The sequence below is a fragment of the Ornithodoros turicata genome, unplaced genomic scaffold (genome assembly GCF_037126465.1).
Source record: "Ornithodoros turicata isolate Travis unplaced genomic scaffold, ASM3712646v1 ctg00000783.1, whole genome shotgun sequence".
Lineage (NCBI taxonomy): Eukaryota > Metazoa > Arthropoda > Arachnida > Ixodida > Argasidae > Ornithodoros > Ornithodoros turicata.
In genome coordinates this window covers 1131847-1203935 of record NW_026999401.1, presented here as the reverse complement: position 1 = coordinate 1203935, position 72089 = coordinate 1131847, and the positions used below count along the sequence as shown (strand labels likewise).

Genomic DNA, 72089 nt, shown 5'->3' with positions numbered 1-72089 from the left:
GTGATTCAATAAATAATAGGTCCCCTGTCTAGAGCGCACGCGTCCTTGAGCCACGCAGGTGCATGATGACGTCATACCGTGGCTTCACTGCAGATTGACCAAAGGAGCATTAGTGGAAAAAAAACAGTGTAGCCCTGAGACAATAGGATGATGTCTGGACCAATGAGAACTGCCAGCAGGGGGCGCAGGAATGCTCTTCTCACTTAGCCTCACGACCAATGAGAACGGCCAGCAGGGGGCGCAGGAATGCTCTTCTCACTTAGCCTCTCGCAGGTGGCGGTAGGAGCGCGCAGAGGGCGCTACGAGCGCGCGCATGCGTAGCACCCGTAGAGTGGCGCTTACGTCAGTCCACCTCTGGCTCTCGTTGGGAGAAGACGTGCGGTCGTTCGCTCCGTCGTCACTTGATCCCTGGCTGTCGACGAGAGCAGTCGCATCGGTCTGCGCTCCTGCTGTGGTGAGGTGATTTGTTGTGTAACTAATGCTTTCGTCAACTTTGTTCCCGCTTTGTTTGCGATTTACGTGCCCGTGCACGTCGGTGCTGGTTGCTGTTGTCCGGGCATTCCCGCCATTTTCTATCATCTTCTGCCTTGGGACCGGGAGTAGCGCTGGCGTGATTCTTAATAATTTTGTTGTGAGATTAGTTGAGAAAGTAACCGCTAGGGGGTGCAGCTGCGGGGCTTTATACAGGACAAAAAAGCATTACGAGTCAGTTTCTGCCTGCCTCTCGGATGGAGCAGTCGCATGGTTCTGCGCTCCTGTTCTGGTGGGCTCATTTGTTGTGTAACTAATTGTTTTTTCTTGTTAGCTATTGATGGTTTGCATACTCTTGCTTTCCAGCCTCTGTATTACGAGTGTTTTTCTCCTTGCATGTCCAGAGCTGTCCTAACTTGCCCAGACATGCCGTGATGACGTCACAGCTGACGTCACAGGATGTCCGGAACTGGTGCTGCGATGCTTTGCAACCTGCCTCTGTGCTCCGTCGCCTAGCGACGGTCAGCGGCCTTTCCGGACCGCTTTCTTCAAGATGGCGCCGTTGATCTTCAATTAAAATCCTTCTCTCCACTCTATCTCTATCTTTTATTTTATTTTCTACCTATTTTTTTATTTTTTATCAGCTCAACTAGCCGGCAACTCACATCTTCGTCTGGACGTGTCTTAGATGATCCCCAATTAGTGTAATGACTCCCTGGTGGGTCCTGATTAATGTGGGGGGTCCCAATTAGCTCTAATTGCTAATTAATGGCGTCCAGACGAAGATGTGACTTGCCGGCTTCTTGAGCTGATACATTACTACTGCAAAAATGGGAGAAGTCTAGCACTCGCAAGTAAATAAAATAAGTATTTAAAGAGATTGAAACGTTTATTTTACTGAAAAACAAGCTGTCTAGCAGAGTCCGTCCGTCATAAGGTGGGATACATTGAACACTTGGTGGAGATATTTATACTAATGTACATCAGAGAGGGTCGGGGTGTATGCCCCTTCACCCTTCCAAGACTTAACAAATCATTTCACCCAACAACCCTTTCCCACGCTTCAGCATTGGCTGTGGCGGTGCTTCGACTTTTCGTTACTGGCGACAGTGCACACCTCTGGGTGCAACACAGTTAAACCAGAGCCATTTATAGGGAGAGTTTGGCCGTTCTTTGATCTTTTGCCGCCTCATGGGAGGAGCTTACTTTGACGTCAGAGATGCAGATGTCGTTGCACCGCCCAAAAAGCCTGAATCCGAGCAGACTCCACTTATCAGCCATCTAGTCCGCGCCACGTTGATGCTCTCCGCCAGCTGGTCGACACCTTCGTGACCATGTTGAATGTAATCTACAGGAATAACCGGCTTATGACCCGCTGGTGCAAGTGATAAGGGGGGCTTCGTTGCCGAACAGAAAGAGTTCAAGGACGAAAGGCTCTCCAAGCAAGAAGCACGCACGTGTCTTCTCTCCTTGGGTCGTAAACAACGATGAGCATCAATATGGCGTCTGCGACCGGTTGACGACTGGATAACAGTAGAGCACGACGAGGGAGGTCGTTCAGCCGTGACGTCGCATGACGCGCTTTAAGTTAGGCTCCTCCCAATGGCCAAACTCTCTCTATAAACGGCTCTGGGTTAAACTAGGCTCAGAAAAGGCACAGTGGTGGTCGTCACTCGAAGCCTTGCCAATGTTGCTTACTTCTCTTCTCTCCTCTTGCTTTACTTCAGGAGCGACAGCTGACGTGCGTCACATCAAAGAAGAGCCTCGTGAGGAATCTTCAAACAAACATCCAATCATGGAAGTCAAGACGGGTAAGTACAAAATGGTCAAGGTAATAATCAAGGTCAGTGGTAATAACTAATAGTAAAATAAAAACAAAAATATGGTATTTCTGTAACCATGTCAATTGTTTTACACACGTAACATGAAAAACGGTTAGGAGCAACTAATATTTATTCGAACAAGAACTTTCGTGCAAGAGACTGCACTTCTTCAGGTTACACAACTAAGTGCGACACGAGTATATATACCAAGTGAACAGATACAATAAAACAGGTTTCCAGAACTAAGTAAACACAAAACAACCAGACAGTAATACAATGCATCACGTGAGCAACCGTCACATAAGAATCAGTAAAGAGAAGGTGTACGGGTAAATGAGACATTCGGAGAATTGGGGTTCAAAAGATTTGGTGGTGAAAAAACGGGGGCACAGGTGGATGTCTAGCCGTGCACGAGGGGAACACAGCTTTTGTTGAACTGCGTGGGAAGGTACGGGTGACCTTATGGGCTGAAGGGAAAATGGAGCTAAGAATGCTAAGAGCAGAAGGTGAATGGAGTAGCTTAGCTGGATGATGGGTTGAACAACTGCAGAGGACCGCCATGAACGTTTAGTCCCCGTGGTTTTAAAGAAGAAAATTTAGAAATGAAGAAGGACTCGCGATTTTTGCGTTTGCAATCGGTGGTGTAGCCAGATTCCAGAATTGCAATGGACAGGTGTGTATCCATGTCGTGCCCGGGAAGATTAAAATGTATAGCAACGGGAGTGGGGCGATTATTGACAATGTCGGATTTATGACTTGCATCTCCCCCCAAGCTTGCATCCCCCCCCCATTCCCGTGCTCGGTACGCCCATGATCCCAACCCTGAGGAACTGCAGAACCCCTACGAGCATCTGTTTTGCGAAGCTAACAAAAGCATTGGACCACGAGTTTACTGCCTTGTCGGACTTTTGATCAAAGGCAAAAAACAGTCAAAGTGCATCAAACAAAGCGCCAGGATGGCAGGAGAACCTGTGCACAAAAGGACACAAAAGACTACACTGCTGGAGCCTTCTGATTTGCGTGAGCCTTCTAATTTGCTAAGAGAGCGTGAAACTTTGCGCGTCATTTTCTCAAAACAACTTTTCGCTCTACCTGATGCGCTTGCGAAACTGATATCTCTGTAACGACTCTGTCTATGTTGATGCAGGTAGTCCCGTACTACCCCATTGTAGTGCATAGTGTAGTCCTAGTCATAAAAAGCCAAACTATAGCCGTAACGAAGGAAATAGGCAAAACAGGCCATAAATCATGCAGGTGGTCCCAGTAGCGTATCGAGCAGTGATTGTCATAAACAGTCAAATTATGGCTGGAAAGGCAAAGCAGGCTTAGCACGTCGAAGTGACTTAGTTACTTTACAGTTACCTCCTAAGAAAAAAGTTGAATAATTGTAACCCTGAAAAACATTTTTTTTTTTTTTGCATTTATACTTTTAATTTAATCAGTCCCTAAACACTGGTTGTCTGCCTGCAGATTGGAAAGTGGGTAAGGTCGTACCAGTTTTCAAATCCGGAGATCGGAACGTGTTGTCAAATTATCGTCCAATCTCTATCACCAGTATTTGCTGTAAGATTTTAGAACATATCCTGTATTCGAAATTGTGTGCACACCTTGAGAAACATAATTTTTTCTTTAAATTTCAACACTGTTTTCATAAAGGTTATTCGTGTGGAAGTCAGTTACTTGGTTTCACTTATGATTTGCATCGCGCTCTTGACGAAAATAAACTAGTAGACGCTGTATTTATTGATTTTTCAAAAGCTTTTGATCGCATCCCCCCACAGACTGTTACTTTATAAACTCTCTTTGTGTAATATTGATCCCAAGGTTTTAAGGTCGGCACCTAGTAACGTCAAACGAGTGGCTTACGAGGCACTTGTAAGACCAAAATTAGAGTTCGCAGCAGCAGTCCTGAGCCCCTATCAGTCGACTCTTATCACCGAGCTGGAGGCTATCCATTCCAAAGTAGAGCCGTCAGGTTCATAACATCAAATTACTCACGATTTACAAGTGTCACCGCTCTCAAAAAACATAATGGTACCCAAACATTAGAAATCCGGAGGAAAATAGCCCGGCTGTGTCTCTTACGTAATCTTTATTATTCTCCATATTTCGAAATTGACTTGAACTTGTTCTTCCGCCTCATCGATTTGCGCGTATTCATCATGCATGTTATATTACCTGCCCAAGGGCTCGAACCACTACATTTATCAAACCATCCATTCCATTGTCCATCTCAGAATGGAACACATTACCATCTTCCATAGTCACAATTAAAGATGCAGCACTTTTGAAGGCTGCTTTGTCTGATTTCTTTATTTAACACTTATATTTTATCTTTGTGTTATCTGTGTAAAATTGTTCTATTGTTGCTGTTCATTTTATGATGCATCAGTTGTATACCCCCCTTATGTAATGCCCAGTCGGGGCCTTAAGGTAAATAAATAAATACTGGCCTACATGCCTACCTATGACGTGCTAATAAGTATGTGCTTGGTGTGCCCCCCCCCCCCCCGCTTCCCGTTGTATTACTTCTGTCATGCTATCCTCTCTCGTTCTGAAACCTTTGTCCTACATCTTGCATGTTAACCCGTTCACCATATGTGCATCTGTTTGCCGTCTCACCGCTTGTAGGCGTCCTGGGGGTAGCCAGTCCGACGCTGTCACGGCTCACATCCCCATCTTTTTCTCTGACGTCATCATCACCAGGTTATAGCAAAAAGGGTATAACATAGTTGACATTGCATACGGTTGAGGATATAATGTCATGACTGTTGAAAATATACTCCCAATATGCCATAGTCGTGACGTTGCCCGCCCAAGCGTGGCGGAATCTTGCGATCTCTTGCCTTCTTTCTTGAAAGCGCTATGTAGTTGCGTGATTTCCAACAGTAACACGTCATCAAAAACTTATCCTTGCGGGTGTAAATTGGGAAACCTTACCGTGGTTTACACAGATTCGCGGGCAGCGCTGAAGTGCATAGACAACATGGGCATCCGTGGCTCCTTGGCTCCGGTGGTAGTGAACATCCTGACGACACTCAAGGTTTTAGAAGACAGGGGCCACCGGCTCACCCTCCAATGGGTCCCTAGCCACATTGGAATAAGAGGCAATGAGGTAGCGGATCGGGCAGCTGCTGCAGCTCACCATCGCCGGTCAGCAGTCTCAATCATACTTTCGAATGGAGATAGGCGCACCCTCTTGTCCGCGTTGACGTCGCCCTGGGCCCATCAGGAATGGTGTCATGACATCACCCGGTGGTCGCTTCTGTATGCTGTTGACCCAACGCTTTCATTTGACATGCCAAGCGGTTTCCCTCGCCTCTTTACTTCTCTAGTGCGTCGTTTACGACTTAGCGTCGCATTCACCCCTGCACTCCGGTATAGGCTGGGCCACAGCACCACGGCGCTGTGTACAACTTGTGGTGTCCCGGCAGCAATCCGACACATTATAGAAGACTGCAGCCAGTACGTACGCGAGCGACGGGCCTTTAAATGTCAACTTGAAATACTCGATCAGAAGCCATTCAACATCTGCAAAGTTCTCGGCCCATGGAGTAACCCTTGACATCAGTGCCGTGCACCTGGCGCTTTTCTTTCCTTTCTGAGGGCCACCGGCCTCCTTCACGAACTGTAGGGATTTCCTTCCCTCGTCATCCTTTCATGTGAACCTTTTTGGAATGGGGTAGGGTCCTGCACTCAACGCAGGGAAACATCCCACATCATCATCATCCATTCATCTATGTTGTTGTTGTTGTTGGGAAACCTTAAGCACAGTTGGAGGCTTCATGAACGGGAATGCACTACTGGATGTTGCCTTTTGCTATGATCTATCACAAGTCGTCAGGAGCTACACCACTATTCAAGAACCTTCTGCTTCAATACTTATCTGGGGACCACGGTCAGTGGTTACTGTGAAGGGCACGCCAACCCAAATCTGGCAATCCACACTCGGTCTATTCCTGACGTGTAACACCTTTTGACTAAAAATGGGACTGCCGAGTACTTGGTGGACTCTCAAATTACGAGGTGGTTCTTTTACCTTTGTAACATTATTTGCGAAGCACGTTTATTCGGTGACGACTGCATAATATATCGCGCGATACGCTCCAAAAAACTTAGGGATATCTAAACGGGCGTCCTCGATATGCCCTGATAGATTTTCTTTCTTTTCTTCTTTCTTTTTTTCTTTCTTTTTTTTTGTTCCATGTACTTTGCTGATGGCTCGCCTCATACTGCGCGCATTTGCAGAGCAGGTTAGAACACGTCAACGAGTGGTGCTACAAACAGCAAATGATGTCGAACGTCTACAAAACTGTATGCATGTTGTCAAACCAACCAAGAGTGACCGGTGACTTTTTGCGTTCAAGGGTAAATAGTATCTTAATTGTATTTCAAATACTTTTTGAAGTATTTTGTACTCTATCTTAACTACTTAAACTTTCATGTATTTATACATACATTCTAACGTTAGTATTTATTATCTTATCTTAAATACATTTTTGAGTATCTTGTACATGTCTGGCCGGTAGTAGTCGTATCAGCGCCCGGTGTGTAGCCGGCAACGATGACGAGCTCGTCCAGTAAGTTCCGTACCAGTCCTAGATAGAACAGGGCGAGAGGAGGGGGACCAGGCGAAGGTTAAGTCCCGGGGCGTGGACCTGCCTCTTGACGGGCCCGCATGAAGCAAGAAGACACGACAGTTGCTTGCACAAGTAGCTAAGCCGATACGTGGGCTTGCTCTTTCTTGATGGAATGTCTGGAGCAGGGGGGCCAGGACCGGGCAGTGCTCATCACCTGGGCCCGAAGTTTCTCCCGTCGGCTCTGTAGTCTTGAATTTTAAAATTCCAGATTCCCAAAACCGGGTGTTGTTATTTTATGTACTGTTATACATTTCATACGATATTACCTCGGTGGCATGGGGCACCTTCTTCAGTCTCGCTTGCGCGCTATGTGACGATGACCCACATCCCTGAACCTTACAGGTGTTCAAGAAAACGTGAACTGCACCTACTGTGGTCAACAAATTCCTGACTCCCGTGCGGACGAGGGTCACCTACGCCGTCGTCCAACTGCTCATATATGCGAAGGTTGTCTGTCTCATGGCACATGGTCAGCGCTTGCAGGATACTATAACTGCTACACAGAACGATCATCTTCGAATGGTAATCACGACGCATCCATTAGAATAGAGAAACTGCAAATAACGAGGGAACGGCAACGTCGTCCTTCGGGTAACGGGTAGCGCTTCGCTTTAATGCACCAGAGAAGCTTCTAAAATAGACACGTACACTCAGTAGCTGGTCGAGGACGTAAGGTGTTGAACAACTTTTTGGCAGTCAGCTCCAAGGTGGTGCACACTTCCATACAATTGAAGCATCATCTTAGAATACCCACCGAGCAGGGAGGGACTTTATGGGAAATATTAGGAAACACAACTAGCGTTTCAGGTTTTTTTTTTCGGATTGATTCTAAAAAATTCAAAAGTCGTATACCCATATTTCTTGAAAAAACGGCTAGGAAGCAAGCGAGCTGGTGAAGATGATGCATAATGTAAAACCCCGAGACTAGGGAACACGAAAGGACAGACACAAATACGAAGTCTCAAACACATGTGAAGTAAAATTTTCAGCTGTGTTTGAGACTTCGTGTTTGTGTCTGTCCTTTCGTGTTCCCTAGTCTCGGGGTTTTACATTATGCACCACATTTCTTTTTCACTTGTAAAAATAAACTCCAAGAAAACGTCATTACAACGTCGTCGGCATCTTATAATACACCTGTCACGAGGACAACGTTGGTTCTTTCTTCCTTTATTCTTCTTTCTTCTTCCAATACGCATTCGTACACGCTAAAAGTGTCATCATAAGCCTTGTTTACATGAACCCTACGGGAGCGGGTCCAGTTGGCTATAGCGTCCAGTCGAACACGACCAGACACTGTTTACATGAATTAGCTCGTGGTGATCGCAGCGGTGCCTTGGGAGTCGAGAGTCGAGCCTGGAGTCGAACGTCTCCGAGCCGGATCCGGTTGACTTGACTCTACGCAGCGCAGGATCAACACGACCCGACAGCTTTTACATGAGCGAGATGAACCCGACAGCGTATAAACGGGGCTATAGACTGGGTGGACACGATGTCGGCACATACAGGGTGTCCCAGAAAACGTGTCATTGAATTATAATGAAACAACTAAGCTGCCTGGAATTACAGGGTCAACGCCATTTCTCTTACTAGGTTTTTGCAACCTCCTGATGTGAACGTCATCGAACATCGTCGTTTCATTATGTCAGCTTTTACGAACTGAACTCGAAAAACGTTTCTCGCTAAAACGTACAAACATATCGCGGTTACTTTTGAACCGCGTATACATCTTCATTTTGATGAGAGTTTATAGCGTGACAAGAGTGTTATGTGACAAATATGGTCACGTTTCTGTTACGAGAACGGGGAAAGATCAAAGGATTATGGTATATTTGATAAATTCCCGCTAAGGTAATGTGAGTACGGCAAACCGCACGTAGCACATCACCCTCATCGAACAGGTCCATGGCCGTCTCAGGTACTAGCAGAAGCAGTCTGACGCGAGCGGGCTGTTTTATATTGGCCACCTTGACTTTATGTTGAGGCGCAAGCATCGGTACAAGGTATTCACTATGGGCAACCATCGTGAATGTGAAAAAAAAAAAAAAAGGAAAAGTGCATATCATCAATGAGCACTCTTAGGATATCTGCTTTGAATGTCAGCCTAACATCGACGCTGTTCTAAAGCCGTAAAAAGAAGGGAAAAAAAGTAACAAAGGTGTTTAAAACTTTATCACAAATGCCGAGCGTCCTCTGTTCAGCATCGTTCCAGGCACCCCTCAATTAGTAACTCACCTTTCTTCAGCTCGAACAGGAAGGGAAGGCACGCTCTACTGAAGAGGATCGAGCCCTCGTTGAAACGTTGCTGGCTACTAGAGAGCCGTCAGATTACCAACATCCTGGTCTACGGACGCTTCCACGAGACATTCTGTACAGAGCAGCTATGGATTTGCCTCGGAATGCCACCAAGGAAGACTTGAGAAGACGCGTAAAGGAACTGACTAGACTGCCGATGACACGTTCCGAGATCATGTAAGTAAAATCGCTTGACCAGTTATACAATGAGTGGGCATTGCGGCTCCGATATGTGGGTTACCCTGAACTATTTTTTTACTCTTCACACAGTTTCTTCTCACCGGCTCCCGTGGTTAGAGTGATCACTTTCCACGCCGAGACTGGGAGGTGACACGGGTTCGAATCCTGTCACCGGCTGTGCTGTCTGAGGTTTTCCCTGGGTTTTCCGAAGACTTTCCGGACGAATGTCGGCACAGTTCCCCTTGAAGTCGGCCCAGGACGCATACTAACCCCCCCCTGTCCCCCACTCCTTCCTGCTGTCCTCTCTTCATCTGTCCACGTCTATACGACGCTCATAGCCACAGTTGCTTCGCGGCGCTGACACGGGATTTAAAGAAAAAAACACAGTTTCTTCTGTGGTCGGCACCTGGCGTACTCAACGAGCCACAGCGATGGACAACGCCCGCACTGACTGCATCAACCGTGCCGAAGGCAGCAGGAAATATACCACACGTGTTGATAATAATACACGTGTTGACTGACGGATTTTCAGACCCCGACATCGGCAACCATGAACTTGTTTTCTACGTGGGCTCCCGTTAAAAGTGCTACTGTGTTTTATATCAGTTCCTTACCTACTTAGTTCGCAAGCTTTATGATTATGTTCCATGTCTTCTCATACTGTCCGGCAACGTTGAGCTTAACCCGGGCCCGAAGGGCGGTCAGTCTGGCGGCATTCTTGAATTGCTGAAAGAACTGAGCGCACGGTCTAGCATACTGGAATCCGGTCAGACACGACTGTTGGGAGCTGTAACATCTATCCAGAAAACTCAGGCTGACATCTCATCACAAATTTCTGAATTGAGTTCAGGGCTGGTTGCTGTCGAAAATACTGCCTCCTCCTTGCATACTATCAAAGACGAACTTGGTACGCTTCAGAAACAAAATACTCGCTTGTGGTCTGGTCTTGACGACCTTGAAGATCGTTCCAGGCGTGAAAATTTGATTTTCCATGGGATTGCTGACAGCCCGATGGAAACAATCTGAAGAGAAGGTGCTCGCCGTGCTATCCGAAAAGCTTGGTGTTTCCGTCACAACTGACTCCTTTCAACGAGTGCATAGAATCGGTGCGTTCAAATCAGCTAAACCACGCCCCATCATAGCAAAGTTTACCTCTTGCAAAACACGCGAGCTGGTCCTACATGCTAAGGCTAAGTTGAGGTCGACTGACATTACAATATCCGAGGCAGGGATGGGCAGTATTTAAATACATTGTAATTAAAATACTATTTAAAATATAAATACATGTATTTATATTTCATATTTAAATACAGACTCGAAAAATGTATTTATAATTATATTTAAATACAAATTTTCCGGTATTTATTCTTGTAAATACTCTTAAATACAGAATACACTGACTCATATCTTAAAGTTGCCCTGCATTTGACCTTTCGGGAAGAAGGGCGAGTTTGGGGCGCAATTATGCCGGGTTTGCGCTAGCATGCGCATGCGACAAACCATTTTAGATGGCGAGTTTTTCACTGTTGTTGCGGACACCGGTCGTGACTACCCGATTAAATTGTTCTACGAAGCATCTTCGTCAAATTTAATACAAGCATTTGTTCATCGGCACCTGTGGAGATGCTGTTCTCCCTTGCGAATCTGATTGTACGGCCGAACAGAAGATAAGGCCGAAAAGAAGCAGTCTTCGAGAAATTTCTAATATTAAAATAAAGAAGCAGTCTTCGAGAAATTTCTAATATTAAAATCGCCATGATAATCTAACAAATAAATGCTATTCTTGCTTGCTGATTTGTCCTTATGATCCATAATTATTTCTATAATTCCAGATGACATCTTCCTCACAGTATTTATGATAGTAGTTACGGTATTTAAATACAGTATTTATATTTTGTATTTAAATACTCATGTTGAAAACTATTTATGAAGAGTATTTAAATACCCCTGTCAACAAAGTATTTTGTATTTATATTTAAGTACTCAAAAAATGTATTTATGCCCAGCCATCCCTGATCCGAGGACTCTTGTGCGGCCACTAGATTAGTACGAAAAAAGTTAGTAGAACATGGCAAGTTAATGGGCTCACCTTTTAAGCTAAGATACAATACTCTGTTTGTGAACAATCGTTCTTTTCGTTACGATAGTCAAAACGACTGCGTTCAGGAGTTTCATGCTTTTGCAACCACTTCGGGGCACTCCGTTTCCAATAATCATGCTCCCCCCCGCACCTGAAGGTGATAATGCAGGCCAGTGCTCATCACTCCCTAATGGCAATTAGCTCTAAGCTAAGCACTGCATAGCAATCCTCTCATGGTAATATCTCTGTTGTTTACGCTAACATTAGGTCTTTGTTGAAAAATCGCGATGAGCTTTCATCCTTAATCGACTGATGTGATGCTGATATCGTGTTGTTAACAGAAACCTGGTTGTCAACCAAGGTGCCTAAGCACGAATTGTTTCTGTGTCACAAACGTTACAATGTATATTTAGGGCCTGACTTTTTCGGGTTTTATTTTTGGCCAAAATCAGGGTGTAAATATCGGGTGATATTTTTCATTCGAAAATTCGGGTGTATTCGGGTTAAATCCCGTTACGGCATATTCTGTCGTCAGGAATTCGGGTGTATTCGGGTGATTTTTTTTTGTTTAATAAAAATTTGTCTTAACATGGAACTAATGTTTAGCGATGTTATCAAACTTTATTTTAATACACGCTTATGAGTGTGCCACGCGACCCGGATGTTTTCGGGTAGATTCGGGTTGAACCCGAATTTTACTGATTTCGTTCGGGGGGTAAATATCGGGCGGATACGGGTTTAACCCTAAAAAGTCAGGATATTGCGCTGATAGAGGTATTAGGACAGGTGGGGGCGTGCTTACAGCTATTGCGGAAGAGATTACGTCCTCAATAATCAACTTTCCCACTGACCTTGAAATGATATGGGTCTCTGTCACCTTTAACTTCAAACGTATTTTACCTGGAGTGTACTGTTATCGTCCGCCATCTTCGACCTCGACATCTGTCAATGACTTGCATGACGCATTAAATGTTCTCGTGAATAGATTTTTCGGATGTCCCATACTGTTAGTGGGAGACTTTAACTACCCGAATATTAACTGGCCTAATATCGTGTCTCAGGCAGCCCAGTCGCCAGTGCAGTTTAACGCTTTTGCGAATATGTGTCACGATTTCAATCTATATCAACTTGTACGCTATCTGACAAGAATAACATCCACAAGTGCAAATATCATTGACCTTGTTTTGACAACTGCACCTGAACTTGTCCCTGATTTATCTTGCATAGATGGGATTAGCGATCATTAATGATTTTTGCAAATTTCGCCTTTCTCTCGTTCTGCTTTCACTGATCATGTCCCCCGCATGGGAGACGAAACGTCTGCATTAAATTGTTATTTGTTGCGTCAAGCCGGTGTGCAACTTCGTTGTTTTCTCATCATGACTTCTCCTGGCTTCTGGAATATTTTTGCGTCGAAACTTACGAAACAATTTTAGGCCAAATATACGCGCAGATAAAGCATACAAGTGGTTTGACGTGAGTACGGACTGAGCTACCGGAAAGCGCTTTGTTATGTAATTAGTCTCTGCCTCCGTTGTAAAGGAAGATCCAAATGCAATGGAATACAAACTCCAAATCTTCGATGAAAGTCACTGAAAAGGTTAGCCAGCTGTAGGACTCGAACCCACATCTTCTGGATTGCCGGTCAAGGGCTCTACCAATTCATCTACCAATTCATCGGTAATTTCTTAGGCAAATTGAGGCCTTGTATGTTGTTCCAGCCTCAGAACATCAGTGCTTTCATGTCCAAATCTTCCCCGAGGGACGTTAAATATAGTGTGCCGCCGAGTGTCGAGATTTGGGCGCACGTTAAAGATCCCCAGGGTGGGTAAAATTAATCCACTGACCCGACCGCTGTGGCGTACGTCGCTCATGATCGCAACTGTCTCGCGACGAAAAGACCCGAATTATTACAAACTCCAGTGATGGGCTTCACCACTGCACTCCAGTGCTGTACAGGCAAAGCACGCTTTACAGGAGCACGCTGCAGGAGCCACGGAGGAAGGAAACACAAGGAGCGGCTGCTCTTCCCTCAAGACCAGGGTCGTGCATGCCAAAGGGAGTCTGGCCATTAGGAGGAGCCTAAAAAACAAGTTCGACCTGTCAATCAAACTTAGGCGCATTTCATTGGCTACCGTTTTTCATGGGAGCAGCCATGACACCAAATTTTCTCCGAGATGGAGGATGGTGCTTGGAACGGCAAAGCGGAGATTTCGTGACAAAAAAAATTATCACAACGCTATTTTAATTTCATAGTGCGAGCACACAGAGTGTTTCCTTTTATCTGCAACAGATTTTCGTGAAGAGGGGAGTTGCCTTAGGGTGGTTTTCCTTTTGCGGTTGGATTACTCGACGAGGCTGTTACTAGGAAAACAATTTTTCTGCTCAATTAGGGGACAAATTAGCGGAGATATTTCAATCAACTTTTTAATTATTGCCTGTGGCGAGCACGTTGCAAATGTAATATTAAAGCCTGACAACCACATGATCCGCTCGAACCATTGACGAAGCACTAAAGTAATCTCAGGGCGTGATATAGAACTAAGTAATTGACCTCGGACGTCCACTGAAAGAAAAGCAGGACCCAAGGTCGCGTCCCTTTCAGGGACCATCCTAATCCCCTCAGGACCGTAGCTGCGTGCACAGCAAAACATCGCCTACCATCTGTTTACCAACGCCTCTCAGCGCGGGTGCATACTATTTGAACTCGTCAAGAGTAACCGTTTAAAAATAAATCGTGAAAAATATACTGTCAGTAGTATATCGTCTAAAACACGCGGTTACAATTCTGCGTTAAAAAATAATTGCTTAAAAATCTGTCGAAAAGTAAACGCACAGAAAAAAATATCTCACCGGGGAACGGCGCCTCAGTCACGTGGAGTAAATGTGAGCCAAAGTCAAAATCTGCTGGCGTAAGTAGCTCCCAAGCCCTGGATTCTCATTGGCCAGGTTAGTGCGAAGTGGGAAGAGCGGAAACCAGAAGATTCCTTCTCAGTGTGACTTTACTAACGACATTTACTCAGACGAATTCGACGTCAATACATTTAGGGCATGTTCATAGATCAGTGAACACGGGACTTAGCACTGTAATTGGCAGGGTTGCCAGATTTAGTGACCTTGTTTACTAAAATTTGTCCGATTTAGTGACTCTTCCAGTGTTGCCTCAGTAACAAACATTTAGTCATTCATTAAATGATTTAGCCATTTATTAAATAAATGTCATACACAACTTCAGACATCTTCAACAGACATTGTGGACCAATTTGTTAAATGATTTTGTTTCGCAAATAATTTAATAAATTGGTCCCCCCCCCCATCATATTTAAAGGCCTTCCCAGTGTCGCTACAGTAACAGACATTTACTCGCACTGGAATTCCGCACCAACACACTTAAGCAGTGTTCTTCCTGGCTGCTCTGCGAACGCTTCTTGAAGCCGTACTTCAGATTAGGGTGTACCCCTTAGGGTGTGTGGTCTTTAGTTCGCTCTAGAGTGGCCGCCACGTCTTACTTCCTAAGTACCTTTTTACCAGAATTTCAACACTCGTTAAAGTACCCCAGGGTGGACTAAAGGGACAACCCCATCCGAGCACATATGTGTGAGACCCACACGTTAACGTTCGCCTTGGTTTAACACTCTACTTGGCCAAGTTTCTCTTCCACAAGCAGCGTACTTATTCAATAAACCAGTTTTAAATACTAGCACTCCTTCCGCTGCAGAGCCAGAATGACGTAAGGCGGGCACACAAATGGTAGCGCAGCGCAGGTGATTGTCTCTTAAGGTCGTCTTCTTCGCATTCGCGCCATAATATACTAACTGAAAAGACCCCGGTAAATACGCCGACTTTCGCTTAGTCGGTGCGGATGTGACCATGTTCCGTGGAACACGGTGTTACGCTCTTTGCTGTACAAACACGTACTACGCTAACCAGAAACAACGTTCCACGAGCGGATCTCATGCTCCTCCGCGACATACAGCCGCCATCACTCCCGCCCGGCGGTCCGACAACGAGGTCTCTCTGTCCGCTCCCTGATTGGCCTTGTCAGAGCCAGGTATCACTCACTGATTGGCCTTGCCCAGCGAGTATTCTCCTTATAGCATTAGTGCAAAGTTCCAGGCAGATCACAGGCTAGTACTGCTCTTCACCACCGTTGCGCACGGTCCCTTTTTTGCGGATTATTTTAAATTCAATTTCTGCAATAATCATGACTCTGTGTCGGGAATCACTTCGCATGGTGCATCTTACTGACCTACTTACCAGTTTTATAGGAAGAAAACTAGGTATTAAAAATGACTTCTGCGCTACTTTAACGTCTGTGCTCTAAACCCAAAGTGAATCGATATAACTAGACAAAAGTAGAGAACTCTGACTTAACATAGCAAAATAACAAAGTTTACTCAGACGTTTCGTCCGTCATGCGACGGACATCACCAGTGCCAAACTGAATGAGAGATTACACAACCAGTTACTGTATAACTTGTAAATTTCGCGGTCCGAATAATTCGCGAATTTCCAAAGATGGAACCTCCCAAGAATATTTTGCGGGACCCTAATTTCGCGAATGTTCTCTGGTCTGGTTGAAGAATTTGGTGCTTCTAGAAAATTCCGGAGAGGAGAGCAATCCCTACCACACACTAATACAAAACAGGGCATCCGGATGACAGCCTTTGTTTGGCTTGCCCTCCCGGCTCAAAGGGCTTTGGTTCTGGGTTTTGACTGGAGGGGTCTGTGACGTGACGGTATTCAGGTCACTGGCCCATTGCCCTTCTTGCTGTGATGCTGGTGGACGTACTCTCACAGTAAAGACCGTAGTTTTTGTTGTGCGTCTGCGACTACCAGCTGCGATGCCGTCGCTACGTTATTTTAAGCCGACGTCGTCGCAACTGTCCTTAACCAAAGACCACGTGCGCGGACTGCGTGATGCCGGGGTGCTCGTGACCAGAGGTGAACAGCTCTCGTTTTCCTCCGTGAATGCCAGTGTGTCCTGCGAAGCTTTCAGTCAGCAGCTTCAACGACGGAACCGAGAACCCTACGGCAACTACACTCCTGACACACCAGGAGGCATGAGCGCATCGGTGAGTGAACTAGAGAAATTTGTGGTGTGAAACAATTAGTGACTGCATTTCTCAATATTCAAGTTATTGCCATACTGTAATAAAGGTGTCGATGAGTAACTTTGCTTGTAAATTTCCTTACTGAAAATTTCAATTTTTTTTATTTAGGATATAAGAATATTTCGGGGAACTTCGAATTTGCGAAAAAAAAATGCAATCACGAATTAAGTCCTCGCGAAAATTACTACTTATACATAGGGTCTGACTTTTTTGGGTTAAACCCGTATCCGCCCGATATTTACCCCCCGAACGAAATCTGTAAAATTCGGGTTTAACCCGAATCTACCCGAAAACATCTGGGGCGTGGCACACTCATAAGCGTGCATTAAAATAAAGTTTGATTACATTGCTAAACATTAGTTCCATGTTAAGACAAATTTTTATTAAACAAAAAAAAATCACCCGAATTCCTGACGACAGAATATGCCGTAACGGGATTTAACCCGAATACACCCGAATTTTCAAATGAAAAATATCACCCGATATTTACCCCCCGAATTTGGCCAAAAATAAAACCCGAAAAAGTCAGACCCTACTTATACAGTACGTCGTCTCCCGGCTTTTGGAGTATTTTTGTGAACCGATATGCAAGAGCCTGGACCCAAAAAGGACCCCCCAAAAAAACACAACGGTTCCGATCCCTGCTAATAACGCGGCCTGCGCAGTGCTCCAACCCGGCGGATCGGCGTCTACAACGGACCCCCTTGCCTCAAGTGCACCTTCGCGGTGTTCCAACCCTCGCGGATCGGCGTCTACAACGGACCCCCTTGCCTCAAGTGCACCTTCGCGGTGTTCCAACCCTGGCGGATCGGCGTCTACAATGGACCCCCTTGCCTCAAGTGCACCTTCGCGGTGTTCCAACCCTCGCGGATCGGCGTCTACAACGGACCCCCTTGCCTCAAGTGCACCTTCTCGTGCCTGCGCAGGTGGCTCTTGTCCCGAAACGTGTACCCGCACGTGATGCACTTGTGGTGCCTCTCGCCTCCGTGGATCACTTTCACGTGCCTGTCCATGTGCTGCTTCCACGCAAATCCTTTGTAACACACGTGGCACACAAACGGCCTGTCTCCGGTGTGGGTGGTCTCGTGCGACCTCACGTGACTCAGGCTGGGGCTGGAGTAGACGCAGAAACGGCACGGGTACCTCCTCTCCTTGCCCCTGTGCTTGGCCGCATAGTGCTCCTTCAGGTGCTCGGCGGAGGCGAAAATGCTGCCGCAGAGGGCGCAACTGGCTCCGCGCTCCTCCGTGGCGCCTGCAAGGCAAAGGTAGCCAACGAGATAAGAGCGGATAGGTGATAAAAAAAACAAGATAAGGTACAAAAGGATGAGGGGTAATAGTATTAGTAAATACTATTAATGGCAGTGATGGCCACTAACTACTTCTACAGTAGTTTAACTATTACTACTAACTACTTCACGGTGGAGCAGTGCAATGGAGTAGTTAAAAATAGTAGTTCAACTACTTTTGAGGGGAGGTAGTTAACACTACTACTTTAACTACTGCAATGTATTTTAACTACATCTCTAACTACTTAACGTTGTCCATCAACACCAATCCCATTCTATAGTGTTCCTGGACACCTAAATATGAATCACGAGCAGTGATAAAAGTGAAGACTTAGTACACATGCACGGCACAATTGCTCTGCACCTCCGTTCTCATCAAACAAGTAGCTCAAGGTAAAAGTCTGAAGCACAATCGTGCCGTAAAGCTTGCGGCAAAATCGCAAGTACTTGGCGCATGCCAGTAACCTAACGATACTGTAATTAACTACTCGAAATATTAGTTTAACTAGTAGTTGCCACTACATTTCTGCAAGTAGTTGCAACTACTTTTTAACTACAATCAGGTAGTTTAACTACATGTAGTTAACTACTGGCCATCACTGATTAATGGTACGTACATAATATGTATAAATATATAAAACATAAATAAATAAATTGTACTTAATAAACAAGATAACATGGAAATCAATGAAGGGTAGTATTTGATAAAGCCAGTTATATGTTCATGGGGCCTAGAAAAATACACACTCACAAAAAAAAATATATGGATGCACTATATGGTTATAAGTTACAAAGGCTGTAGCTACTCTTTTCTTAAAGAACATAGTGGCAGGAACACATCAGCAAGTCTACCAAAGAACACGTCAACAACAGGCCTATAGCTAAACATGGGCAAAGTAAACTACAAAAGGCGTATCAATAAGCAATCAAATATGCGAGGGAAAACATTCAAGTAGCTGTCATCTTAAATGTAAACCACATAGTGATATGAGCGATGAAATAATGTATAAAAAAAAAGGTATCACAAAAAGGTGGGCAAATGAAATCTTCTGGAAGAGCAGTCGACGTGGGTGTCAAAGGATTCCTGTAAGGCAAAGATAATTGTGCTTTAAGTAAGTGTGGACACAGGCTAGAAAATTTATAAAAAAATAAAGAACGGGGTAGGCAACATGGTTGCCATTCACGTAAAGAGTAGCAGACATTTCATAACACGTAAGTAGGGAGTGACCTTTTAAAAGTGTGACTTAGACTTGTGACTTAAGTGACTTAAAAAAGTGACTTTCTCAGATTCAGGGGAACTGAAAATCGGGCGCTACTTTTAAATCTGTAATTCGGGGAGAAATCGGGTGATAATTGTGCCTTCCGATGCTATGGGGTGTTCTTGTCTCTCCTCTTGTCTATTAGGTCCTTTCCTAACCTCTTTCTCCAGCAGTAATCCACGAGGGCATAGACAGTACTGACACGCATGGGTGTATTGCTGGCAACGTAAGTGGCCCATTCTTACATGAGTTACATGCGGCGACCTTTGTTCGTCTTCAGTGGAAACGTTGATGATTTCATAGTGATTGGAATTCGGGAAGAAATCGGGTTTAACCCGAACTGGTCGGAGCTCAATTCGGGGGGAAATAACCGGGGGGAATCGGGTTTAACCCAAACAAGTCACTCCCTACACATAAGGCGATAGGAGGCATCAGAGCACGCATGAAAAAATTGGCAAAATACACAACAGAAAGCATCTCTACGAGCAATAAAAAACTTGATCGACCGCAGTCCATGTGAGCGTCAAATGATACCTGTAAGAGAAAAATGATTGCTCTTTGCACTATCAGTAAATACGGGCACAGGCTCATAAGTAAAAACATTCATAAACACACAGACTAAACATTATTAAACCATATAAAGAGCAGCAGTTATCCTCAGTGGCGTCACTAGGGTATGCGTCACCCACCCCCCACCCAATAATGTGTCCCTTTCCATCCGAGGCGATACACGATGAATAACAGTATCATGTCGTACGCAGAAAAAAATCACATGTTCGCCGAGGTCTTCTTACATTGTTTTTGGAGTCACATCACCACAGAAAAAGAGAGGAGGAGGCGGTACTGGTGCAGCACGTCACCCCCTTCTGTCGCATCACCCGGTGAAGACCGCACCCCCCTAGTGACACCACTGGTCAGCTTACCGGGCACATAGTGACCGGGCAAGGATACACTACAGAACGCATCCCTGTCAACTGGAAAGGTGAGAGTTGCGGGAATCTCTCCCAAGTCCCACCTGGGTTCCCTGCGGGGCCTGTCCTGGGCCATTAAAGGGACGGTCACATCCAGAAACCCATCTACGAAGCGGACGCCACTATTGTTCCGCATCAGCCAACAATCCGCTTGGCTAATTATTTTTGTATGAAGTGCGGGCTCAGGTATTGAATAAGCATGGCATTTTAAGGATTAGTATTTAAAAGTAAAAAGATTGTATTAAAGGTGGTATTTTAAAGAGGCTCCGGCGCAATTTCTCGTTCTGGTTCAATGAAAACGGTTCAGTCCCAGTTCAGCTCCGCAGCTAAAGAATAACGGTTCGAAAACCAGTTCATTCGAACCGTTTCAGTTTCACATGGCGTTAGGAGAATCAACTGCAGTGAAAATAATGCACTTTATTCTTCTCAACAGAAGGAGAAATGAAAAGAGAGAGAGGTTACAAGGAGTTCATCTTACACTCCGGCACATTACTGTAATGCGAGATTTCCGGAGTTTCCTGCCCATACACCGATGGGTGCCATGTACAGGGTGCGTGCAGATAAACCCAACTGGAATTTGCGCACTTAGCTTGTTGTCACAAGTTCTTACACTAATTCTACAAGTTTTGCAGATGTTGAGGATGCCGTCGACAAACTCCTCCCAGTCCTTACCCCTCTCACCAAGCTTTGTGAACGTGTTCGTGAATACGTGAGGAGTCGGGAGCAATGTAAAGTGGCTTTGAGAATGATATAGAGGGTCGAATCATACGCATAATGCAGTGTCCCTTGCTTGTTTTTGCAAATACTATGCAGAAGAATGACGCAAGCACGTGATGATATGAAATAATAGTCCTCCATTGTGTGGATATAGCTGTGTGACCGGGTCGACCCCTACTCACGGAAACATGTTTGTCGGCCCGGACCCGGCCCGCCGTGCTGGCTCCTTTGGTCGGCCCGGACCCGGCCCGCAGTGTCGACGTACTTTGTCGGTTTGGGCCTGGCCCGGAGCACACAGCCAATTACAAGCCCGACCCAGCTCGCGGGCCGGGTTGGGGGCCGGGCTCATGCAGGGCTCTAGCCCACACTACCAACCTTCCCGAACAACACTTTCTGGATCTCTCAATCTGCTTGACTCTCGCCCCCTCTCTTTCATAAAATTGCCCCTGGACCACCCTGGACCACAGGGGTGACACAAACCCGCCATTGTTGTAACTACCCTCAAGCGGGTGCTTTTGGCAACAGTGCCATCTTGTCCTGGTCGCACGTCATATAAAACGTCATTTTGAGGTCATGTGACTTTGTTTACGTGTCGTTTTGCCGCATACCGACATACTTCCGTCGTCGTAACACCCAAGAGATGAACGTATTTTGCCAGCGTAAGCTATGCGGTGCTTCTTCCGCAACATGGTAGCCCATTTCTCCTTACTTTAAGTACATCGCATCGGCTCAGTGAGTCTTAACGCGCGCTCGTCATCACATCTTTGGAGGTCATCAACAGCACAAGGGTTTATGTGCAAAACTGAGCGTTTTACTACGAGATTATCGGATGAAAATAATTACCGTGATCGAAAGACATCCAAAACCGAACGCAGAAACAACAACAACTGCATTGTTTAAAAACTGACTGGCTGCCGATCACGGGCGCCGCCATCTTTAAGGTCACGTGTGCCACGACATTTGCTGTGACGTGAGACCAGGACCTGTCCAGGATACATTGCGTTCGCCCGGCACGCTTTCGTCTAAGAGCAATATATTGGATGCCACCCCTGTGCCCTGGACACATCCAGCCCACCAATGCTCTGCCCTCAAAGCTCTCTTGACCTTTCAGGATACCATGGGACTTCGATCCTTATTGTGAAGGGGGCTCATTATTTCGTTCTTCTCATCACCACCAGCAATGGGGTAGAGCGTCGCCCCCGGCGATGAAGCTCCACATTTATCATCCCGAAATAAAGTTGTTGTTGTAGTTGTTCCAATGTGTGAGTTTGTCTTTTACCATCCGGCATCTCTGTTTCATCAACAAGCCCAACGACGTGTTCCATGCGATGTGAACTGGCAATAGAGATGTAGCAAATCTGCACTGCATTCACGGCAGGCGTCTCCAGCAGTGAGTGAGGATGTTGCGGAAGATGTCGTGCTCCTGAAAACGAACAGACTTGTCCAAAGCTCTCACATGTACAACGCTGGACACGGAAGATTGCTCGAGGGTCGGAATCCTGCAGGCTATGATACATAGAAAAGCAAGTATATAGTATTTTCCTCAGTACACTGGCATGCTGCACTATGTGAATATGATGCAATGAACTACGCATGTCGAGGTCTCTCAACCCTATTAAAAGAGGCCTTCGTTGCTTCTGCACAAAAAAAAACAAAAGAATCAATCAATCAATCAATCTATTAAAAGAGCAATGAGGTGAGGTGACACTTAACATGGCTCGAAAGCTTGTCTCGTTCGTCAAGCTCTCCATCTGTCACTATGCACAATGTTTTCGTTCCGCTGCGGTGCACTATAACTGCATAGCAGGGGTGGGCAGTAATACTATTTTTCTGTATTATAGTACTAATACTAAATAGTTCACAAAAACTGGTCTTATAATACTAATACAAGTACTTTCTGAAAACGTGTATTTATAATACATAACAATAATACTGCATTATAATACATTACAGTAAATAAAGGAATACATAACTTTTTGAAAAGCCCATGACGTACACAATATTTATTTCACAATTTACGATGCCTGTTGTGCGAAACAAAAGATGCATTACTGATTACTTGGTTTTAATAACCATTTCAAATTTCAATTAATAACATTTTCTCAAAAATTCAATCTTTGAGTCTGTGGTGGATCCAGGGGGAGTGCGGTTGGGCAATCGCCGACCCCCAAAAAACATACATTTGATTTCCCTCTCCACTCCCCCCCCCCCCAACTACGTGCCACAGCAAAGAAACCACCTCCCCTCCCCTCCCCCCCTGGATATTTGCATATTGAATATGCCACGAGACGTCTAGGACCTGTGGATTTTAAGACTAGCCAGGACTGAGAGCAATTGTCCCTCCTGAGCTGAACCCCAACGCCTGCAAGCGTGGGAGGGGGCGAAAAAATTTCCCGCCTGCATAGCAGAAGTCGAAGTCGGCCCTGGTGTGTACATTAACCATGGACGCAGAGCTAGAAACACTTCTGATTGTTCCTCTTTTTTTTTCCCCAGGAATTTTATGACCAGAGAGAGTACACTGACTAATCCCCAGAGGAGCAGGTGTTCAAAGAGTGGATTACCTAAAACGTGGGGCGTGCTGACCAGACTGGCCCGATTATCACCGCGCTGGTAGCACATAGGGGGTAAAGAAACATGTCAAAATCAGAGAAGTATTACTGAAGTATTATAAGACTTGAAATTTGCATATTATAATACGCAATACAAATACTTTTCTGAAACCCGTATTATAATACATAATACAAATATAAAATGTGCTACAGTAATATTATTATAATACAAGGTATTGTAAATACATGGCCAGTCCTGCTGCATAGTCAAAAGTCCAAAAACTGTCAGAGAAGGCAGGCACAGATGTTTAGGGGATGTAGTACATCGGATGTTCACTCGTTCTCCAACAAGCTGTTTTCGAGACTGGAAGATTTGATTAAAGTTGTGCACTTGTAGTTACTTTGTAAGAGCTCATCTTATTCGTTGCAGAACACAACAAACAAACAAAACAAAACAAAACAAAACAAAATTTGGAGATCAGCTCAGTACTCCTTTAACAACTTCAGAACGTAGAACGTACCTCATCTTTGAACTGTGTGGTCCAGGTATTTATGCTGTCTGCTCATCAACACCTTGAGCGCATAGTCTCGTATCCACGTAGATTGCTTTCGTCCCAACATGGACGTGCTATTTTTCATAACCACTCCTAGGCGGCCACCCTGACAAAAAAAAGAAAACAAGAAATCTGGAGGATACAGATAAATTGAATACAGAAAAATTACAGATAAACCTAAAACTTTGTGCGATTGCACAACAGTTTGTCAAAAGCATGTAAATACATTCCCCTTGCGGAGCCCCTGCCCTCCCCCCCCCACCCCCCTTACCCAAGGAGTGGCATTCTGGGACATTCCCAAACCCTTTTCACAGCCCCGGGATGTCGCATAGGTCAGCATGTACCTCCACGTCCACGCTATCTCACACTGCGATGCAGCACGCATTTCTAGTCGTCCATAAGGTGCGTTTCCGATCATCGTAATTAAAATGAAGCTGACACTGTTGCTCCGTCGTTCCCACAGAACGTTCTAGTAAAAGAGAGCTGCTCGCGGGGCAAAAGTTTCGCCGCATATTGCACTGAGATTTCGTATCGTGCTGGAATACAGACGTTGCATTAGAATGTGTCTGTTCTTGTCGTCTGCTTGTGGCTGCACCCCAGGGTGGTTTCTGCGGTTAACAGCACATGAGAAGACATGACTTCCAGCACTGGTACTTACGTGGCAGCTGCAATCACTTTGTATTCACGAAAGCGACATTCCCTGCAGAAACGGAAGACGCGAGAAACGTCATAGCTTCCAGTGTCCACGTACACTGCTAACCGTGGGGAATATCCTGAGACACAGCCACAAGATATTCCGTAGCAGACGACAGGAAAGAGGCTGCTAAGTGTGCAGTTCCAGATATTCCGTACCGTGTGAATGCTCAACATAACATGGAATGGAACTTAGCATCTGTGAGCAGTGCTTTCGCTTTTTCTTCCACCGGTATATTCCATGAGGATGTCGCTTGTGTGAGTCAATGACGTTTACCTTGGACCTTCAGGGCAATGTCGCAAACATAGAATGGTGCCTCCTCTCCACTTTTATTCATGCACAACAACTGTTGTGTTCTGGTCTGGAGCAGCCGAGTCTAGTTTTCTGAAAACATTTTCTCTGTTTTTTTTCTTTTCATTTTTGAATGTATACGTACTCATGAGGATCAAAAGAACAAGAAAGAGTATGATTCTGCAATATTTTGTTCGGCCTTACAGACTGCTTCTGATTTCCTATGAGTTTTAACACTACTTCAGGGCTGTTCTAAGCCACGGCTTGCATGATTCACATGCGCCAGCGACTAACTTCTTTGTCACGTGTCATAGACAACGAGGTTGATTCGGTTTTTGATTGCACATGATATATTTCCGGCAGCGGACACTTGAAACGAGAAGTTTATCGAGACATTGTTCTTTCCATTTCACACGTACGAATGGATATTTCTTGTCAAGAAAGCCAAAATTTGTTATCTCGAGACACAATATTATGCTGAAATCCTGGGACTTTGGGATCCGAACCCTACTCCGTCTCTCTGTTGGCCAATTGTTTAACGTTTGCTGCTCTGAGCATGAGATGCCTATTGCATTGCCTTGAGCCACATGCACCTCGAGCCATTTATACACCTTAAAGCCAATCCTGAGCTTTTCAGGTGAGGTGTTTTCGTTAGCTGGCTTACAGCTGCTCAAGCAACCAGCTGTGCTAGTGGAAAGTATTTTTATTTCCCGATTTACTCATCCTTCCATCTCTTGGTACACTATATGAAAAAGGAAGACAGCACTCAATTTTCTTGTTCAAAAATACTGCTTCTAGAACTTGCTTAATAGCTTCCATTTTTTTTTTTGCACTTCAAGTCGGTACTTGATGGGAAAGCACGATACAAAGTACTCAAAGTATAGTAGAATGTACACAAAGTAAAGTACAAGTGCTCACAAAAGTAGTACTTGAGTATCTGGTACTCAAGTGCCCATCACTGATTCAAACTGATTTTGATCTGAAGCTGATTTGTGTAGTCAAAATCACGTCACTGATTCACCATTGTCTGACACACAGCTGCGGCCTGGGTGACAGTCTCCAGTTTTCAAAAAACTGCGCGCCTGAATTCAATTAATGTCTGCTTTACGTTGGGATACCTCCTGTAGCCTTCACGACAAAAATCGCTAGAACGCAAGCAGTTGTTTTTTTCCCAAAACGGTTTTGCGAGGCGAACAAACAATGATAAGACGCCGTGAAAGTCGACCACTTACCATCCTGCTGTTGAATTTAAACCGTTCCCTAATGCGCAGTAGTCCAGTATCTCTTCGGTCACACATATTTAGGTTTAGTAACAAGAAAATGCTTTTAAAGGGTAGTTTAAGGTCCCGCGTCTCTGTCTTTCCACAGCACCTGGGCGCAGACATGTAACTGATGGCGATCGTGATGCGACAGCGTCAAGCAATGGATGGATGAAGAACAAAAGCCCTTCGGGAGGGTTTCTATGGAGTATTTTCATGGGGAGAAGAATTTTACCCCTGTCTTCCCTTTACCAGATGCACTACCAAAAGTAGGTAAGATTCCGGATGAGGGGTACTGCCCGCCCGCATCGAGCCACCCGGCTTGCATGTTTTCAAATGATTTTTTTTTTTTTTTTTTGTGAAGTTCAGTCGTCTTTCAGTTATCTCAAGAATATCTCCCCCCCCCCTCCTTCGTTTTACGTATGATTGCTGTTTTTCCTTCCTTTTGTGTGTGTGTGTGTGTGTGTGTGTGTGTGTGTGGGGGGGGGGGGGGGGGGGGCAATGTGGGTGACCAAAATGGGTGACCACTTGGCGTAGGTTGCTCAGGGAGACCTGTGAGATTAGTACACGTGGCAACTGCGTAAGCAAGCCTTCCCTCCTTCCTCTTCCTCCTCTCCGGAGGTTTTTGAATATATAGAGCTCTGGTAAATAAAATTTTTTGCTGTGTTCGAGAATTCTTGTTGTGTCGTCTCTCTCCTTCCCCGTCTCGGGTTCCGCCTCTCTCACCAAAATCCAAACAGTGTTTTGTGCAATATGCGGTGGCAACTCTTTTGTCTTCTTCTTTACGGCTGCAGGGTGTTACGAACCCTATATCCTGAACTCTCTGTCATAGAGCTTTAGAATAGAGTACCCAAGTGCTTGGTGTTCCCAATTAAATTGGGGTCATCACTGCGATCGCCCTAGCGATACGGGGGTGAGAGGGGCAGCCGCCCCGGGCGCCCTCATCAGAGGGGGCGCCAAACGGCGGGCCCTAGCAAGTTTCTTTATAAAGTATAAAGCGGGAAATAAAGATAATTTGAATTTACAATCCCGGCTGTGCGAATGAGCATTTTCTATCCTTTGCTTACAGAGCTTCCGACGGCAGTGAGGGGGGGGTGTGGGAGGAGGGGGTGATTCACCTTCACCCTGCGCTGGGCGCAAACTCGCTTTGCGACAGCTCCGGCCCTGAATACAGTGATTTCTGCAATGCACAGTGATGAACGGGTTTAAATCCTTCCAATTTCACGTCAACCGAGGTGACAATTCGACGCCCTTGCAAATGACCCGCCTGTTCACATAACTTTGCTCTATGTCAATTTTACTGTGCGTTGCAGTGCCGGCAACAGACATGGACATGCACAAGGGTCAGACCCAGTACTGATTTTGATGTTCGCCGCCAGTCTAACACTTATTGGAGCGAGGGCACCGCAAGAGGAGATTGGTTGGAAGTTGCGAGCACTGTACTTCTTGAGAAAGTTCGACACGACAGAGAACAGCAACAACTTTATCAATGATGAAATTGATGATCGTCATTGATGACAGAATGATGGTGTAGCAAACAACAATGTCAATGACGATGAATGAATGATGATGATCACTTATTCATTTATTTTTATGTGCCAATGTCCACAAACAGTTATCAGCCTAAAGCGTGGTACACTGTTACCCGTAAATGAACAAGAAACAACACGTAGTTCAAAGTATCTAAAAACAAGTAAACACATATAGTTCTACATTATTTAAAAAAAGTGGTGATGAAAAGGTTAATATTTTACGAAAACAAGTAAAAGAAGCAAAACAAGCAAAAAGAGTGAGGCGTTCAGTGTAATTTAGAGGAAAGGGTCACGGTTGACGATGTGTACATCGTGGTTGATGACAATAATGAGTCGACGGAGACAATTCCATAGGTATAGCTTTTTTCCATTCGGAATATAATTTGGCACATATGCCAAGCCTGCGCCTTGCTCTGCACCCTTAAGATCTTTGTGATTTTTATTTTGTATGGTAAACCAGCGTATAATAAAGGTAGGGATAAAATGAGGAGAGCTTGAGGCCCCGATTAAAACAGCCATAGGCACCTTTTTTCCCTTCTCTATGGTAAAGGCAATTCACAAAGGCATGACAATCTCAAAGCTTCAGATGGTTGGTTTGAGTGCCGCAGTAAATGTATTGGAATTGCCGTTCACAGGTAATATGTGGAACAGGGAGATAAGTAGTACCATATCGGAATGTAGCAATAAACAATTACAATTACAAAGAACACTATACAGGGTGCTTCAAAAAACGTGTCATTCGGACTTCATAAAAAAACGGAGCGACGGAAAAATACGGGGTAAACGGCATTTGTGTGGCAACCGAATTTGCCCCCTTGCAAAAATATTTTCATTTGATTTTAATTAAAATAAATTGAATTTCTTTAATTGAACTCAAAAATTTCCCAAGTCAACCTAACGTTTTTTTTACAGAATTAGAGAGCCCGTGGCGAACTAAGTCAGATCCACTAAGAAATCCGCTCGATATTGCAAATGGAACTGCCAAAAAAAAGTCCCGAAATTGAGGCTTCAAAGTTTTAGGAAATCATTGGCGCACCAAATCAGATGCAAATATTTGTGGAGAGGAAGACATGCTCCTGCCCCCATGAAAGATAGGAGGTCGAAAAAACACAGGGCGGGAAAAAAGAGGCGGAATCATTTTTGTTTGCCGCTTATCAACGTATGGTGGAATGTCACCTGCCTTGTTATCTGCGCGTCTTGTGCTGCACGCCGGTCCAGCGATAAACTGGATAAACTGTTCTAGCTTCATGGGGGCAGGAGCATGTCCTGCCCTTCGGGCATTTTTCTGACTGATTTGGTGCACTGTTGAATACCCGAAACTCTGAAGCCTCAACTTCGAGAGTTTTTTTGGGCAGTTCCATTTGCAATATCGAGCGGATTTCTTGGTGGATCTGACTAAGTTCGCTACGGGCTCTCAAATTTTGTAAAAAAAAACGTTAGGTTGACTTGGGAAATTTTTGAGTTCAATTAAAGAAATTCAATTTATTTTTATTAAAATCAAATGAAAATATTTTTGCAAGATGGCAAATTCAGTTGCCACACCGTTTTACCCCGTATTTTTCCGTCACCCCGTTTTTTTATAAAGTCTGAATGACACGTTATTTGAAACACCCTGTATAAGTAGGGCCAGAATTTTTTGGGTTATACAGTATTTTGTTTCAATAATTCAGGTATAATCGGGCTAAACTGAACCTGATCGAACCCAATTCTGGTTGAGTCACATTGAATCAGGCGTAACTCTTCGGTGCGTAGTACACACCGGTGGACACAGAGTATCAGTGCCTTGAAAAACACCTGTCAAGCAGCATTGGACTCGATGCCCTTTTTAGAAGTTGGCACACTGCACACTTGCTGGTGCTACACGCATTTTTCAACAGCTTCAACGGTTTGAACAGTCGTTGAAGACCGCGCATGTAACAGGGATATAAGAGGCAGGTCTCTGTTTCGAGAGTTTGTTGTATGGGCATGTTTATGCATTTATAAAACAGTTTCCAAAGCTCTGCATTAGTTGCGATGACTTCTGATCCCGTGTTCCAGCAGCTTTTGGGGAAATGTGCAGTAGATGCACCATGCGAAGTAATTCAAACCACAGAGTCATAATTATCGCGGAAATTGAATCTAAAATATGCCGCAAAAAGCGACCGTGCGCAACGGTGGTGAAGAGCAGTACTAGCATGTGATCTGCCTGGAACCTCGCGCTGACGCTATAAGGAGAACGCTCGCTGATTGGCCTAGAGAAATGTCGTCTGCTACGAGTCTCCTTATGCCATCATCGGTGACGTGCCATCATACCTCCTCACTCTCGAGAGGAAAGGGGGACTTCGGGCGCAGTCGTGTATAGCACTAAAAAGTTACGCCCTAACTATAAGTGGGCCTGATTTTTTTTTCGGGCCTTATTTGTCAGCAAAATCGGGTGAGGGGGGGGGGGGGGGTAAAATTCAATAATTTAGGTGTAATTGGGTTGGACTGTACCTGATTCAACCCAATTATGGCTGAATCGGGTTAAATCCGGTGTAGATCGTCAGTTTACTCCGCAAAATACGCACGGCACATCAATAGACAAGCATGTAAGAAGCAGCATAGTCCCTGTTTTGACAGTTTGTACGAGCATATTTACGCATTTACAACACTGTTTCCAAAGGTCTGTGTTAGTTGTGATGACATCGGATTCCCCTGGTCTAGCAGTTTTCGGGGAAATATCGAGTTAAACAGAGTTTTTCCTTATTTTGAAATGGGGGGGGTTAGTGTCGTGTGTAATCGGATATAACCCTAAAACGTCATGCCCTGACTATAAGCTGTGTACGATACAAGTTACACTACTGATATATTAGGGAGCTTTAACAGACCGACCAGTTTTAACGTCAAGATGTTCTACTGTGCTGTACAGTGAAGAGTCACAAAGTATCCGAGGCAACATTTTTTTTAGTGACAATGCACATCGTCGGTTTATTCCCGATGGAAGATGTGAAGAACTCAGCATACACTTCAGAACGAGTGCCAAAGTCGCAATCGTGATCAAAGTAAAGATGTGTTCACACCAGTGCATGCAACAAAAATAAGTGGACAATATTAAAAAAAAAAGGTAATTTCTGTGGTGAAAAATCTATGAAGGGCAGTGACACATTTGGATATCCTAAATATTTTAGACAGCCACAGTTTACTTAGACGAATTCAACAAAAACATATTTAGGAAATCACGTTATTGGTTATCAAAAGCACGTTTAAAAAATAAAAATACCACAAAACAAACAGAGGGGGTGCAATCTGCTGTGACGTTTTATCAAGTTTTTCTCCAAACCAGGTTTAAAAAATAGAAATACAAAACGAATAGAGGGGATGCTATCACCTGTGATGTTTAGTGGTGTTTTGCTGCAATCTTGGTATCTATGTGTGGAAGAAAGTATCTGCTTTTATCAGGCAACCTTAGATGTTTCAACATTATCCAGTGAGTTAAGGTAAGGTAGGTTCAGGCTAGGCAGCCTCTTGTATTATTTGTTTGTACTCGTACTGACTTGAATGCGTATGGCAGGATAAACTTGGGCGGCTACTATCTCTGATGTACAGATACTCTTAGCTACTTTTCACCACCGAGGCATCTATATTTTCTGTCACAAAGATAGCGACTTCATGTGTCAGCATGCAATGCAATTACTCAACGTGGGTTGAGCAATGTGTTGCCTAGATGTCTGGTGATGCTTCAGTCCTGGTAAATCTTAAACTGGTTGTGCATTACAGTGCAAGGTTGCAATGCAAAATGGACTTACTCCATAGGCAAAATAATGCAAATGGCATATCATTGCAAAGAGGAGTCTCCGCTTTCAAGACAGCAACGCGGTGCACAACAGTGAAGTGGCTACGATTGCACCGCGGAGTAAGAAGGACGGGAGGTGAAATCCCCCACGGAAGCACGCGGCGGAGCGCGACCAGACGGAGTGAATTTGGGCAGGGATAAAAAAGACAAAAAGACGACACCGTCTGCATCTTTCCCGTCGTCTGCTACAGGATATCTTTGGCTGTGTCGCAGGACACTATTCCCCACGGTGCATGAACACATTGCAGCAGTGTACGTGTGAACAGTGTTGCGTTAGTGTGTTAGCAGACGACAGTGTGTTAGCAGTGTGCAAGAACACTGGACGTTGAGCGGTCGCGCTCGGAAAGTTGTGACATTTCTCGCGTCTTCCGCTTGTTGCGGGGAATGTCGCTCTTAGTGAGCACACTGTTGCCGGAGAAGTTGAGCGGCGCTCACTTTGAGTGCACTGCCTCGTGTCTGCGCAGGTCATGTCTGTCCCGAAAAGCGTACCCGCAGGTGGCGCACTCGAAGTTCTTCTCGCCAACGTGAATCGCTTTCACGTGCCTCTCCATGTGCTGCTTCACCCCAAATTTCCTGGAGCACACTTGGCACGTGTAACGCTTCTCTTTGGCGGGGGACGGCTTCCCGCCGGGACGGTCACTGGGTCGGCTCCCGTATCTCCTCTCCCGCGGGGGAATGGAGCGTACCCCGACGTCGTCTGCAACGGCGAGGATGTCGCCGCACGGGGCGTACTCGGAGTATGTCGCCGCTGCGTTTGCCTCCATGCCTGAAAGACGAAAGATGATTCATCGATTGTTTTTATTTATTATTTGATTTGTTTTTGATTTGATTTGATTTTTTTGTGTTTTTATTACAGTCAAACTCCTTTACAGTGAACACCTTTTTAACGAAAATACCAGTTCAGCAAATTTTTTTGCGGTCCCGCTGGAGCCCTATAGGTCCAATAATGGACATCCTCTTTAACGAAAATACCTTTACTGTGAATTTTTTTTGCTGTCCCCTGAGTTTCGTTGTAAAGGAGTTTGACTGTATTTGATTTGTTTTGATTGATTGATTTTTTATTTATTTTTTTGTCTGGGATGCTTCCCAATGTCTAAGCCGTAGCCGGGATTCACGGTCTTCCCGTTATCATAATTTTTTAGACCTCCCGAAACATGGCAAAACTCAACGCAAAACCAGATTACGGTTGCGCAAGATTGGACTGGCTTGTAACATGATTAGATAACAAGATAACTTTTCTTTGTCGTTGATTCTTCGCTCTGCCTCGTGATATCCCGGAAAACATTGTCGCTGAAAACCGGAAACGCTAGCCACAGCGAGGCTTTCTGGTCGCGGGCACTTGTTTTCCCACCAAAATTTGGGAGCAGTGTCTATCTGCATCTATCCCATGTCACGAAATCAATTTTTTTTTTCGGCATTGAGGACAGAAAGCAAATGCCCAAATTTAGGTGCTCATACTATATGTCGCAGAAGTAGTATATATAACTATAACTTGCTATTACAGTCATGTGACCATCAACAGGTTGCAAAAGAGTGAATTGACCAGGGAGGTCAAAGCACTGTGCGGGGGTTCAGTTGAAAAAAAAAAAGCAGGGCACAGCCAGAATGGAAAGCAGAAAAGCCGTTACTCGGTAACCTGTAGTCAAGAGTTAGGTAAAACATCAAAATAAAGCCAAGAAGGTAAAAAAAAAAGGAATACAAAGTTCAAAACACAGCCCTCACCCCTGCAGATGTGGGCCTCACACCACCTCTACGGGGTACCACCTTTCGGAGGAAGTCCCGAGAAAATCCCTCGACAGTTCAATTTGAATTTTCTGCTTTTTTCTCTTTTTTACAACACTGCCACACCACAGTGTGCTGCACAAAAATGACCATTCACCATCAGCCTTCTGAGCAGCGTACCAAGTAAAGCAATAAAAACAGGCACTCAAAACAAAGCACTCACTCAAAGATAGACCGACAGCAATTTCTCGAGCAGCACAGTACATATACTCAGAGTGCAAGTATATCGAGGGTGGCGAAAGATATCTTATCAGTGCGGTGCTTTCTCTTTTACAGTTATTATACGAACTGAAATTGAATTGAAAACAACCTCGATCGGCCTGTCCAGCCCTGTGCACCGTCACTTTCAGTACATTGCGCAGCATGGGTTGAAACGGACAGGCTAGCAAATTAAAAGCATTTAAAAGCAGGTTCATAATAGATATCAAATTAGATAGAGAGATATCAGGTAACAATTATCAGTTGATAATACAATGACAAGAAAGACCAGGTGATTTAAACAGCGCACAAAACAGCATATGTATGCGTGCACTGTCTTGTCCATTTATGGTAGCAATTGATTGATTGATTTTATATTTATCTGGCACAGAGATAACACAGATTTATGGTAGGGATGTGCCAACCAAATCCACGAATCCTAGGCAGGGATTCGAGGGGTTCAGGGAGGGCAGGGATTCGGAAATCTGAATCGCAGCTCCCAAAACGGCGATTCGAATCTTTCGAACCCACCAACCATGTTTGTTTGTTTTTCAAACTGGCGACTCCAGAGTCCACCGAAAGCCTTATTGACTGAAGGGTGTTTCCTTGTTTGTTTGTGTGTCCTTGCTTGTTTGTTTGCTCTGGACCAAAAGAGTTCAGGAAGGAACTGTTACATTACAAGTTTAAAAGTAACGTGATTTTGCCCTTTGATTCATACTTAGTTTTATAGAAATAATTCAGACTCGCGAATTTATGTACTTCTTGAGAAAAACTATATGGGTATATCTTTTCTCCCGAAACCGAACTATTATTTAATTTGTTTTTCACTAAACAAATGTATCATCAGTGATGGCCACTAACTACTTCTACAGTAGTTTAACTATATCTACTAACTATTTGTGATGGAGTAGTTCTACTAGTAGTTCAACTACTTTTCAGAGGACATACTTAAAACTACTTCTTTAACTACATTGATAACTATTTATCGTTGTCCGTCAACATCCATCCTATTCTATAGTGTTCTTGGACACCTAAATAGGAATCACAAGCAGAGATCAAAGTGAAGATTTAGTACGCATGCACGGCACAATTGCTCTGCACCTCCGTTCTCATCAAACAAGTAGCTCAAGGGAAAAGTTGGAAGCACAATCGTGCCGTAAAGCTTGTGGCAAAATCGGAAGTACTTGGTGCCCGCAGTAAATTAACTAATGTAGTTAGAAACTCGAAAAATAGTAATTTAACTAGTAGTTGCCACTACATTTCTGCAAGTAGATGATAACTACTCCTTAACTACAATCATGTAGTTTGGCCATCACTGTGTATCATATTCTGTTTCAAAACACTTTTCAGTATGGGTTTTCTTTTTTCTTTTTCTCGGCGTTTTAAACGCTATATTTAAAGAGAGGATTCGAAAGATGCGAGATTCGTCGTAGAATTCGTGGATTTGCAGAACCTCCCTTCGATTCGGATTCGAAAAAAATCCGGATGCATCCCATCTCTAATGTATGGCTTTCCAAGTCCCGATTTTGCTCGAGTCCCGCTTCGCACACGTACAACTTCCCCCACTTTTGTGTTTCCTCGAGGTCCAATTGAGAGGGAAACAAGATGCCACACTCTGGGTCCCATGGAGCGAGCCGCTATGTTCTCCTTCGTTGATGCCTGTAAGACGAAAGAAATCGGCAAGATAAGAACAGACATCCGATAAGAAAATATAACACAACATAGGAAAGATAAAGAGCGTTTTATGAACCACTACCAGTAAGCATTAGTGAGACCTAGAAAGATAAATCAAGCAATCAAACCCTTGGGGGAAATGCAGTCAAGTAATGCATTAAGTCTCAAATGACCAGCATCCTATTCTTGAACAAAGACAAAAATACGCCCTTTCCGTTGTGCCACCCTGCGCGAACAGCACGCCCCCTAGTGACGCCACTGTTATAACAGACTACAACCAAAAGTGTGTAAAGATATGACATGTGCAAAGGAGGCACACAGTACTGACAAATGTGAGCAGTGCTAGCAGCAAAACTGCAAATTTGAGCTCGCATGAAACTAGCGTATAAGAAGGAAAAGTATGCAAAGAGAAAAATAGCGCAAATCCAGTGCAGCACATGTTTGTAATGCAAACTTAAAAAAAGGGACTGAATTGCAAAAGGCAGGAGGGTCCGTAATGGTTGGTAAGGGTCCGTAAGGGTTGCAATACTAGATGGTACGTCGTTCCATTCGCGGCTTGTGGATGAGAAATATAACAATTTGCAATCCATAAAGTGTGCGTAAAACAGCACACATCTGCAGTTCTAGCAAATATCTATATTTTATCCACACATAAGCATTAGTGGCTCCATCCACGTTCCCCAAGTGGAGCCCAAATTGATGTAAGGAATCGAAAATGGTGCTGTAGTGCAGGGCCGTCGAGCTCATTCGTGTCCGCGGGCCATACACCACGGCTTTTGGGTAGCCCATTTCTGAAATGACAAGACGCACGAATTAAAATGATATAAAACGTACATATATTGGTTACTTTGCCTTGCTCTGTCACAGGGTCAGGAACCCTTTTGATTTGCTGTATTACGAGGAAACTTGGCACATCTTGTTTTTAACTCTTGCGTCAACATTGGCGAAAGCGATTGCGCAATGCCAGTCTTAAGGACCCCACAGAGGTGTTTGTTTGTTGGTTGTGAGCGTAATCGTAGAAAACGCCTGCTCATAGACGTATGTCGGCGCAGCTGTAAAGCCGCAAATTGCTATTATTAGACGTATGTTGTACCAAACACTGACAGGTTTGTCCGCGACAACACGTATCCTCAGGTACTTCCGTCGAACGTAAGAATAAAACGGAGCCGCACCAAATTCAGTGAACCTGTTCTTATCGTCAGGGAAGGGCAACGGTAACGGAAACGGTATATCACTGAAATTGGGGACGGTAACGATAACAGAAACGGAAACGCACACCACGGTCCTCCATTTCCGGAAATAGAAACGGAAACGAAAATTATCGTCCGGCGTTGAATACGGGTAACGGCTTTTTCCTGTTGCGCGATGGCGTTTGAGAGATGTTTCATTTTATTTTTGTATTTTGAAGACTCCATTCCCTGTAATGCTCTAAATACTACACGTGAGCATGGAAACAAAGCGCAATATTGGATCCCGAGAGTGTATCCCTCGTCCCAGTTCCCGTAACTCCATGACATCAACGTCTGACCATATCCATACTCCACCATAGCACGAGGATGGCAGCCTATGACTTTTAGTTATGCATTTTGTTTTACTTATCTTATTGTATACTACTGAGGACGCCCGCTTATGAAAGCGACATTGGATGAGGGTTACGCCCATCCTGAGTTGCTGGACTTAGAGTGACTGAAGAATGAAGATACGTTCCTACATTAAAAAAAAAAATAAAATCTTGCAAGACGAGCGCATCTCAACGACGTAGAATTACTTGTGTAGTGTGTACGTGTGACACCAAAGCAGAACTTGGGCAAAACGGGGTGCTGACAGAGCCAGAGTGGCTGTCCTCCCGCAGCTCTGTAACAGCCTTTCCGTTACTGGAAGCAGTAATGGAAACGTAAAGGAAACGAAAGCGAAAGGCTGGTATCAGAAACGGAAACGAAAACGTAGCAGCAATGAAAATGGAAACGGTGAAGGAAATATGACCGTTACCCTTCCCTGCTTATCGGTGTATTGCACTCCAACTCGATCGGTTCCATTCATTTGTTAATAGTCACGTTGTTAGCAACTGCGGAAAGCGGTGGGCCAAAAAGCTCCGTTTTTTTTAGTCTCCTGCACTCGACTAATCCTTGCTCGAGTTCACTCGGGAGATCGCCACTTCTGCGATTGAATCGGTCTGTTTCTTTTTGGCATTGAAGCTACAGCATGGGATAAAAGCTTGTGGAACATCTCAGACTATGCGTGTCCAGTCTTGTTTGCTGCCAGGATCTCGCCCCAACGGAGAAATCCGACACCCCGGTGTTGCGTAAACTTCTGTCCCAAGCTGTAGCAATACATATTACGAGTCGGCCATGTAGGGCTTGCTGAGAAATTTTGCCAGGGATGTACTAGTAATATTAATCGAGAAAAAAATTCTGACGCAGGGACAGGTGTAGAGATTCATCAGCGAAGACGATGAAGGCAACATAGGCACAGGGAATGTTGAAGTATTCAACCGTTTATCATATGATTAAAGGTAGATTATGATTAGGGCCTGACGTTTTAGGATTATACCCAATTACACCCGATATTTACCCCCAATTCAAATAAGGAAAAACAGGGTTTAACCCGATATTTCCCCGAAAACTGCTAGACCAGGGGGATCCGACGTCATCACAACTAACACAGGGCTTTGGAAACAGTGTGGTAAATGCATAAATATGCTCGTACAAACTGTCAAAACAGGGACTATGCTGCCTCTTATATGCCTGTTACATGCGTGGTCTTCAACGACTGTTGAAACCGTTGAAGCTGTTGAAAAATGCGTGTAGCACCAGCAAGTGTGCAGTGTGTCAACTTCTAAAAAGGGCATTGAGTCCAATGCTGCTTGACAGGTATTTTTCAAGGCACTGATACTCTGTGTCCACTGGTGTGTATTATGCACCGAAGAGTTACGCCCGATTCAACCACAATTGGGTTGAATCAGGTGCAGTTCAACCCGATTACACCCGAATTATTGAAGCAAAATATAACCTGATATTTACCCCCCCCCCCTCCCCGATTTTTGGTGACAGATAAAACCCGAAAAAAATCGGGCCCTAGTTATGATTAAAGGTTGAAAGTTCCACATTCCCCTGCTGTCTTTGTGTTACTTTTCACCTTTTCACTGTTGTCATGTGCCAAATGGCCCCACTTGTCTCTTAGTTAGAGGGTCATCGGATGTTACAGGTCAGTGGTGACAGTTTTCTATCACAAATTAATGCAAGATAAACTGCACGTGTACAGAGCCCAACGTAACGCCACGACCGTTCATGATGCCGAGCAGCCGAGCACTTGTAGTTTCTCTTTTTTTTTTTTTTTTTTTGCTCCGGGGTCACCACTTCGGCACCCATGTTGTAGTGCGGCATAGTGCCTTTAAATGCATTTCACTGGACGATTTGCTGCGTAAACTTTTGTCCGAATCTGCATCATTACCAACAAGCGCCTAAAGCTGAGCTAACAAAGGCCCATCCTGCGAGGGGGTGCACAGGATGGAAGTGAGGGGGGGGGGGGGGGTTCTTCGACAATCGTTTAAAGTGCTGGACCTAAAGAGAGTAATGCAAGCAAAATGTATTTGCAGCGAAATAACTATCTACTGGGTCACACTCAGACCAAAAAAGAAAAATGAAACAACAGTGAATTACTTAATTAATTAATTCAGTTGCCGGTAATATTTCACGGAGCCTGCGATGATCTGGGCTCGGATAGAAAACAGACGACACAAGGTCTGTCCTGAACATCTCAAACTCAGGAAGATGCCACTAACAACCATCTTGCACCAGTCTGCACAGATTCTGCTGTCGAATTCACCCAAGATACCCCTCAATCTGGAACTCGACAGCACACATGCTTGCTTGGAACGTCTGAGTGCCCCTGGCCAGGATGGTCGGACATCGCATCCACGACATCCCACAGAGTAGAGACCAGAAGGTAGAGTGGAAACTGCATTCTCCTGTAACGGACCAATCGGAGTATTTCACTTCTGCAAGGAACGTGCTAGCAGTTTTCTCCTGTGCACTACAACAACCTGTTTATAGTCTAATAGACGAATAGTCACAACAGTTCTCTACAACGTAGCTCCACCAGCGGAGGGTAATGTTATTGGATAACGGCATGGAAAGGACACAATAAGGTAGGGTCAGAGAAACCTGAACGACATGATGAGCTTTGGTAGCAGTCATTGGAGGCAAGGATGATATGCACTCTACTAACCAGATGATCAGTGAGTGGTCTCCCCGTATTATTGAAATAAACGGAAACTCGTCTTAGTCCATGTCTAGTTGCCCTTCCCGTGGCAAAAAGCATTAATGCTCGTCTGGCTCCACCACGAAGCGAAAACTGAAACTCACCTAAACGTACAGCACTGTCTGACAGCAGCAATGATTTGGGTTACAACTTACCGTCTGCCTTACCCACTTTTGGATTTCACGATGGAAATAACAGAAGCAGTTGTTTTCCAAAAGTGAAACATGGTCTTAAAGTTCGACGTGGGCGTTGGATGAAACGCTGGATGCTGTAGAAGCCCGTCGCAGGTATTTAAGGACAAATAAAGGATCACAGGGAGAGTTGAAGACCCCGCTTGCTTTCGCTTCTTGGGAGCGGACATGTTGGTGATGGCGATGACACGTAGGATTGCTTTCATCATAGTTTCATGGGTCTCGCTTTTGGGATGTCCCTATTTCCCTTCCTTAGGCACTCCTATATTTTCCTATCATTCATCAACTCCATTCTTCCTGCACTGCTCATCATACCCCCTTTTCTCTTCTTTCGTCCTCAGTCATTTTATCCGACCCCGACTTCGTGTTCCCTAGTCTCGGTGTTTTTACATTATGCATCATCTTCACCAGCTCGCTTGCTTCCTAGCCATTTTTTCATTGTCCTATTTCAGTCTCCCGTTTCCCTTCCCCAGTGGCCGATCCGGTTTTTTTTTTAGCGTTTTACGTTACTGTTTCCTCTCTCTATACCCAGTCCCCTCCTTGGCTACGAGTGTCAACAAACATCCTCCCCCCCAAAAATAGATAATAAGAACAAAGAAAAAGCTGGGTCTGAATCCGTTGCTGCCTCAATATTTTATTATATATACTGAAGACCCCCCCCCCCCCCAAGACAGGGGGGGAGGAGGGGACAAACACGACAAAGTCTCACTTCATTCTCAGTCTCAATAGTGCTTCTCCCCCTTTTTTCTGTGTCCCTCTTCTGGGGTTTCTTCAGTATAAGGATGTTCATTATTTCATCGAGTTCCCCCTGTCTTCCCCTGTCCATGCCACAGACACTGGTAGTCACCTGTTTCTGTTTTGGAGGTGGTCGATCTTCCTGTGTACGGTGTTCTTCGATCAGTGCGTCCTGGGCAGACTTCACTGGAGACAACTATACGGATTCAGCATGGTTGGCATTTGTCTGTATTGTTTCCATTACGGCACAACAGAAAGTCATTTCAAAATTTGCCAAAAAATGTACAAGAATTCAAAATCAGTCACACCAAAATTCTTGCACGAATCAAGACCGAGAGTTCCGAGGTCCCATATCCTGTGTGTCATCTATTGCATTTCAATAATTTCGGAAATCATTTCTAATGCCTCTGAATAATTTAGGAAACTGCACTGAAAACCCAGATGTGCAACCAACGCCACAAGAGCTGCAGACATAAACAGAACTAAAAAAATTAATGGAAATTCGACCTTGCCTCTCGTGGGACATCGGAAGCACTTACACCACGAGAGGCCATTATCTGGCACTATCGCCTGTAGAAATACACCTAGTGAAGACCTGCAAAAAAATATGTCCCAGTTGTTTTACCACATGACAAGTTCCAGTGAGGCTATGTACCACTGGAAATAAATAAGAAAACTGGACCCTGTGCCATAAGCTTGACCATCAGAAGACTGTGCTTACAGTGCACACCTCTGCACAGATGGCCTTCGGCACACATATGGGTTATCTCCCATGCAAGTCAGGGGCGGATCCAGACCCTCGGTTTGGGGGGGGGGATCGCCCCCTCCCCCCCCCCTTGGATCCGCCACTGATGCAAGTTGAGTAGTGCGATTTCATGTGAGATGGTTCTACACTAGTATATACTGTACTTGTGTGGTGCTCTTTCATGGATTCTCAAGATAGCCGCACCAGAGACATTTGAAAATAACATAACAAAAGAAACCGCTGTCACCACCCCCTTCATACATGTTTAAAACACATAGAATCAATAAGAGTACACATATAGGTATCTGACAGGGAAGATGAGTTATCGTTGATCTTTTACAATCGACCATTGGCAGGTGTCACTACGGAATAGAAAGAAAGCTAAAAAAAATGGATGGACTATGTGGTTACATATTCCAACGCATCCGTTACCTTGTAAAACATACAATGATAGGAGATATCAAAGAACATGTGAAAAAAAAAGAAAGGTATTACAAAACTGTGCAGATGTCCGAGGCTGTAACTGCTCCTAACGCTGGACGCAGAAGCTTTGTTCAAAATTTTGAATGCCATGTGTTGCGACACGTAGAAGAAGGATGCCATTTTTCTTGGTACTCTCGGGTGCTATACAGGGTGTTTTTTATATTCAACAGGTATATTTTTTGCATAAAAAAAGATTACCATACTTTCCGGACCATATGTAGTCGCACCTTTGTATAAGTTGCACCCCCCAAAAATCGTGATTAAAAAAAAAAGAAAAGAAACTCTTATACAGGTCACACCTTTGTATAAGACACACATTTTGACTCGTTGACTGTGTACTAGACCGTACTAGAGCTGCATATATTTCTTTTCCCATGTGGGCTACGTGGCCAGGTGGACAACCTGCACGACAACATACCTATGCAGCCACTGGATGATTAATTAGCTAAAATTCATCAACTAACTTTGCACTTATCTAGCATGCAAACAACATGACCTTTGACTTATCTCGGTCAGAGAGTGGTCTATATGGTCAACAGATGGTACAGTCGCTTCTCAGTGTGTTTAATAAAGACGATGTGTTTGAATAATGAGAAGCTCCAATTCTGCTATCTCGGATTTCCTCAGAAAACATCTAATTAATAAGCTAATTAATGAATTTTAGCTAATTAGTCGTCCAGTGGTTGCATACGCTGTCCTGCAAGATGTCCGCCTGCCATTTGCTAAAAACTCGGTCGAATTAAAAACACCCTGCATAATATGTGCTTGATCTAACCACACATACCAAGGATACATGACTCCGTTAACAACTTTCATATCAGGATATACTTTTCCAGGACATTGGACATACCGAATTTTCAAATGTTCTATTACAAGTCGACTGTCTCACCAGTAAACCCCGCCAGATTCAGGTACACGGTACCGTTGGCACCATTCGGAGGTAGAAAAAAAAAATATATATATATATTTTGTGTTATAATGCAACCACGTAATACTTGCGAGAAATCGGTACAACAATAATAATGCCTTCATCTACAAGGTGTTTTCTCTAACGTGTCCAGAAGTTATAGTGAAAGCGAGCGATAAAAGAAACGCAAGTATTACTTGCTATTATTAGTATTATTCCTAGCCATTTTGTCAAAGTATTACTTGTCTGCTACTTGAGTACGAAACAGGTACTGCTTCACTAACAGCAACGGTTTCTTACTCAAGTAGCACTCGTTTCTCTTTTGTCACTCGCTTTAAGTAAAATTTCTGGACACGTTAGAGCAAACACCCTGTATAATACCATCTCTAGCAAGTTATACCTCTGTCAGGGCACGTACACAGCCTTCACGGTTACAGCATTAAAAAATGGCCTTAAGTTGCGGCTAGCAACAGTAAAACACATTTTTTCCCGAATTGAATTAAATGTGCAAAATTCTGCTTATGGCGCTTGATGAGGAGGCTTGGGCAGTTTCGAAGGAATGCCGTATACTGTCTTGCGCAAATGCCGCTGCCCTTCTCAGTTTTGTCGCAAAGGCCGTATTGTTGACCGTCTGGCACGAGGTTATTGACAGTATGCATTTACGGCCGTAACTGTTAAGGCCCTAAGTGCGCCTGTCTGACAAAGGTATCACACTAGTAACATACTGCTACTCGACCTATGGTTTACCGAGCATTCATGTCCTATTTAAGGTCTGTTGTGCCTCGTTTGTGACAAAACATTTGTGGGACACTCTGTAGGTAGGACTTTGTTCGGAGCTCTCAGTAACTGGTACATAGACTAGACTGTCGTATTATGGGTAACATTTAAACCTTGTGCGTCACAATACGGATATGAACACATTCAGAGAACAGTTATTATAATATACTGTGATAATAGAAGTCAGGGTTGCATAATGGGATCACCCATTCCATTCGAATTCCATTCCGAGGAATGGAGATTTGCGATAATTCCATTCCTTTCAATTCCTCCGAATGAAAACGTATGGCCAATTCCCACTCCTGGAATGGCTTGGCAATCCCATTCCATTCCTTTAATTCCATCAATAAAAGAAGAGAGACCGGTAACCGTGCTGGGTAGCCCAGCAGTGCTATAGAGGAAAAAGCAAAAAGACAAGGTTATTTTGTCCTTGATTGTGTGGCACCCAGAGCAGTCCATCCCAATTCCATTCCACCTGGGGAAAAAATGCCTAATTCCGCTCCATTCCTAGGACAGTTTCTGCCATTCTATTCCAATTCCATTCTGGGCTCTGATAAATCTGGAATGATTCCGGAATCATTCCAACCCCAGAGTAGAAACTCCGCAACACTGGTATGGTCACTGTTCCTTTTGGTATATGTTACTGTTACATTGCTATTTTGCTGTATTACCTGTTGGCCAGGCAAATAAAACATGGTTTTAGGCGAGCTCGATTCATTGCATAGGGTGTGTGTGTCACATAGAGATTGCGATTGAATATGTAATACTAATACTCAAAAGTATTACAGAAATAGTAATGCAAAGTGCTACCATTAGCACTTATTCTGGTACCATTACACCAGCTTGCATCATTTTCTTCACACACAGTTTATCAGTGAGGGGCAAGGTACCCAAAATTGTTCTTAAAGTGGAGTGCAAAGCACGTGGCATCAGCGATACTCAAAGTATAATACAAAGTAACACATCTTAAATGTCCTTGAAGTACAAAAACACTGCTTTTATAGAAACAAAACTTGCTTCATATTTTCCTTTTTTTTGTATTTGCATTTCCAGCCGGGTACTTGAAAAGTACTTTGCAGAAAAGTACTAAAGAAGGTTGTCACCTCTGGAAGCCCATCTATGAAACAGATCACAATCTCACGTGGGATTTTCAACACCGCTGACAGCGGTCAACGAAAAATAAATGACACCACTTTCTTTCTTTAAAAAACTTTCTTTCTTTTTTTAAAATCGACCGGAACAGATGTGACCGTCCCCCTATAAAGTAGTACAAAGTACACAATAGGAAATGTACTTAAAATGTAAAAGTGCCCAGAAATTTACTTAACACAGTATAGCTTCCATGGACCTTAATAATAACACTGCAAAAAATGTGATCACGTTCCCGCGAGCGCGATTACAGCAATCCTTGAGGCCATAAGGATATCTTAATTGAACAAAATTATTGCGTTAATTTAAAGCAATAATTGTGTTCACTTAACATTCCCCCAGTGCCCACAGGGCATCCGTTATCGCTCTCGGAAATTAGAATTTTTTAGAGCACTGCACGGGCCAAATTCTTCGCCCGGGGCCCCGGTCTTCCTTTGATTTACCCGCCCATGCCCAGCCAATGCCTGGCCCTAGAAATCTATGGGCTACCAAGCCAGTCCCAGCATAGCGGGCTATAAACGTTGACCGCGGGTAACTAACAGTGGGGTACCACAGGCTCTAGCCTGACCTTGGCCCAACAATGTACGGGCCGGGCCCATAACGGTCAAACCCGGGCCCAGCCTGGGCCCATAAAAAAGAAGGCTCGGGCTTTCAGGTAAGCCCGTGCAGTACTCTATCTTCAAGAACCACCAGTTACTGTAGTGTCTACGGCGTCTATGCACGTTCAGCGTCTACGGCGGACATCACATGCATAGGGCCTGACTTTTTAGGGTTAAACCCGTATCCGCCCGATATTTACCCCCCGAACGAAATCTGTAAAATTCGGGTTTAACCCGAATCTACCCGAAAACATCCGGGTCGCGTGGCACACTCATAAGCGTGCATTAAAATAAAGTTTGATAACATTGCTAAACATTAGTTTCATGTTAAGTCAAATTTTTATTAAAAAAAAAAATCACCCGAATTCGTGACGACAGAATATGCCGTAACGGGATTTAACCCGAATACACCCGAATTTTCAAATGAAAAATATCACCCGATATTTACCCCCCGAATTTGGCAAAAAAATAAAACCCGAAAAAGTCAGGCCCTACCATGCAGCGTGGACCGCCTTGTGCCTTCGCAGATCATTTCTGTCTCGAAACACGTAACCACAGGTGGCGCACACGTGGACCTTCTCCCCCACGTGAACCGTCTTCAGGTGCCTCTCTAGGTTCTGCTTCAAGCCAAACTTCTTGGAGCACACTTCACAGACGTAAGGCTTGTCACCCGTATGCACCCTCTCGTGTTCTTTGATGTGAGCCGGCTTGTTGCTGGTGTAGTCGCAGAACCTGCACTGGTGCTTCCCGCCCTTGTGAGGGTGCTTCACCCTGCGGTGCCTTGCGAGGTATTCCTCGGAGGCAAAGACGCTCTTGCACTGAAAGCACCTGAAGGTGTCCGGGGTAAGTGCCACATGGTCGCCTGCAAAGAGAACGGCACGGGCTGCCTTTTATCACACGGTGCAAGTAGGGTTGCCACCAGGCCGGTATTATACCGGCATGGCCGGTTATTTGCGCGCTCTGCCGGTAGGAAGGTGATGCCGGCAGCCTTTTGCCGGTATTTGTGGCTCAAGACCTTTCATAAGGACCTTTACGGGGTTTTCCCTTCAACATTCCACTACAGCTTGAATAAATCTGGAACGCAGACCCAGCTCTGCAGTCACCAGTCATTTTCGTAGTTATTCATTCTTATTATTATTATCATTGTTATTTCTAGTATCAATGATACAGCCACACACAGGAACATATGTTTCCTCGTATTATTATTGTTTCAAAGCTTCAATCATATTTGTGTAATCTGTGAATGACCATCTTAGTCAAGTATAATGTATAAATTTTGATGTCGTGTTTTTTTATTTTATTTTTGTGATACATGTTGTTTCTCAATGTATCCACTCCTACAATGACGTCCAGAGGACGTTAGTAGTATCTGCAAATAAATTATCTTGAGTGAGCACGCTCTCTCTTTCTCTCTATGTGTGTGTCCCGTCCACCCATCACCCGCTCTCCCTTTTCCACAAGTTTTTCCTCCTTTCCCTCTATTCCACCTCCTCTCCCTCGGCCGGTATTTTTCACTACGAAAGGTGGCATCCCTAGGTGCAAGTGACCCAGTCGAAAATCACAAGCTGGAACTAGTGAAGGACCATGTTGGATTGGCACTGGTCCTTCCCGCCCTTGTGGAAGTGCTTGGTCCTCTGCGGTTGCACGGGGGACTCTTCTGTGGCAAACACACGTTTACACTGGAATCATCCAAAGGCATCCGATATACTATGTGTTCTTCCCCGTAGCCTGTAAGATAATGAAGCAAGGCGCTGTTTATCAGCAAGTACCGGTAGGTGCAGTCCTGGACAAAAAGGTTACGGAACACGACCGGGCACATTCCTTCCTCAGAGTGACATGTTGACAGAGAGTGGTATACTGTACAGACATGCAGACACTTGACTAGGCTACCTATAGGCACACGTTTGGAAGTTCGTACGCTCTCATCCGCTGCTGGCATGTCACTCTCTGGGAGGAATGCACAGGAGTGTGTTCCATGACAGAGGTTCCACATGTATGTGTTTTTGGGCTGGACATGACTATATTCAAACTGGTTGGAACATGTAATGATTAATTAATTAATTAATTAATACCACATTAGTTTTTTTAGCACACTCACACTGGGGCAGAAGCTGAGACCATGTCCCAAGACTCACCGTTGGAACGTCACGGTAGAGTCAGACTTTGGAGACGCTGTGTAGACAGTATGAACAGTACAGGTCCGTAAAAGTTTACGGAACCAAAGTGAAGTAAGGACCAAACTTTTTCAATGCACTATCATCTAATTTATATGGATGCTCGTTTCTTAGACAATGGATGGTCCAGGAAGGTACAAAGCACATGTTGATGCATATATTTTTGTCTCGTTATTATGTATGATGTCAGTATGGAGGGCAAGTCCCTCCCCCGCATTCTGCAGTAGGATGTTCCGTTGTACAAAGGGAGTTATGCCCACTCCTTCACAGCCACCCATAAGAACTATAAGAAGACAGGAGGTTATTTGTGGACAAGAAGAGCCTGGAAGATCCTGTATGACGTCATGAATGTTCCAAACACATCCATGGGCGATTGACCCCCGTACAAGATGTTGCGCCTTTATTAAGACATGGTGCAGTCGCTCGACAGCTCGCAAAAACAGACGTGGTACAAGTTGTCAAGCTTTGGCCTCCATGACTTGAACAGTGCGAAGCAAATGGTCACATCTGCTATGGTGGGCTCTATGTGTTGCCAACATTAAGCCAAGCTTAAACCGATTTGCAACCTAGTATACCTGCAAGCAGGCACTGATTCGGGAGTTTTTCTTTTTCAATAAAACATCATTTTAGTTGTTATTTGCTCGTTATTCGATAATATGAAGGATTCTCTTTAGGAACGATTTTAGTTGGCGACGAAAGTGTCCATATTAACGAGGCACAACCGTATAAAAGAGTTTGTGACACAGGACTGGGCTGGTAATCTTTTTTCCTGACTGAAAGGAACAGGCAAGGAAATGTGGCAAACATTGCCATACCTGGAGTAAACTTTATTTAGGACAGAGTCGTACTTCCCTTACAGGTATTTCTGGGACGGGTTCCCAAATATAGGAACACATACAGCTCACATCAGAGTTAAGTTGAATATGCCACTCCGGTATTCTGGACCCTAGTGGTGCTTAGTAGAAATAACGTCGGAGTGTGTTTTGGTCATCTATTTCCCGTTAGATGGGTGAGCTCCGTCATGAAGGAATTGTTTTCTGCTAGGCGCTGTCAGGGTGGCTCCTTTCCTGCTTCCCAGGCTGGGACGGCGTTCAAGTTAATTTTGATGCGAGCTGTACCGCAAGGGTACATGTACGCAGACATACAAATCCTGTGCAGTTTCTCCCCAGTGTCATCATCTCTGAACACCTTGTGTGCTGTGCTGGACTTAAGGGGAGCAGATGGAGCATACCACCACAAGGCCCCACCACCAAAGCCTGATTTCATAAACGATAACTTTTTTTTTGAAGCCCTCATCAAATCACTCCTGTACAGTCAGAATTATTTTCGCTACTGCAAAATAAGAATAGAAATAGCGGGAGAACACTATACACAGTGGTAATGCCCTTCCTGGAAATTTAGCAGGGGACCCATTGTGATATTAAGTTTCAATATAGGTGAATTATCTCAATATTATCTCTTTCAATATAGGTGAAGTTGAGGAAGCAATAACTGGGACGATGAGTAGCGCCACCGCTACCTTCCAAAAATGCCGCGCTGGGAAGGGGTGCCTACGACACGGTCGTTACAATCCAGTAGTCGTGGTTGTGTCAGTCTCGAAACGTGTGCCCACAGGTGGCACACGTGTGCTTCTTCCGGCCTCAGTGAACTGTCCTTGCATGGTACACGAGGTGACTTTTCTGTACAAATTTCTTACGACACACTTTGCATGCGTACGGCCTTTCGCCCGTGTGCGTCCTCTCGTGATCCTTGACGTGGTTCATCTTGCGGCTGGAGTAGTCGCAGAATCTGCACTGGTGGTTTCCTCCCTTGTGAGGGTGCTTGGCCCTGCTGTGCCTTCTGAGTGAGACCTCTGTGTCAAACTCTCTCTTACACTCCGAGCAGCTGAATGAATCTGGTACACGCTCCGTCTTCTTGGCTGTAAGAGAATATGGTGTGAGGTGTTTCCTATCAATGAATACTGGAAGGCGCCAACAGGAGGGCGAAAAAAAAACGGACAAAAAAATTGATGACCGTACATGTTCACAAGGCTGAAAGACAGCAATGACGTCCGATAAGTAGGGCCTGGAAATTTAGGGACTAAAAACGATGGAAACAGGCGGGCAATTAGGACCTAAAAACCAGGAATCGGAACCGAAAAAAAAAAACGTTATTTTCTGGCGAACCCGAACCCAACAATTTTTTTGCTTGTCCTGAACTGAACAAAAAAATAAAAAATAATTCATACGGTCACCAGTTCTTTTTTTTTTTTGATTGGGTGTTAGCGCCGCGAAGCAACAGTGGCTATGAGCGGCGTACAGATGTGGACGGATGGAGAGAGGACAGCAGGAAGGAGCGGGGGACAGGGGGATTAGTATGCGTCCTGGGCCGACTTCAGGGGGAACTGTGCCGACATTCGTCTGGAAAGTCCTCGGAAAACCCAGGGAAAACCTCAGACAGCACAGCCAGCGGTAGGATTCGAACCCACCACCTCCCAGTCTTCAGCACGACCTTGGTTACCACCAACGAGCGGACGCCTTAGCCCACTCGGCCATGCCGCTGGTGGTCACCAGTTCGGGAATTGGTTCAGAGGTGAAATAGTCATACTACTGACCGACCTTTCTTGGTTGTTTATCTATTTTTTTGTAAGGCGTCAGATGCGAGTAAAAGTTTGTGACCGTAGCCCCAGTTTTTTACCGCAGCAAAGTAGGAAGCTGACCGGGTTCTGCCTAAAAGATTAAAGCACTTCGCTTTTCGTTTTCAGCAGACGACCGCGAAAGTACAATAAGTAAAATAGCGGATAAATAATTATTGTTTGTCTTGTGTTTTCACCTGCTTTCCCGAAAGTTTTTTCTCCACCTGAAACAGTTATCTCCTTTCTCTTACAACCGTGCACGGTGAGCGTAAGCTCGCTTTCATGTAGCAGAACTACCGCCTGCGAACCGGTTAAACCGGGACCAAAAAAAGCAACGGTTCCAATCCCTATAGACGTTCCGACCGACCGCCTGACTGATTTTTTTTTTCCCCTGAGCCGAACCCGAACCGAACCGATATACCTCAACCGGTTCAGGCTGGTAATTTCGGTTCAGCGGAGCTAAACACGAACCAAACCAATATGCCTCAACCCGAACCGGACAGAAAACAATGCTGGTTCCAATCCCTGCTAAAAACACCAAAATAGGCAATAAAATGCAAAAATAGGCCTGTCAAACTGGTACACTCTTTGACTTTGTTGGTGCTTCAAAGTTCTCTACTCAGGAAAAAAAAGGCTACGGCACCATGCAAGCTTTGACTACTTGCATACGAATGCTGAGGCGGCCTAGAACCATGCGATCTACTTTTAGTTTTCTGCCCTCAACTCTATGGAAAGGCCAAGAGGCCCAATATTCTGATTAAATACACATCAACCCCATCTAGAAGACCAAAATTCTGAAGAAAACCAAATGAAAAAAAAAAGAACAAAATGTGCAAACATGCAGAAACGAAAATCAAAATGCACTATGAGCCTTAAAGGTGCACTCGCCCTTGCAACTCTAAAAAATGCTGTTATGGCATCTAAAAATGTTCAAAAGGGCTACAACTCAATAGAGTCGAAGAGAAGGCGGGCAAACCCGAAAATGTCATATTTCGGCGTTTCTAGGCATTTATAGGCGAATGCGTAAAAATCTGGGCCATACTGATAAGGCGCACGGTGACAAGAGTAATCAGTTGAAGATGCAGACAGCACATGTACAGTCAAACCTCGCTTTACAAACACCCTTCGTTTCTCAGAAAATCGTTCGTAAATCGAGGTATTCGTAAATCGAGATCCGAGGTGTGCAGTGCACAAATACCTCACAAAACCATGGGAAATTGATTTGAATAAGTTTTATTTTTGAAAATACTGCGTAATTGTGCTTTGCACCATACTTTCTGCAGGGTCTATCATGTTTAGAAGAGATGACACAAGTCTGACACTTGACTCATCCACCGGGTCCTCAAAGTACTGTATCGCGCGCGGATGAGACTGTTTCCAACGGCAAATATTACGTTTGTCACCGGCTGTCAGGACTGAACGCCTTCTCTTGGAACGGCAAGATGTTTCCATCTCGGAGACCTAGTCCAAACTCACAACCGTTCGGCTGTAAACGCCCGAATTATTCTTTCAGGAAATGGTGAATCATGTTTGTGGAACGTGGTGGTGTTGGGACATTGTATGTTTGACCTCTGCAGCATCTACTGAGGAACTTTCATTATACTCCGGTCCATTGGCCTGTCCTCTGTACATTCATAACGCTCGTTCGTATATCGAGGTCAGAATGGCTTGGCTACTTTGGGTCCGTTCCCTAATAATCCGTTCATAGTTCGGATATCGAGGGTTCGTAAAACGAGGTCAAAATGCACAGAAAAAGTTTGGTTCCCTGTGGAGCCGTTCGTAAGTTGAGGGAATTCGGATATCGAGGGTTCATAAAACGAGGTCCGACTGTATTCTCTCTTTTGCGTACCTTGTCTTGCGTGTTTTTATCGCACGCATTATCACTAGGACCCAGAATTTTAGACATTTGCCCATCAATGCCCAAGCGGTACATTTTTGGAGTTGCCCGCCTAACTGTAGAGTCTATTGAACTGTAGCCTCTTTTTTCTACATTTTTAGATGCTATAACAGCCTTTTTTTAAAGGGGCACTAAAATGCAAAAACAAGTTCACTTTAAATTCCGTTACACGCTATGTTAATGACACTTCAGCTTGTGCATCGGTGTTTTTAGTCGAACATGCACGTGCACGTGCGTGCCATGCCGTGGAGCATTCCCGGTTAAAAACATATGTTGAATTCCAAGGGCAGATTCGGAGCGCCTCCGGAGCAAGTTTTGTTGCTGCGCCGAGAGCAAGTCTGTTTCGCTTGGCAGATTAGGAACAGTTCTGGGGTCTTCCAATGGGAGCTTCGGAGCGGCATTGGAGCCAAGGTTGCTCCAGGGAGCAACCCAGACCGCTCCGCCAAAATAGGCAGATTCAACCAGAACGTCACTTGTCGCTTGTGCTTCCTATTTCCTGTCATTGTTTCGCCAACATGGCCGCCTCGCAACGCGTCTTCGCCGGGACTAGTCTTTCCCATCGTACCTTGGCGATTTTGTTTCATGAAGGAAGCGATAAGTCAGACATTACAATGGCGACGTTAGGAGATTAGAAGGACCTTGATGTAGCAAAACGTGGCGTTATAATGGAACATGAGTACCTTTCTTCTTCTTCTTCCTCCGTCTCTGGCCGCCATCCACCAACTGAGATTGGCCAGGGCTAAACTCCAAGTTGGGCGCAAGTGTTCCAGTCGCAGATTCGGATCACTTGCTCTAGGCCTGATCAAGCCGCTCCACTGCAGAGTCTGCCACTTGCTCCGACTCTGCCATTGGAATTCAACAATAGTGCTTGTTGCAAGACCGGACTGGCGTCGCTGTCCGAAGGACGAGAAGGTAAATGTTGTCGGCGAGAACTGTGGTGGGGCTACGATTCAGCGAATCGGTACCGCAAAATGCAGCAGCGCGCACCATGCTGGGCATATACGGAACACTACGATCGAACCCGTTCTAAATCCACGTGCACATGATAGGAATGCGCGCATTTCTTCTGCTGTCTCATTGGATGCCGCCAATCTTTGCCTCCTGGGTATTCTATTCGTTGCCGCCAAGGGCTGCTGTGTTGTCACTGCGGTTTTCTTCTAAACGGTAGCGTCGTGTGAACTAGTTTTGTTTGATTCGTACTATAATCGAAACACAAACTTTCGTTTGAGAGCAAGTTTTTTGGGGGCAAGCCCTTTTACCGTAGCTCTGCAAGGCAAGTGGACATTTCAGGAGGCAAAGGAATAACGACCAAGTCAATCTTTGCACAGATCAATGAACAGTCAAGTAGTATGAGTATTTATTCGCAAACCATATTTTCCATCACATATCGCCCGTGTTATACACTGTAAAAATCGTCCCGACGAGGCACTGCGCATTATCTACCAATGCGTGCTGTGCATAAGCTTTTCTTCCTGGAAGAGAGGTTCCTAAGAAGCTGCTCTGCTACCTCTGTTCTCCATCCTTGGCTCAGATTGCTTGACAGAGAGATAGGGTGACAGAAATAGGGAAATAGGGTGAAAATGGGGAACAGGGAATAGGAAATAGGGAAAACAGAGAAGCAGGGTGGACAAAATAGGGTAAAAAACTAATGACACACGGCGAGCACGAGTAGAGGAAAGAGGCGACGGGCATGGCCAGGTAGTGAAGTGGGTCCAACAAGTACAGTCAACCCTCGATTTATGAACCTTCGATTTATGAATTCCTTCGTTTTATGAACAGGAGCACGAGGAACCAAACTTTTTACATGCATTTTTCCCTCGTTTTATGAACCTCGATATCCGAATAATGAATGGAATTTCTGGGAACCAACTAGGAGTTGCCCAGCGTTTTTGCCCTCAATTTATTAACAGACCGTTCTGAGGTCAACAGAAATCTTCAAAGGTATTATTCCGTGGTCTTATGAATGACGCCGGAACGGACGAATCTTTTCCCAGGTATTGTACCCTCGGTTTTTAACCCCTCGAAATCCGAACAACAAACTGCTTTTCCGGGGACACATTAGGGTCGACCAAGTGTACAGCAGAAGGCATGGTTAAAAAATTACGAAAGCAAAATTACACAATATATTTCATTATAAACACAATCACAACTCGCATGTACTGTTTCGTCAGCTCTATAGTACTGACTTAACGGAATTTTCGATTTATGAATCCCTCGATTTATGCACGATTTTTCCGGGAACCGAGGGTGTTCATAAATCGAGGGTTGACTGTATTGGACCACTTAGAGGTGTCAGTGATCCTGAAACCATTTCAGAAGGCTAGTGAGGTTGAGAAAGAACGTGAGACAGAAGTTTACTATGAACCGAATCTGCTGATTTGCACTTGGAAGTTCAGGATATATACTGCGCCCACAATACACCTTACAAAAAAATTTAAAAAATACACTCCATGCACGGCCATGGATTACCGTGGACGCTAACGGTGACCTACAGATTAGCTTGTGTGCGCTATTAATGTCGCTCTTCCCCCCCCCCCCAATCCGGTGCGCTTTATGCACGTCTGATGCACGTTATACATACAATATTTTCCAAATTCCACAATATTCAGGGGTGCAAGTTATACAATGGAAAATACGGTATTTTATTTAACGAGGTACTGCGTCCATTTTGTTTCGAAACATGTGCCCACACGTGCAGCACGCATATTTCTTTTGACCCTTGCGAACAGATTTTGAGTGCCTGTACAATTTGCGCCTTTCTGCGAATCCTCTACAGCACATAACGCTGTACGCTTTCTTTCCTGTATGCAGGTAACGGTAACCGGAATAGATCGCACCCTGTCGAATACGTACCATATTGAATATGCGAAAGAGAAAGGAAAATGATTTACGGTAATATGAGCTCGGGTGCACACAAATTATTACAATCCTTCACTGCATCATTTCCAGAAATAAATCTGAACAAAAAGAACTGGGGAACTAAAACTAAGATAAGTATTTAAAGAGATTGAAACATTTGAATGATTTATTTTACTAAAGAACAAGCTTTCAGAAGGAGTCCACCCTTCATCATGTGCGATGCACTGAACACTTGGTCGAGATATTTATGCTAATGCGACGAAGAAGGTGGTGAGGAGGAAATACAGATTCTTATTAGAGAGGGCTGAGATGGTGGAAAAGAAAATACGAAAGAAGGCAACGTACTGTAGGAATGTTTTCGGAGACAAATACCACCGAGAGGTGTCAGGTGAACGAAAAGGATAAGGAATAATTAATTAATAACAATAAAACTAGAATAAATTATCAAACTGGAGCATACAAGAAAATAGTATGGTACAAAGCAAAGTAAAGATCGAGGAGTTACCCGTCAAAAAGAACTCGCTGCAGAGTTATAAGTAACCGTGCGAAAAACGTAGCTAAGTTAATAACGAAGTTCTTGAGCACGAAATGTAACTCGCAGTTACGGAGTTACTTAAAAAAAAGAAGGAGTTACTTCCAAGTTACTTCGTACACAAAATAGCACTACACAGGTGCTGCACGTGTGAGCAGTTGAGTTCGACCTTGAGCTGCCCTGGGAGAAGTGAAACACGCTCAGATCGTCTTCGTTTATGTCCAACAATTCAAATGCTTTGCATCTTGGTCCCTGACGGTGCACAATTGTTCAATAGCAGCGGTCTTACTTCCCGAATAGAATGCTGTCACTCATTGAATCCCTATCCCTATTGTGACCAGAATGGATCTCAGAATATGTACAAATAGAGGTACAGTTGCCGTCCGATTTTTCGAACCCGGCGGGGATCGCGCTGAAGTCCGGAAAATCGCACAGGCCGAAAAAAAAGAGGAAAAAAAAACAATTTTGCTTCAAAATAAACTTTACCAAGCACTAATGGGCAGGAAATGTTTGTCTATGCTTTCCCACTGTAGCTTCCAGCTCTGCCACATCAGCCAGGTCCCCCAAACTCACCTCGGAAAAGCGTGCAACGAAGAAGGCCGCCACTAGATACCCCACTGTTGCCGTTCCGGATCACTACAGCCCGCTAAGTTTAGCGGCAAAATGTTTTTGTTGTTTCTGCGAATGAATCTAGTCTTGATATGTCCAAATAAAACGTGTATAACAACTTTCTGTGTCGTGTTTCACTTTCTGGTCCCGTTTTTAAACGTGTTGAGCGATCGGAAGGATCTAGTGCACGGCTGCGTGCATCACATAGCGTACATGTCGTACCAGGCGCCGCCAGTGGGCGCCGCAGGCGCAGTCGTCCATTTCTTCTTCGGTGACTTGGCGTAGCTGGAATTGTGCTTCAACTGGATCTTTAGCGCGCTACAATCAAACGCAAGCCAACGTCTGGTAACAATGGGGTATCTAAGGGCGGCCTCCGGCATTGCACGCATCGGGATAGGAACAAATACATGGGAAAATGGCGACCTTGGGGGACCTGACATCAGCTTCTATTTCTCGAAGCCGGCTTCAAAGCCGGCTCGAAGGCGGCTCCGAAGTCAGCTTCACCTGCTGCATGTGTGCTTCAGGTGAAGCCCGCTTTACAGCGCTGTCGCACGGCTCGCTTGCCAAAGATGTAGACGCAAAAGTGTTACAACAGACCTCTTCTACTCAGAGGAAATAAAAATGAACAATCTTTTTTTTTTTTCAATATTTTAGTTGGTTCATTTCTTTTGATGCGAATTTTAGAACGATATATCAATATTTTCAGTCACTCCCCAAGCAACAAACAAAGGTTGGGCCAAGCTTGGCAATAGTTAGGCTGGCCTACCTGGCTGTGCTTGATACATCATCGTCCAACAAGCTTGTTTCTTGATAAGGATCTGTACCTTGGCCAATGATTTGCCAAGCATTGGCCTGCCTACGTTGTGCCAAGCTTGTGCCAAGATACAGACCAAAGCCTTCCCGCGGCGTCACTCATTGTCATACTCACTTGTCTTGCGTTGTAAAGTAATGATGTATCATTATTTGTTTGTTTTGCTAGTAATTTCCCACAACCACAAGTGAGCACGATGTTTCAAAATGCAAAAAAAAAGAAGAAAAAAATAATCGGTTTTTAAAAGTATAAAAAAAGCTCGTACGATTCCCGAGACCACAATACGACCAACCGCACAACAGCATGTGTTTCCTGAGGAAAAACAGATACTATGCATAGCTTGTCTCGCGAGCTTCCACAAATTCGAGAGACCTGTTCGTGTGTGTGTCAAAATGAATGGTGAGGCGTGTCTAAGTTTAATTTGGCGCGTACCCAAACTACACTGAAATGATGAATTTCTTGTCGTATTAACTCGCCATGAAGGTAACGCTTCTGTTTCTTACTACTTCAGTTTCGAGAAATTCCCTCGGTCCATCGAAAGTCGAACTGTATGCAGCGCTAGACCATTCTACATTTTCCTCTCCCCCAGGCGAGATTGATCAAAGCGTTGGCAAGTGCTTGGCCAACGAGCTCGTTTCTTGATATAGATCTGTACCCTGGCCAACGGCTTTCCAATCCTCGCTCTGCTTATCGCTATGCAACGTTGCGCCAACGTTGGATGGCCGAAAGAGTCGTTGGCAAACTGTCACCCAACCTTTTGCCAGCCCAAGCGGCCATTGCCTGCTTGGGTCCAAGTAGAGAAATTCGCTGGTTGGGCAAACAGAGTCCGAAATATAGAGCGAATGGGGCTGCATGGTGTCTGAAATTTTGGACGTTCTTATACATCAACTCTATGGGACCCGCTCAACTCCGCGAACGAGTCCAAATAACCGAGCATGTCCGAAAAATCGGTCGGCGACTGAATATCACGTCTCGTCAGTCAATGAACCTTTGACTAGGAGTATTTATTTATTTTCCGAGGTACAAGGTACAGCCACAAAAAAGATACCAAACTCCAAAAGGGAGCGACACCGCGAAGCGGTGTTCGTGGCGTTAGGAAGCAGAAGACACCCGTAAAAAAAAAAAAAAAAAAGAGGTTCAGGAATTCTCACTTCACGTGCAACCTCTCGTGTCTGATCTTGTTGCACAAGTCTCGAAACGTTAACCCACAGGTGGCGCACACGTGCTTCTTGACGCGTTCGTGAACTGTTCTCGAATGTCTCGCCAGGTGGCTGAGCTGCGCGAATTCCCTGGAACACACCTTACACGCGTACGGTCGCTCACCCGTGTGCCTCCTCTCGTGCTTCTGGATGTTGTACGTCTTGTCGCTGGAGTAGTCGCAGAACCTGCACCGGTGCTTTCCCCCCTTGTGAAGGTGCTTGGCCTGCAGGTGCCTTGCGAGCGTCTCCTCCGTGGTGAACACGCTGGCGCACTGGGAGCAGCCGAAGGAGTCTGGCACACGCTCCGTCTTGCTCACTGTAAGAGGACGGTTGCGAGACGTTTTCCTATCAGTGGATACTGGAAGCCGCCACCAGGGGTCAAACTAGGGTTGCCACCTTTCGTACTGAAAAACACCGGCTGAGGGAGAGGAGGTGGAATAGAGGGAAAGGCTCGCGGGAAAGGGAAGTGGGCGAGGGGCAGAAAAGGAGCTCAAGACAATACAAGGAAACGTGTTCCTGTGTGTAATAATAATAATAATAATGTGTAACTAATGAAACAACTGGTGACTGCGCGGAGTTGGGTCTGTGCTCCAGATTTATTCAAGCTGTAGTGGAATGTTGACAGGAAAAGCCCGCCCTATGAAAGGTTTTGAGACACAAATACTGGCAAAAGGCTGCCGGTATCACCTTCCTACCGGCAACCGGCAGAGCGAGCAAATAATCGGCCGGGCCGGTATAATACCGGCCTGGTGGCAACCCTAGATCAAACAGGCAAAACAATGAAAGATAGAAGTCGCTGAAAAGGTTAGCCTGCAGTGCACATCTTCTGGATCACCGGTCCAGGGCTCGACCAACTGAGCTGAGCTAACGCACCTCCCCAGCGACTTCCAAGGGTGTGTCATCTGAAGGGACAAACCAGCCACTCTCTCTCTCACTCACCCTCCTTTCGCTCTTACATTTTTGCTGACTCACACACACATTCATACGACGGGATCGACGCAGGCGGCACTGTTGAACATCGCCGCATGAATGTGTGTATGAGCAAAAACGTAAGAGTGAAAGGAGGGTGAGTGAGTGAGAGAGAGTGGCTGGTTTGTCCCTTCAGATGACGCACCCTTGGAAGTCGCTGGGGAGGTGTGTTAGCTTAGCTCAATTGGTGGAGCCCTGGACCGGTAATCCAGAAGATGTGGGTTTGAGTCCTACAACTGGCTAACTTTTTCAACCTTTCGTCGTTAATTTCTTAGGCAATTTGAGGCCTTGTATGTATTTGTCCTTCTATGTTGTTCCAGCCACAGAACATCAGTTCTCTCAGGCAAAACAATTCATGATGTCCACAAAAACAACAACAACAACAAAAAAGCAGTGCAGTAGAACCTCTTTACAGTAAACTGGCTGGGACTTGTGGATGACTTTACTACAGCAGGGATTTTACTACATATATCAGGTGTAGCTTCAAAAGAATCCTAAATGGAGCAGGACAAGTCATTCAGATTCATTACACTGCTGCATACAAATCTGTAGCATTAGAAAAATGCCATTATTCTTCACCAAAACAGATACTGTAGATTGCATAATGGGACATTTTGTTGGTGATTTGGCTTATGCGTCAGTCCCTCCACTGTCCACTGGCAGATGATGGCCAACATCATCTTTCTCTCTCTCTTCTCGAAATTCTGTAAATTCTCTCACCTTTCTCTTTTTGTTACTTTGCATTAAACATATCCCCCCCCGCCCACTAATCACGTCAACATCACCTTCTGAAGCAGCGTCAACGCTTTGCGTTTTCTGACACAGTCCGCCATGTCCCAAACTTCACGTCACAAACACACACACAGAAAAAGAGAAGACACATGTCACGTCGCCAAATCGAGAACTGGGAAACAAGTCCTCGGAGTGCAAAATCGGGCAGAAACTACGAAGCTACCTTGCCTATGTCGCTACCCAGTGATGGCCACTAACGACTTCTACAGTCTACTACTACAGTCTTCTAACTATAACTACTAACTACTTCGCGATGGAGTAGTTTAACTAGTAGTTCAACTACTTTTCAGGGGAGGTAGTTAAAACTACTTCTTTAACTACTGCAATGTAGTTTAACTACATCTCTAACTACTTAACGTTGTCCATCAACACCAATCGCATTCTATAGCGTTCTTGGACACCTAAATATGGATCACGAGCAGCGATAAAAGTGAAGATTTAGTACACATGCGCGGCACAATTACTCTGCACCTCCGTTCTCATCAAACAAGTAGCTCGAGGTAAAAGTCGGAAGCACAATCGTGCCGTAAAGCTTGCGGCAAAATCGGAAGTAGTTGGCGCCTGCAGTAACCTAACTACCGTAGTTAACTACTCGAAATAGTAGTTTAACTAGTAGTTGCACACTACATTTCTGCAAGTAGTTGATGACTACTTTTTAACTACAATCAGATAGTTTAACTAGTAGTTTAACTACATGTGGTTAACTACTGGCCATCATTGCCGCTACCTGCTATGCACTTCCGCCTCACATTCAGTTGATGGACACCCTATTGGCTGTTCCATTTTCAGTTAATCACAGTGTTGCACACACACACACAAAAAGAAAAGAAAAAGAAAGCATCCGGCGCCATCTGCATGACAAGATAGCAGGATCCGACATACGGAAGCTCACATTCTGTGCGCCTGTCCTTTACTATAAGCGGTACCCTACAATTTTTCTGTTTACTATATCAGAAAAATAAACCATTGGGTCTATAAGAATTCATTCGGGACTCCGGTTTACTTTCACTACAAGCGTGGGGTTACTATAACGAGGTTCTACTGTAACTGATAAGGCACACAGTGAGAGAGACGATCAGGCGAAGATGCAGACACCACATATCCGTACGGAACCCACTAAAAGTACGGCTCAGTTTCATACGTTGTAGTCAATGGATCCAATACGCAAAGTCCCACATTCCCAGTTTGAACTTTTTTTTGTAACTGTTTGATTTTTTTTAAAACAGATTTTTTTCAGGCCACCGCGGACGGTGGCACTAGGGTCGCTCACTAAGCCAGAAGTCCCACAACCCTCTGGCGAGTACGTCACCAGTCAGAATTTTTTATCACTTTAGTTTAAATTACCTGTCCAAAAACACTTGTTTTCGATAATCATGAACTTGACTTTCTGACAATTTTCTGCCACACTGTAAACGTAGCCAAAGAGTAGCAAAGTAGCCAGCCAAAACATCTAGGAGCTGCAAGGACAAAAAAGTAGCCATCTTGGCGGAAAGTAGCCAAAGTCGGCAACACTGACGGTAGTGGACATCTGTTAATGGCACACGGTGACAGGAGCAACCGGATGAAGATATAGACACTACCTGCAGCGCTTTTTTAAAAAAAATTCTTTACACATTTTTTATTAGAAGCTACGAGAGTCGGAGAGTGTCAGTTGCGAGTGTCAGTGCTTGCAGTTGAGTTACACAGCCAGGTGGACAATTATAAGATTGCCTAAAACTAATGCCCAAGACTAATTACCTAAAAATCATTAATTAACTCTTTAATTAGGGGATTTTGGGAAAGAGAGAGAGAGCAGAATGAAAGACGACCACTCGTTGAAAGCCACTGCATCTTGAAAAGTCCCCATAGTGCGCTTGCGTCGAAATATCTTGCTTGCTATAATTTGCTACGAATTATTCATTTTATTTTTGTATTTTTATTTGTTTTTATTTTGAATTTTTATTTGTGTACTTTTATTAATTTTTATTTTGTTCACTTTTATTTTGGATTTTTATTTGTTTATTTTTATTTTGGATATCTTATTTTGCTTTTGGATTGGATTTTTGCTACGAGTATTTTGCTACGCAAATGAGCCGACACCACGCTGATCGGGAGCGCAGGGAGTACAGCGCTGGGAGTGGCGGAGATGATTGGAGCAAGCGTTGATCTGCTGGCCAGATCAACTGCTCCGCAGTGCAGAGAAGCCTCCATCAGTGAGGCTCCTCCATTCCTGAGGAGCCCGGTTTTCGATTTCCGCTCATCTGCATAACAAAATTCGGTGATGGATATTTCACGGCTTGTGCTAATTTCGAGATTTTAGAATGGCCCTCAACGACGGCTGTTTCCTATTCAGCTATCTCGCTTTTGCACAAAATTCCCTAATTAAGGAGTTAATTAATGAATTTTGGGTAATTGCTTCGAGAGGTCGTCGGCGTGGCGGTGTAACTCAACTGCAAAAACGACTTCTATGCCGCTCTCTTGGCTTTTTCATTTAAAAATCTGTAAAAGAATAAAAATAAACAAAAACACCCTGTATCTTGTGTCTGTTTTATACTATGTCATGTTTCCTGTTTTAACACCACAAGTATTATCACTGGCACAATCGCAGAATGGGCACTGGAGCTTGGAGGGTGCTTGGCCTTGCGATTAGCCAATGGCGAGTACATTTTTGGAGCGGAAGCACTCGAACGTATATGTTCTGTCTTGTTGCCTGTAAGAGAGCAGTGTATGATGGTTATCAAATAGCACCAGTAGTAAAGGTTGAGGAGGCACAAAATGGACTAAGTAATCATTTACAAATCACATAAAACACAGTGGATATCCGACATCTCAGTTCAACATTGCGCCCCCAGACCCCATGTATAATGATAAAGCTGTTATAATGGGTGTTATCTCTTACCTGTTTTACCAGCTTCATCAATATGAACAATTACCAAGGAGCATTTTAAATGACGAGGCACTTAAACAAGGTACATAGACAAACAGTAAAAAAATCAAGGTGTTTTAAATGACAGAGGGAGATAAATTACTGGACATTAACAACTACGATGTCACTCGAATTATGAGGCATGCTCAAAGTATGTACTGGGGTCGCAGTGCAGGGTTGCAGAAGGAATGTGAGAGCGTCGAGACGACCCAGGTCTACTACGCAGTGAATCCTTCTGATCGAACTTGTAACTCTCGGACAACCAGTACTCCATCCACGATAGACATCGTAAAAGTAGACCTCTACCCAAGAAACATCACTGCGCCATAGCCATGACATTGGTAGACATAGTGAAAGAGAAACAATGCAGTCAGAGAACGCTGCCGTTTTGCTAATCCGTACTCCTTCACAAATTATCACGAGTCGCTCCTCTGTGTCAACGATGCACACCAGGGTTGCCGAGTTGCCACTCCGGAGTTGGAATGATTTAGCAGAGCCCGTAATGAAATTGGAACGGAATGTCGGAAACTATCCTGGGAATGGAATGGGAATGGAATTAGACATTTTTCGCAGGTGGAATGGAACTGGAATGTAATGGTCTGGGTGCCACACGGTCAAGGGCGATGGTTTGGCTTTAAGAAAAGCTAAAATGGAGATTTTGGCTTCACTAGTGTGAGGTCCACAACCCCACATCACTTGCACCAGTTACTTTAGTAGAAAACTCTTGTAATGATGATGCCAATGAAGAGGAGGAGGAAGAGGAAGATGAGAGGAGAAGGGTGAAATAACCTTGTGTTTGTGCTTTTTCCGTGCTGGTTAATGCCAATCTCCTCTATAGCACTGCTGGGCTAGCTAGTACGGTTACCGGTCCTAATTCTTTTATTGGTGGAATTAAAGGAATGGAATGGGGTTGCCAAGCCATTCCAGGAGTGGGAATTGACCACGCCTTTTCATACCGAGGAATCGAAAGGAATGGAATAATCGCAAATCTTCATTCCTCAGAATGGAATTGGAATGGAATGGGTGATCCCATTCCGCAACCCTGTTGCACACCAGTGTTGTCGCGTTTGTGGTCACTTTGGCGTCTTCGGCAGCATGGTGTCCGCTTCGTGTTCCCTGTCCAGCGCGGCAAGAAGGCTCCTCCCAGGGGTTGCGTCGTCTCGACAGCCCCGTAATCCTGTGCAGAATGTAGTTTGTTAGTACCACCCATTTGTGCATGCTTTGTAGAGAACTACCATACCATGTGTACCCTTCAGTATCCCGAACATGAAAAATCCCAGTAGCCATCGTCATAAACAGCTGCCAAAAAGATAGATCCACCGGTAGACTGGAGCAGAACAGGGCCATACAACTAATAATACATAAGAAATTACGTAAAATTCTTATAACATCAAATGTTATGTTTTAATGTGGCTTTCTTGTGAAGAACTGTAAAAGAGAAAGACGCCACGGTACAGTTTCCATAGCAGGGATAGTTACAAAAAATAATACCGCAAAAGATTTTTTTTTTTTTGAGGAACAATTTGTCATGTTTTTTGCAAGCGCCAAAAATTTGTGAATTTAAATACCCACGAAGTAGATTGTACTGTCGTCACCGAGAAACATGAGCTTGCATTTTTCGCAAATTTAAGTTTCCGCATCAACAATGGCCTCCACCAAAACGTGAAAATATGTTCTACGCAAAATCAACGACTTTTACAGTAACGCTTCCGTTTCTGACACCCGTCATTCGGAACAAATTCGGAATTCGTTAGGTGAAGCTAACTTGCGGAATGGTGACGCCTAATGTTGCCAGAGGTTGTGCTGATGTCCACGTGTTCGGGATATCGACGGCTTGCCATCTCCCAGCGCATCCATCAAACTCGGAACTAATGAAGGCGACTGCGGTGCTTTCGTCCGTGTACAATATCGCTTCGGGAAGTAGCAGCCGTATGGAATGTAGACGTAGATGGAAGTAGAAGCCAATGTTATCAGGCAGCGATGGAAGACTGCCCGTTAAGAAAGCACCGACAACTTTTTCCGGCCTAGTAGCACTCAATAAAGTTGACTTTCGAAGCAAAACTACTTTTTCGCACATTTTACGAAACTACTTTTTCGGGGCACCTTAAATTTACCCTGCCCTGGTCTCAAACTTGTCTCGCTATGGCTCCGGTAATCAGTTAAACGAATAAGGATTTGCCACTTGTATAGCATCTGGTTCATCTCACCCCAGTTCCGAAGAGTTGCCCCAGTACAGTAGGCAGTACATACGTGGGTAGTGCCGGGTATACCCGCCATGGGCGGCGCGTCTGTGGATGCGGGTACGAAATTCACTTACCTCACGTCTTTTGGCCACACGCAGATCACGTACCGTCACAGGTGGATGCTTGGTCTTCTGATGCCAATTTCAATCACTCTTGGGACACACGCAGAAATTGGCTCCTTTCGTTTAAAGACGCATTATACCCGTGCCATATGGGCATGAAAGATAAAAAATTAAAATATAAAATCTTTATATAAAATATTATATAACGATATTTTTTAAAAAAGTAATTAGACCTTCCGTGCAGTGCCACACAGTCAGTTTGAATGACATTTGCCTCAAAAAAATATGCGAGGCACTTCAAACATATATCTTTTTTCATTTTACAGTGTGGTATGAATGTATAACTTCAGGAACTCTCGTGCAAAATATTTATTGCTGAGCTCATTTCAAACCAGTTTATCACAGTGAGCAGTTAGTACATCTAATGTTGCTTCCATGCTGTTTTTAATTTCTTTTCACGTAAAAAAAGATTGACACAAATTGGCACATATACTCCAGTATACCGCAGTCAAATACACACTTTACAGACTGACACTGTCATAATTTGCAAATTACTTTTTTTTGTGAACTTGAGGAATGACCAACGTAGCTGTACAAAGCATGAACAAATGACACTGGATTATACTTTGTACAGCCCTTAGCGAAAGACACGCATGTTATTTGTTGGAAATGACACTCACTTTCCCATATGAGAGGGGTACTGCACTCAACCTGATGTCCTCGAAGCTTTAGTAGAATAACAAAGTGCTTTTCGCGGCACATTTGTCCCAGGTTTAGAAACCATCGTCCGGTGTCACCGAGCGTTATTTGAAGCCGCCAAAGTTCACTTATGGTACAGTGAAGCGTAATACCCGTAAGCATAATACCCGTACCCGTAACACCCGTAAAGTACCCCAAGGTACCCGTAACACTGCAAGCTAACACCTAGCTCGAGATACCAGCTATGAAAATTAATGAAGAAATCCACGCACTTGTTTGCTCTATGTACAGTGCTTGATGACAAAAGTTTATAGAACACTCCGGCGCATTCCTTTCTCAGAGTGCCCCGCTAGAAGCTAATGGGGCCCTATGAACTTAGAGACATGTGCCTAGGTAACCCAGTCGCCTGTTTGCTTGAACCACAAGAGACAGGTTCAGGGACTACTTTGTCAGCGAGTGAGGCACCGTGTCGTGGCAAGACAAATACCTAGATGCACACTAAAATGTAAGGAACATTTTTATTCTTACTTGTGTAATCTCATACACTTTGCCTGAAGCAGGCATAAAAAAGAACATGTTGTGCTACTATACTGTTGGTTTGGACAAATCCAACCTTCCGGCCTTCCATTGACTTATTATTATACCTCTGTCAGATGGGCACATATATGGCCCTTAAAGTTACGGCGTTAAGGAATGGCCGTAAGTTACATACGGCCCTAAGCTCTGGGGAGCTGCCAGACGGTATCCGTGAAGGCATTTTGTTGATGATGTCCACGTCGATAAACGAGTCAGTGAGCGTTGAATGTAATTTAGCGAAACCACGCTTTTTCTTACTGAAAGTACACGAAAACAACGTTTCGTTGGTATTTTCAAAATACAACAGCAAACTATATTTGCTGTTAAGTGCTTCGGATATTTTTTTGAGTGGCGTCTGACTTTTTGGATGCAGACGACATGGTGCGATGCCACGTGCAGTGGTTCGAGGGTGTAACTACAAATGTAGCACTTGTGCACAAATGAATGAGACTCAATCGCTGCACCTTTGCAACAGCGCTAATGCTTGCACAAAAATAGAACTGTGTAGTCACTTAGCTAACGCTACTCATGTACATAGTAATCATAAGCATTTTGCGCTTGACGACAGCGTGCAATTCAGTTTGAAGTGACAAAGCGGAGACTTCACGGTGGAAGACTAGAGAGGATGCACGCATAAACGCAAGATGAAAAGTACATCAGCGTGCGTGGCAAGCGCACTCACATTTTTCTCCAACAACGTACCGCCGCAGCCCAACTCCTTCTCAACCCCTTCCAGGTGTCGTTGCCTCAACATGCGATTTTTATACCGTACATGGGTTACGTCGTATAGGTTTTCCCGTTCTTGGAAAAACCTAATGAGGAGATGCAGGCGTTCAGCCGTCCACTCAAAGTTCGGTGCCCGTGCATGAAGCATGCTAGTACGCAGCATTACATGTACGCAACACCTATTATATTCAGCTATCGCCGAGAGACCACATGCAGAGGAACAAGTTTTGGTTTTGGTAAACGCGGGGATATGAACAATCCCGAAGAGGGAGGGACAACAAAAGGCAGAGGGGGTTCAGGAAGTGAGGACATATGTCATGTGGTAATACTCCTCTCGCTGATTGGACTCTGCAAGACCGATTTCTGAAGTTTTCGCTCGGCGACCGATTCCCAGCAACTCGAGTTGGTCATGGTTGCCCGTGATGGCCAGTAGTTAACTACGTGTAGTTAAACTACTAGTTAAACTACCTGATTGTAGTTGAAAAGTAGTTATCAACTACTCGCAGAAATGTAGTGGCAACTACTAGTTAAACTACTATTTTAGGGTGGTTAACTACAGTAGTTAGGTTACTGAAGGCGCCAACAACTTCCAATTTTGCCGCAAGCTTTACGGCACGATTGTGCTTCCGACTTTTACCTTGAGCTACTTGTTTGATGAGAACGGAGGTGCAGAGCAATTGTGTCGTGCATGCATACAAAATCTTCACCTTTAATGCTTGTCTAGCAAAGCCTCGTTTGCTGCAAAATAATTCTGCAAATTAGTTTATCACGTAGGCACAGAAAGAACCCCGCCGCAAGCTTTGTGTTTGACGATGGTAGCAATGGCTTGAACCAAACTTTATCATTGCTCGTGATCCATATTTACGTGTCCAAGAACACTACAAGGGATTGGTGTTCGTGGGCAATGTTAAGTAGTTATAGATGTAGTTAAACTACATTGCAGTAAAAAAAGTAGTTTTAACTACTCCCCTGAAAAGTAGTTGAACTACTAGTTAAACTACTCAATCGCAAAGTAGTTAGTAGGTATAGTTAATCTACTGTAGACGTAGTTTGTGGCCATCACTGATGGTCGGTGGTGTCGGGACGACTGCCACCAACTCCAAAGTTGGTCCGAGTCGGTGCAGAAAGCTGGCCCGTGTGAACGCCTGCTTACAAGGTCCCGAAATATGTGGACTTTCAGGCTCAATGGTTTTCAAAGATTTCTAGGCCCTGTGCAAACCCTGTCAGGCCCCTGTGAATGACCGAATATTTTGTTCAAAGTTCTGCCATCTTGTATGTTTTTCTTACGACTTCTCCAAAATTATTTGCCACTTCAAATTTTTACGCTTTTCTTTCCACATCAAAGTTTGTACCCTTTGACAGGATGATGAGATTTTACCTGGTTTCACAAACTTCTAACGCAAAAAAAAAAAAAAAAAGAAACAGAACACTTTAACCCAAAACAATAAAAACCTAAAAAAAAAAACATTAAACCCGAACACACAAGGGTCCACCTGTAAATGTGCGCAGACCTCGCTTGTGAGTATCTGTTTTCCCACACTCACTTTTTTGCCTATACCTATAGGGTTCAAACCAACAAAATGCACACTGTATTTCGATGGTTCCATTATTGAAATAGCAAACGAAAAGATATTTGTGTGGTTGAAGAGAGAGGTATTTCTCGTAAATGTATACAGCCGCTGGAGAAAGATCTAGCTGAAACGCCTCTGTGAGTGGCACAAAATCGGTGACAGCTTTCAGTTTTCGAAAAGCTATATGCATCCAGCTTCCACTAATGCATGCTTTATCGACTCTAGTCTGTTTCCTGTAGCTTTCGCAGCGGAAACTAGTAAGGGTGTGTGCAGAAAAACATGACCCGCATTTTTACATGTAACTCGTTGTCTACTTAGCCGAGGAACTTCCGGTGGCGCACGACGGCGTATTTATGCGTGCGAAAGCTACAAAAAAATCCTGGAAGCCATACTCAGTGTAAAAAAATAAACAGCGCGCGAAAACATGGGCTTCCATGCATTAGAATAGGGCGGTCATGACAGTGCATTGTAGTGCATTTCCGTCTCATGAGAGTTATGTGCAGGCACCGCTAGGGGTACTGCCGATGAGCATCCATGTGGGACATCGTTTCGATTTATGCACCGACAGCTCCCCTAGCGGTACTTGCACACAACTCTCCTACGTGCACCATGTTGCCCTTTCACATACACCCTGTTGTCCACCATGTTGCCCTATTCTGATGCACGGAAGCCGACGTTTTCGTTGTTCCGTTTATTTTTTAAGCTGGGTATGGCTTCCACAATTTTTCTACAGATTTCGCACGCATAAATGCACCATCGTGCGCCACCGGAAGTTCGTTAGTTAGGTAGGCAACAAGCTATGTGCCTAAATGCGGGTCATGTTTTTCTGCACACACCCTGTAGAACGCGCGCGAATGCGTTTCGTAGAGAGGAGGAAGCTGTGAAAGCCTGTTGAATTTAAACAGTCTCAGGATCATAAGGAACTACAGGACCACACCCATAGCATGCTTTATCTTATCGGACTGGCCAGTAGTTTCTCATACCTTCAGTGCATTCATTTTAAACAAGAATGGAGAAACGAAAGTACTCACGCACTTTGTGTTCTCCTCTTTGACGTGTTAAATGGTGTCACAATACCTTCACTACCAAACGGGAACACCACCATCACAGGCCACATGTCTCACACAAAGAATTCGGCTGCTTGACTTAGTTGGACGTAAAATATCGAATTACTTCTCCGGAGAACTTCGTTGAAATCGCACGCACAGTCGCCATTTCTCAACAACAGAAGGTTGCCAGCCGCTTGCACCTGAAACTGCCAAACCGCGATAAATTCAGCAATACAGTACAAAAGTTTCTGAACACCCATGTCCATGCAAAAAGATCGTACTCCTGTGTGTAGCAATGAACGGAGTAGTTCAGTTTCACTCTACGGAAGGACATATTGGTATACGGTGTATATATTGTCAAAAGTACTAAGCGATTAAGTAGTAAAAGTGTTTCGGTTTCACTTTCGTCTTTGCTTCTTATTGATTCTGAAACAAGAGTGGTCGCTGTCCGCGAAACCCGAACTGAGCCCTAAAAGAGACGGGCCAGTAGGATCGAATTTCTGAAACCGAGCTGTCCCGTCTAAAACCGGATATTTGGCCACTCTGACCGAATCAATATTGTTTTGATGGCACGTACACGTACTAAATGAAATAATGAAATAGCGCGGTGCTTTGAATTCATTTTTAAAGCTTGGTTATCTTGCTAACATGTCTGCTTGGATGAACGTTCTTTCTAGCCCTCATTACTGACACTTTTACAAAGCCCTCTCCTCCAGTCCTATACTGTCATGCACATTCAGATCCCCCCCCCAATTTTGCCTCTCTCCATCCCATTCCCCTTTTTCATCACTTCTCCCGATTTCTCTCTTCATACCAAGTTTCCATGAGTGGCTTACCTGCATCCAAGGCAGACTTCATAGGGAGCTGTGCCTCCAGCATTTGTGTGGAAGCATCCACGAAGATATATAGTCCGAACCTGGCCAACGCATACAACTGGGAAACCACAATTAAAATTACATTCCCTCTGGGGAAGTGGCAGATCTATAGAAGGGGAGGGGAGTTGGGCGACTGCCCAAAAAACATTGCGTTGAACATTAGTTTTTCCCCTCCGTAGTTAGGCGGTTCGGCAACGACACGCCCCTCCAATCCAGCCCCAAAGTTTTGGCTTGGATCCGCCTCTGCTCTGGGTGAACTACAACAAAGCAAGTAGAGCATGGAGGATCCGAGAAATATCATCCGTGCACTTGCAATAAGGTTCAATATTTATTTGTGCATTGTACGAAATAACAGTCGACGAACATGTGCAAAGATCTTCTTTCACATCGTAGGTGAAACAGACACGGTTTCTTGAGAGGCTGTGAGGCCATTAGGGCGACAGCTTTCAACCTTTCTGTATCCATCTTGAAGTGGCTGAGACAAAAAAAAAAAAAAAAGAGAAAAATTAAAAAACCTATTAAAATGCAGAGTTTGACTAGGTGGCTTGAGACGTACGTTTAGAAGCCACTGCTCTAGTGAATTTTCATTTCGTTCATACAGTGCCTCTTATTAGCGTAGAGGTTCATAGTACCTCTTTCGCTACCATACTTTGTCAGTTTTACTTTTGTTTCCTTATACTCCTCGGCTGAAGTTCATATTGCTGTTACTTCACCCACGCTCCCTCGTTATAGTCACATTCCTATTATCCCCATATTCAGTGTGCCAGTGTACCCTGGGGTACCCTTTCTCATAAAGTTCCTCATTTCACTTCCTTCCATTTTCTCACTCTTCCATGAAGTACCATTTCTCTCCCCCCAACCCAGAACATCCAGAACAAAAAAAAGAAAATGTAGGAAGGAACTGAATAGACAAAATGAGAAACAAAAAACATCAAAAGGCACAATTATGGCCCGATTTCGCCCCAAATCACAGGTTTAATAATAGCGCCCGATTTTGCCCCCCCCCCCCCCCCCCCCTTCGTGTCCTGTCCACAAAAGAGGCACCACTTCGCACGCGCTTGCTCTCGCGGATACATAAATGTATTCAACTTCGCTGCTCTCAAACAAGGGACGCGTTGCGCGACATCACCGATAGAGAAGCCGTTACGCAGCCTGCTTGGTTGCTGTTTAGTTGAGTGTGTTTCCTCTTAAGGGGAACGTAACCAGAGAGAAGGGTTTGGGCGGATGAAATTAAAACGAACACTACGGCACATTGGTAGAGTCACAACCAGTCACATGTACCTCTAAGTCTATGTGCGCGAACGAGAAAATGTTACAAAGTGAGCCTAAGGGTCATAGTATACCGACATACATTCCACCGTAACCGTAACCCTCGTATTTTTTTTAAACCCCCATGACATGACTTCGCGACAGAACATGACAGAACACGCGACGTCAGTTTCATTCGCCTATTTGTAGTCCAAACCGGCGAAGTTTTTTCTTGGACCGAAAACCGTTAAATAAATTTTTCGGTTGCCCTCCTGAGAGAAAAAAAAGTATATGGTTTCGATTCCGTTCCGGTACGCACCAAAATAGCGTTTTTTTACGGTTTTCGGTTCTGGTTTTCGGTTCGCTCCGACACCCTGCCGATAGGGGAGCTATCGGTGCAGAAATCGAAGTAGAAATCCGAAGTATTTCATCTCAGCAATGTGTCAATTCTAGGCTAGGTGGCGCAAGCTGCCGCCCGCTCCAAAGGGAAAAGCCACGGTATCCACCTATCGAAACGATGTCCCACATCTGTAGTACTCCCACTCATCGGTAGTACCCCTAGCGGTGCCTGCACGCAATTCTCCTGAGACCGCTATGCACTACCATGCACTGTCATGACCGCCCTATTCTAATGCATGGAAGCCGATGTTTTCGCG

General features: G+C 44.6%; 3 protein-coding genes across 3 annotated transcripts; all 3 read right to left on the bottom strand.

The window, feature by feature from the left end:
• Nucleotides 1-17478: 17478 nt before the first annotated feature.
• Nucleotides 17479-20192, bottom strand: LOC135374861 (zinc finger protein 738-like). The gene is made up of 2 exons (XM_064607787.1): nt 20069-20192; nt 17479-17852 (listed from the first exon to the last, which is right to left on the bottom strand). Exons 1-2 carry the CDS (start codon nt 20190-20192, stop codon nt 17479-17481), a joined length of 498 nt encoding a protein of 165 aa, XP_064463857.1.
• A 25322-nt stretch (nt 20193-45514) lies between these two features.
• On the bottom strand, nt 45515-48463 carry LOC135374860 (zinc finger protein 701-like). The gene is made up of 2 exons (XM_064607786.1): nt 48343-48463; nt 45515-45885 (listed from the first exon to the last, which is right to left on the bottom strand). Exons 1-2 carry the CDS (start codon nt 48461-48463, stop codon nt 45515-45517), a joined length of 492 nt encoding a protein of 163 aa, XP_064463856.1.
• A 233-nt stretch (nt 48464-48696) lies between these two features.
• Nucleotides 48697-59520, bottom strand: LOC135374858 (zinc finger protein 22-like). The gene is made up of 3 exons (XM_064607785.1): nt 59473-59520; nt 57843-58101; nt 48697-49115 (listed from the first exon to the last, which is right to left on the bottom strand). Exons 1-3 carry the CDS (start codon nt 59518-59520, stop codon nt 48838-48840), a joined length of 585 nt encoding a protein of 194 aa, XP_064463855.1. The 3' UTR covers nt 48697-48837.
• Nucleotides 59521-72089: the final 12569 nt, after the last annotated feature.

Bases quoted from the DNA above. Each gene is read 5' to 3' on its own strand.
- LOC135374858 (XM_064607785.1), bottom strand. From the start codon at position 59,520: ATGGCGGACTGTGTCAGAAAACGCAAAGCGTTGACGCTGCTTCAGAAG. The intron at 58,102-59,472 runs GTGATGTTGACG...TGGCAACCCTAG, and splicing joins CGTTGACGCTGCTTCAGAAG to TTTGACCCCTGGTGGCGGCT. The intron at 49,116-57,842 runs GTGAGCGACCGT...ATTCTCTTACAG, and splicing joins GCACGAGAGGAGGCACACGG to CCAAGAAGACGGAGCGTGTA.
- LOC135374860 (XM_064607786.1), bottom strand. From the start codon at position 48,463: ATGAAATCAGGCTTTGGTGGTGGGGCCTTGTGGTGGTATGCTCCATCT. The intron at 45,886-48,342 runs GTATGTCTGCGT...TTCTCTTTGCAG, and splicing joins GGAGAAACTGCACAGGATTT to GCGACCATGTGGCACTTACC.
- LOC135374861 (XM_064607787.1), bottom strand. From the start codon at position 20,192: ATGGCCCAGGACAGGCCCCGCAGGGAACCCAGGTGGGACTTGGGAGAG. The intron at 17,853-20,068 runs GTAAGCTGACCA...TTTGCCTTGCAG, and splicing joins GCCCGGTCACTATGTGCCCG to GCGCCACGGAGGAGCGCGGA.